The sequence below is a fragment of the Vombatus ursinus genome, unplaced genomic scaffold (genome assembly GCF_900497805.2).
Source record: "Vombatus ursinus unplaced genomic scaffold, bare-nosed wombat genome assembly UNPS02014847.1, whole genome shotgun sequence".
Classification (NCBI taxonomy): domain Eukaryota; kingdom Metazoa; phylum Chordata; class Mammalia; order Diprotodontia; family Vombatidae; genus Vombatus; species Vombatus ursinus.
In genome coordinates, this window is record NW_020954625.1 from 5,089,281 (window position 1) to 5,161,369 (window position 72,089).

A 72,089-nucleotide genomic window follows, 5' to 3' on the forward strand; every position below is an offset into this window, starting at 1 on the left:
GTGGCCCCTGTGCTTAGCACATTGTTTGGCAGATAATAAGCAGTTAAAAATTTTTTTATTCCTTCCTTCCTACCCCCTCCTTCTCTCCCTCCTTCTCTTCCATCCTTCTTTCCTTCCTCTCCTCTCTTCCTTCCTTCCCTTCTGTTTTCCTTCCTCTCTTCCTTCTTCCTCTCTCCCTCACTCCCTTCTTTCCTTCCTATATCCCTCACTTCTCCATTCCTTCCTTTTTTCCTTTCCTTCTCACTTCCTCCTTCTTTCTTTTCCTTCCTTCCTCCCATTCTTCCCTCTCCCTTCCTTCCCTTTCTTCCTCCCTCTCTCCCTCCCATCCTTCCTTCCCTCTCTCCCTGTCTTCCTTCTTTCCCTCCTTCCTTCCTTCCCTCATGCATGCAGATTAACCCAGGAGGAAGAGCGAAAAGGCCCAGGTAGAGATGATAAAACTGGAGGCAATTGCCTTACTTCCTACCGATAAAATTGTCTTTCTTACTATCAGTAAAATTTCCTATGAGTATGACCTTGGGCAAGTCTTTTCCCCTCTGTGGGCTCAGTTTCCTCCTTTTTAAAATGAACTTAAAGTTCCCTGCCAGCTTCAAAGCCTTCAGTCCTCTGGTGCACATGTATACTAATAACTCCTTTCCTACTCTGAAAAATCTCTAAAAAGGTACCCTTGAGGAAATTTGAGGATTTAGAGCTGGTAACAACATTAGACACTCTCTAGTCCAGTTCCCCCATTTTACAGGCATTATGTCCAGAGAGAGAAGGTGACAATCTACTCCCCTGTAAGGGAGATCTGGGGTGGTAATAGTGGGTGGGCATTCTCCTCCCAGACTCTCAGACCAAGAGAGGTAGGGTGGTAAAAAGGAACATCTCTCCTCAGCTGAGGCGGGAGCACTGGTTCACTCCTCACACCCAACGGACCGAAATAATGTGTTACCCCTGTAGTCTTCCCCATAGCTGCAGATCTGATCTGTTGCAGTCAGATCCAAGAAACTCACAGCCCCTCGGCAATGAGACCAGATCAATGTGGTTGTTTCTTAAGTATCCTCTGAAATGCCCAGGTCATTTCAAATGTTTTCTTTTTTTTTCTTTTTCTTTCTTTCTTTCTTTCTTTCTTTCTTTCTTTCTTTTTTTTTGAGGCAATTGGGGTTAAGTGACTTGCCCAGGGTCACACAGCTTGTAACTGTCTGAGGCCAGATTTGAACCCAAGTTCTCATGATTCCAGGGCTGGTGCTCTATCCATTGTGTCACCTAGCTGAGTTTGAGATGTCCATGGGCTATCCACTAGTAGTCTTCTGCATAGGAATAATAACCGAACCTTTGGGGGTGGATGAATTCATCAAAGGAGAGTGTCTACAGAGAAGACGACAGACCCCGAGCAGTCATCCACAGTTAAGAAGGAGGAGATGACCCAGGAAAGAAGGCTGAGAAAAAGTGGTCAGATGGGTAGGAGGGGGACCAGGAAGAAGGAATATTGTGGCAACCAAGGGAGGAGAAAGTGTCCTGGAGCAGGAGGGTTTGACAGTATCAAAACCTGAAGCCAGAAGGGAGAGGACAGAGACAAGACCATTGAATTTAGGGGCAAGGAGATCATTGTCTATGACCCAATTTTTGCCTCAAAACATCTCCTCTCCTGCACACTTGCTCAGATTGTGTGATAGAATGTGACAGAATGATCGATTTTAGAGTTGGAAGACACTTGGGAGATTGTCTAAGTCTGAGCCAAACACTTTTTTTTTAAACAGTTAATGAGACTGAAGCCAAGGGAGGTAAAATCATTTGGCCATAATCACAGTTAGTAATTGGCAGAGTTTGGATGTAAAGCCAGATCTTCTGTCTCCAAAATATAACAATAATAATGATGAGGTTGATTGTAATCATATTTATATTTATATAAATGCTTTAAGGTTTACAAAACACTTTACAAACATTATCTCATTTTATTCTCCCTTGAAGGTAGGTGCTATTATTGTCCCCATTTTACAGCTCAGAAAAGCAAGTCAGGCAGAGGTGAAGTGACTTCCCCAGGGTCACACAGCTAGTAAGCACTGAGGCTGGATCTGAACTCGGGTTTTCCTGACGGCAGTCCAGCCCTCGACCACTGTAATACCTCCCTTCCCTTTGAGCAAGATGACATCTCTTAAGGACGTGGAGGAATGGCTGGAAGGAAGGAGAATCCAGAAAGGGGAGGAACTCAACGTTCATTGACATTATCACCAAGAGTGGTCTGGAATCTTGCAGATCTGGTCTCCACTGTAGCTTTGAACTTCTCACCTTCTCCACTATCACTACCAAAGAAAGAAAACACTTTCTAGGGTCCAATTTGTTATCCTGAAAAACCATAAGAAATAGTTCTATAACTTGACCCATTACTGAAGCTCTGAACCCACATTAACTGGATTCAATCATTAGAGTTTCTCCCAGTAATCCATATGGCTCATGTTAGTACACACCCAGGACTTGGGCCTTGGGAACACAAGAATTTGACTTGTCTCTAGCTCTGAAATAGAGCACTCTAGAATAAGAAAATAAAGAACATAGAACAGTTTTTATTAGAATTTGGCATAGAACACAGAAAAGACTCATATCCATACCCCTGGTTGGTCAAGAAAACTTTTCCCTCTGATGGGTCCCATTTCCCCTAAGAGATCTATATAATTATGTTCAGAGAAGAAGGGAAAACTCATGGTTAATAAGAAGTTGACCCCTTTCCCCCAGACCTGCACAGTCCACAAGACTCACAGTAAAAATGAAGAGCATTGTACAGGTTTGCTCCCCTATGCCTTGTTGCCCCACGGTTCCTAAGACCCTCATCTAAACCTTGGGTCCAGCATTCACCATCACTTTGGTATCCTCATCCTTTACCACCCCATCACTCTGCTGTTCCTGCCTGCTGTGCCATGCAGCATCTTATGGGATGCTTAGGGCCAAGATGTGGGAGCTCCATCTTTCCACTGTACATGTTGGCACTGCTGACCTCTGTTTCCTCTTCCTCAGGAAAGTTACGGATCAGCCAGTGAAATGACTGGGGCCAGCATCCTTCTGCTAGTCCCCACATCCCAGCATTTTTGTTCTGGATAGGCCATAGCCCTGCCCGACACACCAAAGGTCCCTTCAGACAACTATGAAGACCTGTTGACTCAGCCACCTGCACAGACAGGCTCCAGCCTTCTCTCCCAGCCAATCAGGGCCACTGAATTCCATCTCCCCTGCCTCAGGAAATGAGCAATGCACTTCCCCCTCCCATTGAATCTTTTTTGGGAGGGGGAAATGTTTAAGCCCTTCCATTCACCTTTCCGCTTCCTGTCATCCCTTCCCTCCCCTCCCTCCATATCCTCCCAGTAGTAACTAGACTCTAGCTATGAAAATAACCTTGAGGCTTGGCCAGGCTTCAAGAAAGCTCTCGAAACACTAGTAAGGTAAAGGCTCAGGTCCCCCTTACAGGCAATTCTCCTTGGGTGCTAATAATTAAATATGGACTTGGAAAAACAAAAGGTAATGTGATAACAATTCTTCCTTTCAACTCCTCTTACTAGGAAAAAATGTTAGATTCGGACCCACATTCTGATCCCAGATGGTTTCCCTTATCTGAGCCTCAGTTTCTCCCTCTGTAAAATGTGAGAATTGGACAAGATGATCTGTGAGAACTTTTCCAAACTCTAAATCACCACCTGCCAGAGTCAGACTTCATCCTGGAAAACATAACCATAAGCAGCTTCAGTCTGGGTTGACAATTTGCTATTGGGTGCAGGGCCAAGGGCATGGTTTCAGAGGCCAGGACCAGGGGCTGAGTGTGGGAGAAACACCCTGAGGGCTTTGGACTTTCAACACGTGGGCAAAGAATGCTCAACTGATGTTGATAAGTATTCCCAGACCCAGGAATGGAGGCTGAACATGGGGAACTGGTTCATGGAAAGAAGGGGTGGGGGAAGGAGTGAGGGGTGTTAAGTGCTGGGGATGTAGGGAGGTATCAGGAATATAGTCCTACCAAAGCCTCAGCTCGCCACCAGCCACTTCTCCTGTCGTTGCATTGTACTTTATGGGGAGAAGGGTGTTCGGGTTCTCAGATTATCCCTTTGTATCCAGGAATATTAGCATCCAGGCCGATGTCACCCCAAACTCATATCAACACCTGGGAGAAGTTACAGACAAGGGGAGTATGTAAGAGGAGGAAATGTTGGGGCAAGAGTGGGGCTCTCCATCTGCACCCAGAATTCCAGCACTTTCGAGCTAGGAGGGACCACAGTGGACACCCTAAAAAAAGATTCGCCATCGTGGTTGCGCAGCCTCTACCGAAGCCCTCCAGTGAGGGAGAAGCCATCACCAGTCAATCGATTAATCAATCAACAAGCATTTATTAGGAGCCTGCTCCACGACAGGCACTGCCCTGGGTCCTCCTGAGCACACTTTTGGTTAGCTCCAATTGTTACTAAAATTCAATTTGCCTTTGCTACCATTGGTCCTGGTTCTGCCTTTTGGGGTCAAAGAGAACAAATCCAAACCTCCTCCACATCAGACTTATGACTCATAATGAGCTTACAGTCCATCAAAACCCCCAAACCTTTTTTTCCAATTAACTGCTGTTTAAGCACGTTTCTCCCATGCTATGGACTTGTGAAGAAGATTTTTTTAACCCAAGGTTTAGACTTTACATTTTTGTCTATTGAGTTTCTTTCATCTAATTAAATTCAGCTCAATGCTGTAGCCCAGTAGTTCTCAAATATTTTGGTCTCAGGACCACTTTATGCCCTTAAAAATTATGGAGGTTCCCCCCAAGAGCTTGTATTTATGTGGGTAATATCTGTAGATATTTACCATATTGGAAATTAAAACATCTTAAAACCTAGACTACATTTTGAGAGTTGTTACTGCTGCCTAGAAGTATTTTTTGAGATCTCACCTTGGTCATCTAATATATTTTCCAGCCATTCAATCACATCTGACTCTTTGTGACCCCTTGGATCATATCATGCCAATGCTGTCCATGGAGTTTTCTTGGCAAAGATACTGGAGTGGTTTGCCATTTCCTTCTCCAGTGGATTAAGGCAAACAGAGGTTAAGTGAGTTGCCCAGGGTCACATAGCTAGTATGTGTGTGAGATTTGAGCTCAGGTCTTCCTGACTCCAGGTCTGGCACTCTAACCATTGACCACCAGCTATCTGTAGTATGTTAGCTGTCTCTTATTCATCAACATATTCTCACTATCTTCAATTTTCACGGCTGGGCTGAGGGCAACCACTCCTCTTGTCCTACCATAGATAGGAGGTTACAGGATTTTTAAGTCAGCAAGGAGCTCCCTACCTCTTGCAGAAGACTGTAACTGAGGATCACCAAGGGGAAATGACTTGCCCAAGGTCTTATTGCCTGTCAATAGCAAAGCCAGGATTGGAAATCAGATCTTCTGGGTGGGATCCAGGGCTCAATCTTATGTCTCTGTTTCCTGAACTCCCAGAACAGAATTCTGAGAGACACAGGAAGTCTCATGTAGGACAATAGGAGAAAGATCTGTGAGAGGTAAAATCAAGAATCATAGAATTATAAAATCCCAGAGTATGAAGGGAGAATTTGGAATCTGAGGGCATAGGTTCAAATCTCGGCTGCCACCTGCTACCTTCTGGGGACTTTGAGGAAGCCACTTAACTCCAAGTCTCCATTTCCTCCTTTGTAAAGTGAGGGGGATTGGACTAAAGGACCCTAAGGTCAGCTGTAAAGTGATAGTGTTATGGGAGGCAACAGAGTTGGACTGGGTGGGGGAAGGGGGCCAGAGAGCCTGGATTTTGACACTGGCTCCCCAATTCTATCTGTGTGACTGTGTGAGCCGAAACCTCTCTGGTCCTGGGCTTCTTGGACTCAGGGACTTCTGAGGTCCCTCCCAGTTCTAGATCTTCACTCCCACAACTAACAGTCATCCGTTGAGTCCTTCGTTTTACAAATGAGGAAGCTGATGTCCTGAGAAGAGAGAGCTTCCTTACTCCAGCTCTTGGAAGGAGTCACCAGCAGAGACCCACATCTGATCTCAGATGTAGCCCTTTGTACCACATATGCTTATCATTCATGAGTTCAGGTGCCCGGGGCTACACCCTGAGAAGAAAAAACCAGGGGGTTTGAGAGGAAGATATGGAATTGGGGAGAGGGAGAGATCTCTCCAACCGATGCTCAAGCCTGCACGCCCATCTCCCCCAAAGCAGGTCAGGCCAGGAAATGCATCAACTCTCCCACCAGCCAAGCCTGATGAGTATTCCACACCAGACTGGTGTGACAAGTGATCCAGTTAGCCCCTCCCTCAGGCTGCCTGCTGACGAGAGAGGAAGGGGTTTTAATCTCTGAAACAGTCAAGGTGGGGAAGGGAAGGAGGAGGAAAGTCATCTGGAATCTGTTTTAGGAGCTGGGTCAGAGCCCAAATACACCTCCACGCACAGAGGAGCAAGGCCGGGCTCTTGGCTCCCTCATCCAAGGCCAGAGCCAGGAAGAAGGAAATAGCGTGAGAGAACACAGCCCAGACCTTGTGTGTTCCATGTGTCCAAACCATGCAGGTTGCTGTCCTTTGTTCGGCAAGCCGGCTGCCGTTGCTGCCTGGTGGGGATGACTTCTGGAAGCCCCCTAGACTGGAACAGGCCACCGCCTCCCCAGCTGTGAGGTGGGAGCTTCTGTCCTTGGATCTGGTCCCACCCCCTTATCTCCAGGACTGTGGGGTGACAGGCTTCCCCTCCTTTCCCCATCCATCCACCCAGGCCCAACTCCACTTCTAGCTGCCTCCTCCACAGAATGACCTGCCAGCCCCTGAGGGTCCCAGGCAGCTCCTTTTCCCTGCTTCTCCAACATGCCGAGCATCTATCTGCACCATGCCAAGACATCCTCAGTTACTTCAAGCAGCTCGGTCCATAATTCAGTCAGGCATCCAGATGTTGGGCCTACGCAAGGCCAATGGTTTTGATTAACTAACTTGACTCAATTTTTGTTTGTTTGGGTTTTTTCCCCCCTGACCTTTCTTAGATTTTGGACTTCCATTGAATTTTAGATGGGTTTTGCTGAACTTTCATCTAAACTGATCACATTTTTATGGTCTTATGATTTATAGTTTAGGGTCCAACCCCCATTATTTTACAGAAGAGGAAATTGAGCCCCAGAGAGGGGAAATATTTGTCCAAGGTCAGTCACATGGGTCAAAGGATAATAACCTTAGAGCCTCAAGTCTAATCATCTGGAGCCTTTTAAGCTAGGGCTCTTTATTCCAAAATCTAATCTTCAATGGCCATTTGGAGCCCAGATAAGGATGGGGGAGGTTGCTCATGAGCTGCACACTCCATGAGTCAGCAGTCTGCTGTGGAAGCCACAAAAGCTCACTTGACCTGGGGCTATGGAGGCTCATAGCTTTTATATCTCCTTGTAGAAGGCTCTCATGGAACACCATCTGGAGAACTGCGTCTGATTCTGGGTGCCTCAGTTTAAGGACATTGCTAAGCTATGGAGTGTCCAAAGGAGGGCATCCAAGATGTTGGAAATCCTTCAGTCCATAATGGAGGAACTGAAGAACCTGGGCATTCTTCAGCTGGAGAAGAGATGTTGGGGAGCCAAGTCTGCAGGTGTTGGAAGGACTTTCCTGTGAAGCAGGGTCAGACCTGCTCTGTATGGCATCAGGGCAGAACCAGAAAGAGTAGATGAAGTTGTAAAGAGGTCAGTTTAGCCTCAGTTTGAAGGGAAACTTCCTAATAACTAGGTCTGTCCAAGGTAGAATGAATTGCCTCAGAAAGTAGTGGATTCCCCCTCTTTAGAGGTCTTTAACCAGGGCTAGACAGCTACTTGCTGAGTATATTTTTATTGGAAATTCCTTTCATGTATTGGTTGACCTCCAGGTCCCTTCTAACATTCAGACTCTGGGAGGGCTCGGATTGGAGCAATGAGAATATTCCAAAGGGAATTGAGGAAGTAATGGGGGGAGGGAGCAGAGGGGGAGGAAAAAGAGTGGGGAGGAAGCAGATGGGGGATTGCATCTAAGCCTCAACAGACCCTTTCCCTGCTAAATCTTCCATTCCACTCCTGGGGAGGGAATAAATAGCTCAGTACTCCCCCTTGCCAAGGTGTTTGTTGGTCCTTAGCCCTGGAAATCTCTTACTTAGATGCTACCACTAGACCAATGATATCCAGGGATTAAAGATGGGGCCCCAGGAAACTGTCACACAGTTATATGAATCTTTCCATATATTTTAATGGGCAGCTAGGTGATGCAGTGGATAAAATGGAGACCTGGAGTCAAGAAGACTTGAGTTCAAATCCAGCCCTAGACTCTTACTAGCTGTATGATCCTGGGCAAGTAACTTAATTCTGTTTTCCTCAGTTTCCTCATCCGTAAGAGGAGCTGGAGAAGGAAATGGCAAACCACCCCAGTGTCTGCCAAAAAAACCTAAACGGGGTCACAAAGAGGCAGACATGACTGAAAACAGCTAAACAATATGTATTAATATGTATGATTCCAAGGAATCACAGGATTATAGCATCATAAGACCATTGGATCCAGAGCTAAAAGAGACCTCAGAAGCTATGTACTCCAACTCCCTCACTTTGTAGATGAGGAAACTGAGGCCCAAGGAGGATAAGGGACTTGGCCAAGGCTATACAAATAGTATCAGAGGTGGAATTTGAGCCTGGGTCCTTTAGCTTCAGATCCGGTCCCTAACATAGTACTAGCACATTTGTTGGTCAGTCATTTCAGTCATGTCTGACTCTTCCTGATCCCATTTGAGGTTTTCTTGGCAAAGATACTGGACTGGTTTGCCATTTCCTTCTCCAGCTCATTTTACAGATCAGGAAACTGAGGCAAACAGGTTAAATGACTTACTCACAGTCACACAGCTAGTAAGAGTCTGAGGCCAGATTTGAGGTCGGGTTTTTCTGCTTCCAGGCCCAGTGCTCTATTCACTTTGCCACCTAGCTGCCCTAGGCTAACCACAGCAGGTGCTTAACAAATGTTTGTTGGTTGATTTCCACTGTACCACGTTACTTGTTTTCAGATTTTAGACTGGCCGACATCAAACAATAGCATTCTTCCTTTGTCTAGTCTTGATGGCCATATGGGAAATGTTAGGTTATCTACCATGCCATATAAGAGAAAGAGCACACTGGACATGGATCAATCAATCAGTCAATGTGTAAGTGCTCATTATGTTCTTGGCCAAGACTTGAATAGAAAAGAACAGTTCCTGCCCTCAAGGAGCTTACATTCTAATACAGCAAGGAGCCCTGGGGGTCAAATTCCGCCCCTACCACTTATAAATATCATGACCTTTGACACCTCACTTCCTCCCATCTCCTTTCCCTGTTCTAAAAAACGGTTGGATTAGGTGCTTTCTTAAGGTAACTTTTAGCCCCAACGCTTCATATTTTCATTTCTAAGGCCCTTCTTGCTCAATCCTACGGTTCTAAATCTTAACGTTATTGGCCTCGAACCTAGTAAGGGAAGGATCTCTGCTGAAGATAAGCTTGGTACCTTCTTTCGGCAAACTCCCCCCAACTCTAATCCAGTCCTTCCACTAAAGCCAGGACAATGAGTTCTCTTCCTTTCCGAGGAGGGGAAAGAGAAGGTGAGAAGTGAGAAGAGGTTAGAAAAAGGGGTCCTTCGTAACACTCCGTGACTCGTCGGAGATAGCATCTTTGGCCAGCCTCCCTTCTCCGTGTACTCTCTGCTCAGTCTCGCCCGTGTCTGGGTCCCTTGAGCCAATAACCGAGGCAGCCCTTGTCAATGACGGATTGTGAAACCTGCGTGGTGCAACTCATGGCCCCGTAAAGCGGCTTTATTATCAGAGAGCAGATTCTTGGCAGCACCTCCAATGTGGACCTTTTTGTGTCTAATTGCTCGGCACTTGATGTGAACATCCTCCCACATTACGTTTCACATAATAAATATATGGGAAAATCTCTCTTTTTCCATCGGCCCCTGCCCAGAAAGAAACAGATTTTGGAGTTGGGTTGTTTCGCAAGCAATAAAGGAGTAAACGTTTTAGATGCCACGACACTTTATAACTCGGACTTTATTAGCCCCTGTGGCTCCGGACCGGAGAGATTTACTGGGTTTTGATTTTCCTGTGAGTTGTGTCCTCTTTGGAAGAAGGAAAAGAAGAGACTGTTGGCTTAGCGCTGGGTTACTCGTTGGAGATCGGAGAGGAAGCACACAGCTGTGTTCAACCGGCATGACAATAACTTTCTCAGCTGCTCCAGTATGAAAGGCAATGAGGACAGCTGGACAGGCTTGCCGAGAGTTGGAAAATCTTCGCGATGGGAGGAATCTGGAAGAGACTGAAGTCCAGTTCATACCTGAGTCCATGCTGTAACGAACAAGAGAACTGCATTGAGAGTCGGAGGGACTGGGTCGGAGTCTGACAATCTAGCCCAGTGACCTTCTCGATTTCTTTGTTTCTAAGTGAGCAGCTTGAAACTGGTTGTTTCCGAGGTCCTAAAAATTGTTTTAAGGTGCTAACATGCTACCTCCAGGTAGTGGTCTTTCAGCTTCCATTTAACCTCCTCCAGTAACGGGAATTTCTCTATATTTTATGTTTGTAAAATACTTTACAAATATTATCTGACTTGATCCTCACGACAACCCTGGGAGATAGGTGCTATTATTCTCCCCACTTTACAGATGAGGAAACTGAGGTGGAGACAAGTAAAGTGATTTTCTCAAGGTCACACGTGTAGTTAAAGGCAGAATTTGAATCCACATCTGAATCTATCATTTTTTCCCACCCCTATATAACAGCCCATCCTTCAGATGGGTCCTAGATAAATCAACTCTGAAGTCCCTCACCAGCTCTAGATTCGGAGTCCTATAATTCTCTGAAACACTTGCAAGCTCTCATGTCTTCTCCAGTTCTTCCACAAGATCCTCCTTTGGCATGAGGCCCTCCACCATGCTGATTGCCCTCCTCTGTCAGCCCTCTAGCTTGTCAATATCCTTCCTAAAACATGAAATCCAGACTTGAACACAGAACTCTAGATGTGGTCTGCCCAGGGCCAAGAAGAGTGGAACAATCACCTCCGTTGTTCCAGAAATACAAGTGAGTCTTGGGAGCAGTAGCCAGAAATGGGTACTAGAATTTGCAGCTGAAAAGAATCTCAGAGATTGTTGAATCTAACCTCATTTCATGGAAGAGGAATCTGAAGCCAAGAAAAGGTAAGTAACTGGCAGAGCTAAGGTCTAAGACCAGATCCTCTGGGGTGCTTTTATGCTCCATCACCCTAGGGTGTCCCACATCCATCTCCCACTGTCTGGTGGCTTGAGATAGATCTGAGGGCCTGTGAACAACAACTCTGAAGCTGTAGCCTGGCGGGCAGAAGCAACTCTAAAGATAAGGATCAGAGAGCCTCCTTGACCCCATGATAGCCGAGGGAGCTCTATCAAGAGACAACGTCAGCAGAGGAAACTGTGTACCAAGTTGGGTCTATTAAAACATTTACAGCCTGCTTTGCCACTGCACCCCAAGGACCATGGGATCTTCCCATTTGGCCTCAAAGCCAAAGCCTCTGATATGGATTGTCTCCCGCATTAGAGGTTAAGAGGTGAGTGAGACTGTCTCTGATTTTCCACTTGTATTTGCTTTGTACCTAGTAAGTGCTTAATAAAGGCATTTTCATTCAATGCTACTTCCCCCTGCCCTGATCTGCATCTTCACGGGAGCCCCCTCTCAGAAACGAAGTCCCCTTCATCCTCATCACCAGTGACTTACTCTTGCCTCTAAGATCAAATACAAACTCTTCAGTTGGGCATTTGAAGCCTTTCTAGGCTTGTATTTTACTCTTCTTTAGATGCTCGACTTTCCAGCCAAAGTGGCCTGTCCCCTCCCTGCTGCTCCTTGCAGATGCCATCTCCCACCCCTGGGCTTTTGCCCAGATTGTCCTGTGTGTCTCCCCTCCTCACCGCTGCTGTCTAGGATTCCTCGACTCCTAGGCTACTTCCAGAGGTCCATCCCATTCTACTCCTCCCAGGTACTAGTGCCCTCCCCAAGCCCAGGAAAGTTATTTTTAATTGGATTTGTATATATTGTACTTCCACTTATATGTGTACATGTTTCCCACGATTAGTCTAAGATCCATTAAGGCTGGAATTGTTTTCTTTTTTTGTCTTTTTATCCCCAGAACGTAGTAGCAAGCTTGGCATGTAGTGGGTGCACAAAAAACGTTTGTTGAATTAAGTTGAGTTCAGTTGAACTGAACCAAATTGAATTGAGCTGAGCTAAACTGCCTCCTCTATTGTCTAAGCATTCATTCAGGGTCTGTAGTGTCATCCACCACTTCCTGGTGCTTGGAGCACTGGGAGCTTAGTGGGTTAAGAGGGAGGAAACTGGGGGACAGGGAAATGTCACAAGCAAGGTCTGAGAGGGAGGTCAGGCTGACACAAGTGGTTGAAGCTTCTCCTTGTCAGGGCTGCTTGTTGGGACCACTCACCCACTAGAGACAAATCAACCCTGGCCTCAGAGGAGAAGAGGAGAGGGAGAGGAGAGAGGAGGAGAGGAGAAGGGAAGAGAGGAGAAGGGAAGAGAGGGAAGGAGAAGGGGGGAGAGGAGAGAAAATATTGTCTGGTAAGGGCCATCTGTTCTCCACAGTTTCTCCCTCCCAAAGAATTTTCCTAAACTCCTTCCAGAAATAATAAAAAGCACTGTGGATATAGCATTTTAGGTACATTATCTCATTTGGGCCTCATGACAGTCATTATGTACCGCACATTATTTTACAGATGAGGGAACAGAGAATCAGGAAAGTTAAGTGACTTTCCTATGACAGTACAGCTAATGAGTATCAGGCGTGGTATTTGAACCCCTCCTCCTAACTCCAAGTCTGCTATGCCAAAACCATATACCTAGAACCAGAATCTTCATGGTGGAAGGTGCCTAATGATGGCCAAACAAACCTCTTGAAATTTCTTCAAACTGTTCCCAAGACTGGGCTCCCTATGGAGCTGATTTCCTCCCTGACATTCTCTGCCTTTTCTGGGGAGGAGAAAGCCACAGGGAATATGAAGGATCAGGAAAATATCTATCAATGAACAAGCATTTATTAAGCACCTATCACACCAAGTGTCAGAGAGACAAAGTGGGAAAAAAAAAAGCCCTCCCTGCCCACAGGAAGCTGACTTTCCATGATGCCTTGGGAAGAGCACCAACTTTGGAGTCAGGAAAGCTGGGCTCTAAACTGTGCTCTGTTATTCACTTAGTGCCTCTGGGACCCTGGGCCAGTGTGCCTTTATTAAGAATCTTCTCCACATCAGGCACTGTGACAGGTAGCAGAGACCCAAAGTCAAAAACCAAACAAGGTCCCTGTCCTTAACATTCTACTGGGAAATACAACATGTAAACCAGTCAGTGAATCATAAGGTAATTTGAGGAGACTAAAACCAAGGGACATGAGTCCCTTTCTTTCTCTGGGCTTCAGTTTCTCATCTGTAAGTTTCCTTTCCTAAATTTAGTTCCTGAAATTCTATTAGCCCAAAGCCTGGGGTCTATGTTAATCAGGAGAATCCCCACCCCAGGAGAAAGTAAGCTTCTTGTGGACAGGGGCTGCTTCATGTTTCTCTCTGTATCCTCAGGACAGTACCTGGCACATAGTAGGTGCTTTAAAATGCGCATCAAATTGGACCGAATTGAATTTTGAGAATTCTCAAGGAAGGCAGGACAGCTCCATGGTGGAGATGAAAGCAGTAAGAAGTAAACAGCTGGTGCTCTCATTTTCCATGACAGCTTCCCACATAGAATTCAGGTTTGTTTTTAAGAATTCCATGTTTGACCCTCAGCTGTCTTTTCAAAGCTGTGCACAGAGCTTTGCTCTGCAGGATTCCTCTGTTTACCCTGGAGAGACTATCTTTCCACTTGGGCTGCTTGGGTTTCTCCTAGCAACCATCCCCCCTCCACTCACCAGGACTCCAGACTGGGACAAGGGAAGAATGCAGGTCACATTCCAGTAGGAATGTCATTCTCTTTGGCTTGGTCATAAGTTGACTCTGGCAAACTAGATCTGAGGTCACCATGTGTATGCATGGATGTTTCCCAGACAGGGTAAGAATAACAATTCTTCTCCCAAATGAAACTCCCTCTACACATCTTGAGCTGATGCTAGTCCAGAAACCGGGCTGAAAAAAAGGTGGACCGTTGCCTCAGGCTAGAGCAGAACGTCTGAGGTCCCAGGTGCGGGGCCAGTAGAAGATTGGAGACCCACAACAGACGGCAGGGGACAAGAGAGGGAATGCTGCTCCCATCTCTTTGTTCACTTACTACCTTTCTGAGGTGACTCCAGAGGCAATATGGTGGATGTAAAAGAAAAAGAACTAGACTCATAGTCAAGAAAACCCAAGTTCAAATCTGACCTCAGACACTTACTAACTGTGTGAACCTGGGCAAGTCACAACCTCTCTGAGACTGTTTCCATTTATAAAATGGAAAAAATTATAACATCTACCTCAATGGATTGTTGGGATGACCAAATAAGAGACTGTATGTAATGTGTTTTGCTATTTTTATTTCAAGCCCATAAAATTCAGATGTCTGAGAACATTATAAATGATGATGATGATGATGAAATTAGCTAGTATTTATGTAGTGCTTTATGATTTGCAAAATGCTTCACAAATATTAATTCATTTTATTTTCATAGTAACAATGTGAGGTAGGTGTTAGCATTATCCCCATTTTACAGATGAGGAAACTGAGGCAAGGCAGAAGTTAATGACTTGTCTAGGGTCACACAGCTAGTAAATATCTGAGGTTGGATTTGAACTCAGACCTTCCAGACTAGTAGTCTATTACTTACTATGTCAGGCAGTGGGCTAAAAGCTGGGAAATTCTGATATGTAGAAAAAAACTGAACTTTCACTATCTTCAAGAAGCTTACATACCACATTATTGTCAGTTTAGTAACCCCACTTAAAGAAGAAAATCAAGTTATTCTATTATCACCAATTCTGAGTGAAGCCGTGAATTTATAGGTATTCACTAGCTATCCTTTTACTAATATAATCTAGATTTTTTTTTAGTATTTTGGTAACTGCATTCCAAAATAATTGGTTTCCTTTGTAATTCTCTGTGTTTTATTTTATGCATTCATTTCATGCATTTAAAAACATTCCTCTGAGAAGGGGTCCATGGGCTTCACCAGATAAACAAAGGGGTTTCAGGACACACAAAAAAGTCAAGAATGTCTGTCCTAGAATTTTATCAGGAATTGAAGTAAAGTTCACTGGCCTATAGTTATCTGATTCTCTTCTCCTCCCCCCCCACTTTTTTTTTTTTGAAAATCAGGATATTTAACCTTCTCTGAACTGGTAGACCCTCTCCTTGGCTACAGTCTTTCTAAGATCATTAGTAGTAGCTCAGCCATCCTATCTGCTTGCTCTTTCAGTATTCCAGGACCAGATGGCTTGAGCTCACTCAGGGCAGAGTGATGGTCTCTTACTATTTCCCTGCTCTTTATGTATACCAACTCTGTAATAGGTATTCAGGGTTTTGTTGTGTAATCCACTGATCATGCTCCTTGGCAGAAAGAAAAGAGGCTACCACTGTGCCATCCACTCTAGCATAGTCCAATGCCTTCTTTAAACTTTCTTCATTCTTTTCATAAATGAATGAATAAAATAAGAAATAGAATAAATAACTTCATTCTGTATATTCTGTATATATTCTGTTCATTCTTTTTTTAAATTAATTTTTAGTTTTCAACATTCGCTTTCACAAGTTTTTGAGTTTTAAATTTTCTCCCCTCCCTTCCCTCCTCCTTCCCCAAGACAGCATGCAATCTGATATAGGCTGTACCTATACATTCCTATTAAACATATTTTCACATTAGTCATGTTGTAAAGAAGAATTGTTCATTCTTTCAGTCTTATTTGCACCATGAATTAGTGCTTCTACTAAAGAAAGAATTTGCTGACCAAAGATAAACTTAAGGCCAGCCATGATTTGAATGACCACAAATTTGAAATGAGTATTTATTGTGTGATGTATTTTATAATCCTATACTATATGCCACTTAAAACATATCTAAGCCATCACACTATCTCTAAATACATACCCAAGGCTTATGATAATAACATAGAAGCCATGTTAGGACAGCTAGGGTAGTGCAGTGGATACAGATCTGGGCCTGGAGTTAGGGAGATCTGAGTTCAAATGCAGTCTCAGACACTTAGCTTACTGAGCAAGTCACTTAACCCTGCTTGCCTCAGTTTCCTTATCTGTAAAATGAGCTGGAGAAGTAAATGGCAAACCACTCCAGTATATTTGCCAAGAAGGCCCCAAATGGGGACATGAAGAGTCAGACATGACTGAAATGATTGAACAACAACAAAAACAACAAAAGAAGCAATGTGGACACCAGAATAGTGGAGAAAGAGCTGCACTTAGAATGAGAAATCCTAATGCAAAGAGGCAAATTTGATTTCATGGTTATCACTGAAAGTAGATGGGTTATGCCTTATGATTGGACTATACCTCTATAAGGGCATGTTTTATTTAAAAGAAAAAGGATATCTTAAAAAGAGAATGGAGGCAGAGTAGCATTGTATATTAACAAGATATACTTATACACAGAATAAGAATAAATGAATTTTTTTGAATATACCTTTAAAAAACACCTTTTTTGTTACCCTTAGTTTCCTTCCCAACCAAACTCATTCTGAACATTCTTGAAGGACTCAGCCATGCTCCTTATCCTTCCACCATCATCTACCATTGCTTAAATTTCCCGTACATTTCTTTTTAAACATCTAAGTTGGTTGGTGAGTTCTCTATGCATTCACATCAATATCTCTATATAGTTGCCCCCTCCCTGGGGGTCCTCTCTAGGCTCCCCCAGACTCCACTCACACTTGCAGGATACAGTCCCAAGAAGGCAGCTGAGCCATCTCCTCAGGGTTCTAGAACTAATCTTGAGGGGATGGAGTTCTAGTCCTACAACCCATTAGCCCCTACAATGTGCTCTCCATTATTGATCAACCAGTTCATAGCAATTTGGTTTTACAAAAGGGATTAATGAAAAGTTAATCACAAATTTTTAATTTAATTTTCTTAATTTTTTAAAATTTAAATTTTTTACATTTTAATTTTAAATTAAAAAATTTTAACCTTTTTTTTTTTTGGAGCGAGGCAATTGGGGTTAAGTGATTTGCCCAGGGTCACACAGCTAGTGTCAACTGTCTGGTCTGAGATGGGATTTGAATTCAGGTCCTTCTGACTCCAAGGCCAGTGCTCTATCCACTTTGACACCTAGATGCCCCTAAATTAAAATTTTAAAAATAAATTTTAAAAGTTATTAAATCTTCCAATTAACAAGTATTCACTTTCACTCCCTCTCACCCCCTTCCCAACTGAACAATAATAAAGGAAAAATAAAACCATCACAACAAATATGCACTGTCAAGCAAAATAAATTGCCAAAAATGTATGACACATTTTGCCTTTTAAGTCCATCACCTCACTAGCAGGTACCATGTTTCATCTTAAGCAGCAAGAATAGTTGATATAAAACAATCCCCCCCAACCTATGGGGTACACTCTTCCATTATTCTCATGTGTGGCAAGGCGGTAACTCCCAGCTCTGGCTCTGGAAATCCTTTTCTCCTTTTGTGTAGTTCTCTCCTCAGCTCTAAGGATGGATGGCTTCCAGCATCCATATCCAGTGCTTTTTTTCCATCACTAGGGATCTCAGCCCCTGAAGCTACTACTATCCTCACCTGACTGTCTTTCCACATCTACCTGTAAGCATTTCCACTATTGTTGGTTACTACCACATCAGCAGCCACTGCTACTGCCTCATGTGGACTCTGCTATTGACTTTAGTCCCTGGTGAGATTTTTGATGGGTTCTCAGCATCTCCCAGACTCATCCAGTTTCCTGGGCACTCCTGCCTTGAAAACTCATTCATCTAAGATCAGAAAATAACAGAAAATAACACACACACACACACACACACACACACACACAAAGAGGTGCCACATGCTCACAGACACATAGTGGCTAGGTAGGGAAAGGTAGACAGCTGACTCTACCCCATCTGGCATTTCTAAGAAATCTCCCTTACTCAAATCTGACAAGGAAAAAGAATTGAAAAATTAAGGAACCGAGCCCTTTGTGTGCACATTCAGTTATGGCTCCCCGCTTCTGATTCTTCACTTCTTCCAGTTCTGATGACTAATTGGAAAACTTTTCATCATTACATAGCATCCACCTGAACCATCATGGCTGGAAGCCCTCTCCTCAAGTCACCATGTGTTATTGGATTGGAGGAAGATTGGGAATATCTGGGCTTGCTTCAAGGATTGCCCCACCATTGACCAGGAGCCTGTTACATCTAGATAACTCCTTGTTTTCCTTCCTATCGAAAGTTTCTCTTTGTGCCTTCAGAATGAAATTCTTGAGAGCTTCTCACCCCTCCTGGACTGCCTTGCCCTGTACAATTTTAATCTGTGGAATCTTGCTTTCTTTTTTTCTGTTCTCCCAAAATCTAAGCCATATATCCCACTATGCCCAGATTTCTTCTCCTCCTCATCACAAATTTCCCCTTATTTCTTCTGCCTTTTAAAGGATAAAATTATCATTAAGGCAAGTCAAAAAATTATTAGCTTCACTGCTTCTGGCAGAGAGAGACATCTGGTAGCTATCCAGATATTTGAAGTATCCCGTGATACTATTGTATCATGCCCATATGCCAAGCTTGTGATCAGATCACCAAATTCCTCATCTATATCCTCTTTTTGTCCTGGTGGTCTATAGAATACTCTGATATGACTGTTGCTTCCATTTTTCCCTCCATTGACGTGCACCCAATTAATCTGTATTATGCTTCTTCCTTCTGATCACTGCACATCTGTACATAAATATATCTTCTTAATATACAATGCTACTCTGTTTGCCTCCATCCTCTTTTTAATATATCATTTTTCTTTTAAATAAAACATGCCCTTATAGAGGTATAGTCCAATCATAGGGCATATCCCACCTACTTTCAATGATAGCCATGAAGTCAAATTTGCCTCTTTGCATTAGGATTTCTCATTCTAAGCTCAGCTCTTTCTCCACTATTCTGGTGTCCACATTGCTTCTTTTGTTGTTTTTGTTGTTGTTCAATCATTTCAGTCATGTCTGACTCTTCATGTTCCCATTTGGGGTCTTCTTTGCAAATATACTGGAGTGGTTTGCCATTTACTTCTCCAGCTCATTTTACAGATAAGGAAACTGAGGCAAGCAGGGTTAAGTGACTTGCTCAGTAAGCTAAGTGTCTGAGACTGCATTTGAACTCAGATCTCCCTAACTCCAGGCCCAGATCTGTATCCACTGCACTACCCTAGCTGTCCTAACATGGCTTCTATGTTATTATCATAAGCCTTGGGTGTGGATTTAGAGATAGTGTGATGGCTTAGATATGTTTTAAGTGGCATATAGTATAGGATTATAAAATACATCACACAATAAATACTCATTTCAAATTTGTGGTCATTCAAATCATGGCTGGCCTTAAGTTTATCTTTGGTCAGCAAATTCTTTCTTCAGTAGAAGCACCAATTTATGGTGCAAATAAGACTACAATGTGACTAATGTGAAAATATGTTTAATAGGAATGTATATGTAGAGCCTATAACAGATTGTGAGCCATCTTGGGGAGGAAGGTGGGGAGGGAGGGAGAGAAATATTTAAAACTCAAAAGCTTATGGAAGTGATTGTTGAAAACTAAAAATAAATTAATTTAAAAAAAAAAGAATGAACTGTTCAAAAACTTTCAAGTTATCTAAATATCTCCATTTACTTTCAAACAATTGACAATATAATTAGAAATCTTTTTTTTCCACTGTTCATTAAAATTGGCTCATTAAGGACCTCTCCTAGTCTATATGTCATATCCCAATACCAATTAAGCAAATATTTATTAAATGGTTCTTATTGATCAAGCACCATACTGACGCTAGGAAATATGCAAAGTTTAGATAAGATCAGAACCTTATGGAGCTTACCGTCTTGTAGGGGGAATTGACCCGTACACCAATAAGAATATGAAATAATATATCAGTGCATTTTTTCCCTCCAGACATGCGATTTAATCAATGTGGGGAACTCACAATGTGGAAATTCTTCCCCCTGGTGTATATGTCTATGTATGTGTATATGCCTGTAATTTATATCCTTGGAGCACTGAGAGATGAAGTACCTTACTCATAGTCAGCTAATAATAAGTCCTGTCAGAGATAGGACTTAACCCCAGGTCTTCCTAATGCCAAGGCTGGCCCCCATCTCCAGTGCTACATTGCCTCAACCATGAGGTCTATGATGACTGGGGAGAGCAGAGAGGGTGGATATCAAAAAAAAGAGTTCTAGATGAGGGGGACAGGTGAGCAGAGAGGGGAGATATCAGAAAAGAGTCCTGGATGAGGTGGACAGGTGAGTTTTGTTTTAAAGGATCAGTAGGAATTCAGTAGTCAGAGAACAGATGAAATGGCATTCTAGACTGGAAACAGTGTGAGCAAAAACAAGGAAGGAGAGGGCAGCGGGAATTGGGAGAGGATGCATATTTCACCTATGTGAGACACTGCTGTCAACAGGCGGAGCCTTTTCACAATAAGGACCAGGCACTGGAATGCCCCAATTCTCCCAACAGGGAGTTCTGGGGAAGTGCTGAGCTCTCTGTGGTGCCCAGAGAACTGGTGTCCTATGTTTCTTAACTCTGCCCCTTTCTGTGTGGCAACATTGCTCACCTAGTCAGTGTAGGGGTTAATATAGCTTTATCCAACCAAAAACATAACTTGAGCCCCTACACACTAAGAAAAACTGTCCTCCCTGGTCAACTATATTTCAATAAATACTAATCATTTGAATATGGACAAATGGAGTTAACCACAAGGGAATGGCTTGCTGTAGAACTTTTCTTTCCGCATCATTCAATCAAAAAACATTTATTAAGCACCTACTATATGCCAGGCATTGTACTAAAGGCTAGGAATACAAAAAAAGAAGGAAGCAATCTCTATTCTTTAAATCTCTAGCTTTCATTCTAATACAGAGATAAGTACCTCTGTGTGTCTGTGTGTCTCTCTGTGTAACACATATATGTAAAATTAATATAAAGAGAATAAATACCAATAAATAAATATGAAGGTAGTTAGGGGAAGGGCACTAGCAGTTAGCAGGGGATCAGGAAAGGTTTCAGGCAGAAGGTGATGCTTTAGTTGTATCTTAAAGAAAGAGAGAGATGTGATGGGTGCATGAATGAATGTCATTTATGAAATGCTTTCTATGCATCAAGCAATGTGCTAAGCACTAGAGATACAAATATAAAAAACAGTCAGGAAATGACTTTGAGACCCTTACACCCTAAGAAGGGAGACAATACATATTAGGGAGTTGTAGAAAGGTGGATTGGTCTAGAAAGTCACAAAAATGGCAAGAAGAGTAGAGCTATCCATTGATGGGATCTTGCCAGAGACAATGGTAGTATTGGTTTTATCTCAATTCACAGTGCAAGAGAAAGCAGGGGTAATGGGGAGATGGTAGGTACCTCCTTGTGGCAGGACCAAAAAAATGGGGCAGGGATAAAGATGGTGATTCCTGATCCCAGAGAGTGCAGAGCCAAGCAGCCTAGCTCCTCTCAGGAAGTGAGATGAGGAGGAGAGGGTGTATTTCAAGCATAAGGTACAGCCAGGGCAAAGGCACGGAAATGAGAGACGAATGCCATGTGTGAAGAACAGAGAGAAAGCCAGTTTGGCTGCATCACAGAATGTGAGAGAAGAAATAATGTACAATGAGATTAGAAAGTTAGGCTGAGTCCAGTTTGTAAGAGGTTTTAAAAATTAAACAGAGGAATTTATATTTCATCCTAGAGGCAATAGAAAGCCGCTAGAGTATACTGAGTATAGGGGTGACCTAGTCGGGTCTGCACTTAAGGAAAATCGCTTTGGCAGCTGTGTACAAGATGGACTGGTGTGGGGAGAGACGTGAGTCAAGGGGACCAATAAGGAAGCCACTGCAATAGTCTAGGCAAGGTTATATGGAGCTGAACCAGAGTGATGGATGGACGAGTAGAGAGAAAATGGCAGGTGTGTGAGATGTGAGGGATGTAGAAACAGTGAGACTTGGCAACAGAATAGATATGAGGTGTGAGGGAGAGTGAATAGTTCAACATAATACTGCGGTTCTGACCCTAGGAGATGGTGGTTACCTTTGACAAAAATAGGGATGGAGATGAAAAAATAGGGACAAAAAATGGAGGAAGGATGAGTTTGATGTGAGGGCAATGAGTTAAAGTTTGAATATACTGAAATTGAGCTTTCTTGGGGTCATCTAGTTTGAAATCTCCCATAAGCAGTTGGGGATACAGAAATGCAACCCAGGGGAGAGACTGTGGCTGCATATATAAACCTAAGTCAACTTCATAGGAATGATAATTAAGTGTACGGGAATTGATGAGAAGAGAGAGAGAGGAGAAGAAGAAGAGGAGGAAGAAGAAGAAGAAGAAGAAGAAACATGGAAAGAAAGAAAGAAAGAAAGAAAGAAAAAAAGAAAGAAAGGAAGGAAGGAAGGAAGGAAGAAAGAAAGAAAGAAAGAAAGAAAGAAAGAAAGAAAGAAAGAAAGAAAGAAAGAAAGAAAGAAAGAAAAAGAAAGAAAGAAAGAAAGAAAGAAAGAAAGAAAGAAAGAAAGAGAAAGGAGAGAGAGAATAAAGGAGAGAGAGAGTAGGGGGAAAGAAGATAGAGCCGAGGCAAAGCCTTGGGGAATATTCATAGTTAGGGACCATATTGCAGATGATGATTCAGCAAGAAGGCTGAGAAAGGATAGTCAGCCAGATAGGGGAGAACCAGGAGAGAGTAGTGTCACAAAAACTCAGTCAGTATCCAAGAGGAAAGAACAGTAAACACGGTCAAATGCAGCAGAGAGGTCAAGAAGGATGAGGACTGAGAAAAGAGGATAGGTTGGCAATTTGAGATCAGTGGTAACTAAGTTGAGTGATGATGTCAGAAGCCAGGTTGCAAATGGTTAAGAAGTGGATGAAAGTAGACAAGCTGTAGACAGTTCTTTCTAGGATTTTGTCTGAGAAAGGAAAGAGAGAGATAGAATGATAACTTGAGGATATGTTAGGATTTTTTAAAAAAAAAAGTATGTGGAAGACTTGGGAATGTTTGAAAACAAGAGGAAAGGAACCAAGAGGTAGGGAAAGATTGAAGATTAGAGAGTGGAGGGGGTTTAAGGGGCTATTTGCTGGAGAAGAGCACAGGGGATAGGATCAAGGGCACGTGGAGAAGGGGTCTTGGTGAAGGGAAGAATCACCTCATTGTCAGAGGCCAGGAAAAGAGGTCAGTGGAAAAGGGGGAAAGAAGAGTGATATCAAAAAGTCATGAAATGAAGAAAAGGACACTTACAATAAACGGCTGTAATTTTTTTCATTAAAGGAAGAGGTGAGGTCTTCATTGAGAAAGTGAGGGAGAGGAGGCATAGGAGACTTGAAAATATAAGAGAAGGTTTGGAAAAGCTTTTGAAGCTTTTTGACATAGGGACTCAATTAGAGAAAAATCAAAGGATTACCTTGCTTTAATGAGAGCATAGGTGAAGTTGGATAGCACATATTTATAGTAGACCTAACCAAGAAGGACGTGTGATTTCCTGAAGCCGTGCTCAGCAGCCCATGAACAGGAGGAGAGGAAGCAGATGGTGGGAGAAATCGAGGAATGAAGCTTGACAAGTAATGAATGGGAATAGGACAAGGTGTTAAGGAATTCGAGGGTAGAGATTGGTGTTGAGTAGAAATAGTTAACTTTAGGGTTGAGAATTAGGAAGGGAGGAAAGTGAAGTCAAAGCAAGAAGGTTCTGAGGGGTGGAGAGAAAGGGAGCTTCAATGGAAGCAAAAGATAGGTTTAGAAGAAGAGATTCTAGGGGCAAATGGAATGATAGGGGGCTTTGATTCGATACAGGAATGTCAGAGTTGGTTTTGTTTTGTTTTCATTTGGGAATGTCAGAATTCTGACACCCAGCTGACAGCGGGTAGTGGGCAGGGCTGGAGTTGCCGCTGCTTGCTCCTCATCAAGTTCTTGGAATCGATTAAAAAAAAAATCAGACCTCTATGAGTTTAATGAAGTAGAATACTGTCAGCAGTGGTAAGATTCAGGGTATGACTAGTCTTGGGCGTGGTTAAAGTGGAGTAAGAGAATAGACTTGAGATTTGAGGAGACTGAGGAAAATCGAAGTTGGGTAGTTTGCTGGAGCATCAACAAAGAATCTGAAGTGCCCTAGCATGAAGGCAGCAGTTGGGGAGGAATTGAATGCTGAGCTCCTTGAGAAAGGAAGGAGAATGACTTCAGGGCTATCACAATTTTGATAGTGAGGAAAATGCTGATGTTTGTTGTTATTCATTCATTCGTGTTCAACTCTTCATGACTCCATGGATCATAGCACACCAAGGCTGTCCGAGCTCACGTACCTTGCTTTTCTGACACTATCTATCTGTCTCATCCTCTGTTATTCTCTGGAATTCTGCATCCAACTGACTGTGTCTTTCCCTTTTGCTTTCTTTGTGCCTCAGCTATTTGCAAAGCCTCATCAGACAGCCAGTTTGTTTTCTTGCTCTTCTTTTTCTTTGGGATTTTTTTTGTTGCTGCCTCCTATACAATATTGGGTCCATAGTTCTTCAGGCACTCCATCTACCAGATCTAATCCCTTAAATCTACTCATCACTTCTATTTCATATTCACGAGGGATGTTATTTAGGTCATAGGTATATTGGGTGTCATCTCTAGTATGAGGGCTTGCTCAGCCCTTTTCAGGGCTGCTCATCCACCTTTAGTGTTCATCTGTCATCCAATTCTCGCCTGTGACTCCAAGAAGCTAAAGCATGTTCAGTGGCCACACCCTGGTAAACCTCCTCAGCAGATGGGCTGAACAAGTTGAAAGTAACTCATCAGTGAGTTAAGGAGATGTCTGCCCAACCCAAGCATGTGAAGACTTCCATTGGTGGAATGGGCAGATGAGAATTTGTCCCAATAGCCATGAAGGTGACTGAAGCAGGCACTGTGAGTGCTTAGAGCTTGGTCAGACATCAGAGATGCCAAGGTCATTGACTGCATCCGCCATCACCAGTCATCCTGACTTTTGTCTTGCTACTGGACTTTAATGACTCTGGAAGAAAGAGTGAGGCTGATGACTTTGTACAACTCTGCCTCACTTAAATCCAATTCATACACAAGTCAAGATATCACCTCCTGATATTATTGGTCCTCTTCAAAAATGAGGGACAAACAACAATACAGTCTGATGATTTCCCCACTTCCTTCAATTTCAGTCTGAATTTTGCGATAACAAACTCATGATCTGAGCCACAGGCAGCTTTCAGGTCTTATTTTAACTGATTGTAAAGAGCTTCTCCACCTTTGGCTCCCATCTGCTAAAGGTTAATGTAGTGAACTTCAAAGGAGGAAAGCTGAATAATCCTGGCTAAAAGGAGAGTCTGAGAATGGCTAGGAAAGCAAGAATTACTCCAGTTACCCTCCAGGATCAGTGTATTGGGGAGTGTGAGCAAAGATACAGCCAGCACTGGAGAGGTTAGCCAGAGAAGTGGCATCCTTGTTGGGTGAAGCCAGCTCTCAGGGAGAAGGATGAGAGGAAGAGCTCCAGAATGAAGAGAAGTCTGTCTGGTACGGAAGGGGAATTTCAGAGGGCGCAGTGAAAAGCATAGTCAGGATTGCAGTGAGTGGGGTAGAGTCAAGGAGGATGGGGAATGAGAGAACCAGAGATTAGGGATAGTTTGCTCCTAGGCAGCTCAGATCAAATGCCACCTTCTTCCTATATAAAGCCTTTTTTAATCAGCACATCTGCCAATGCCTCTTCCTCCAAATTCAGGTGATGGGAGTTCACTAGCCATAAGGGTAGAAGTTGGTGGCAGATGAATTGTAATGTGCACAGTCTTCAAAGTGTGTTGGCACTGAATAAGGGCCAAGGGGTAGGGCTTTGGTCACCTCCATCTGTGCCTCCTGTCTAGGTGGCAGTAACCCACCTGGTAAAAGGTAATGAACAGGACTAGTTACCTCCACCGGCTCCTCACCAAGTTCATAGAATCAATAAAAGGAGTAAAATCAAAGCTATATGAAAATAACTAGTTTCTCCCATACCCAGGTCAACCATAGCCAGTCTATAGACACACTCCAAATTCAGGAGTTAAGAAATGACTTCAAGTATCTAGACAGCCTCCTAATGGCTGCTCCCACCAAGAGGAAGCAAGCATTCACAAATGCTGTCCTCTCTTCTGAAACATCAGCTTTCGATGGCTCCCTATTGCCTCTGGAGCCAAATACAAACACCTCTGCTTCACATTTGAAGGCCAGCACACCCTGGACTTATTAACACCTTTCCAGCCTCCTTATACATTGCTCTTTTTTTCACACCTGATGGTCCAGTCACACTAGCCTTATTACTCTCCTTCCCGCACTACGTTTCATTTCCTTTCTCCATGTTCTGCTCCTTAGAATCCAGAGCTTCTTTATTGGCTCTGCTCAGTTGCCTTCTCCTACCTGAACCCCTCCTCATTCCCCCCCCTCCCACCAAGCTACTTGTGCCTCGCTGCCAATTAATTTGTATTGATTTATTTATGTATTTTGTACATCTTGTTTCCCTCAAGTAAGTACTGCTTGCCTCACTGCAGGCTCCTCTGCTCTGACCATCCCTCCAGTCTCTCCAGCCTCCCCCACTCATCTCATGCCCTTGACCCAGCCCAGAGCCATAGCTAGCTCCCCCTCCACTGTTTCATCATGGGAAATTGACCAGAGCAAATTCTCTCCACCCTAATCACCGTCTTGTCTGCCTGAGGTAAACGAAACAGGGATTGCGTTTATTTAAAGCATGCTAGAATTTATGCTGACCTTGGATTCATTTCATTGGCTCCCTTGGAGTTGGACTGGATTAAGGAGTGGCACATCCTTCTCAATGCTCCCCACACCACTCCACTGTCCCTATTAGATGTGGAGGTGCCTTGGACACCCAGGGCCCCTGGGGATTGTTCACACTTCTAAGAAGACTTCCCACCAAAGCCACCTTCTGGAAAGAGCAGACGTATTGGGTTCTGGGAGCCTCCAGCCTTCCCAGGCTTCTGCAGACTCTTGTTAAACTCTAGAATCATAGCTTTCTAGCCAAGAGAGGCAGCTGGGTGAGCCTTTTAAGCGGCTTGCTGGGAACTTAATGGGAACTTAATGGCCGGTACAGCGTTGACATCTCTGAGGGGCTGGGAGCCAAGACATCAAGCATCCCTTTCAGGTGTGAGCTCCTCGATCCCTGCCCAGAGCACGGCCCAAGATCTGCTCTCTGGCACTGGCTGCATCTCTGGAGGGCTCTCCTTCCAACTCCTTCCTCCCTGGCTTACTGTCCCCCTGCTCATTCACACAGCCTTTCCCGCCTGACAATCAGGTTGAGTTTGAACCTCGTCCGTTGCCCTCAGAGCTCTCCTGTTCTCCCCCATCCATCCTATAAAATCCCCCGGCAGATTCTTGCCAGCTGAGTCTTGACCCCGTCCCTTGAACCCTCCATCCCCACCTGCACTGGGGCCCTGGGCTGGCTCTACCAGAGCCCTCGGCCCGCCTCCTAGCCTCACGCTGGCTTGGAAATGTGAGTGATGGTCTGGCATTGGTCCTCCCCCTCTTCTACAGGCAGCCAGTCATTCAATCACCTGACACACACATATTGTAGAGAGTGCTGGATTTGGAGGACCTAGGTTTAAATCAGGGTCTGCCATTGATTTACTGTGTGACCTCGGGCAAATGGGTCCAGCTCTCTGGGCTCCAGCTCCCTCATCTGTACAAGGGGGAAGTAGAACCAGATTTTATCTAAAGTCTTTTTTCAATAGTGAATGTACCATGTATTCTGCTCCGGACTGGGGCAGATGGAAAGACAAATAAGACATAGTCTCTGCCCCCAAGGAGTTTACAATCTAGTGGGGCGGGAAGGGGGAGGGGATTGCTCAGATAGACAAAATACACAGTGTGAAAAGTGCCTAAGTTGGATGATGGCATAAGATCACAGATTTAAGCCTAGAAGGGAGCTCAGAGTTATCAAGTCCAACACCCTCATTTGATGGATAAGGTAAACTGAGGAAGGTTCAGTGACTTGCCCAAGGTCATCCATAAGAATATCCAAACCCCAGTTTTCTGATTTCCAATCTAGCACTCTGTCCACTCCAACACACTGAGAGGGCTGAAGAAATCCTGGAAGGCTTCATAGAGGAGGTGGTAACTGAATTAAGCCTTGAAGAAACGTAGGTACAAGCAGAATTGGCAGGGGCAGAGCAGGCAGTTAGAAAGACTAATAAGGGCACGTAGTCCCGTGGGATTAGAGCCGAGAATAGCATTTCCCAACCCAAACTCTACTGCAGACCAGCTAAGGGTGTATATTTTTTTACCCCAGACTACCTCCCTCTACAACTCCATGGCAGTAGTTCAGAGGGAGGGTGCTCTCTCCAAGGCACAGGAGGGAGCAGAGGTGGACAAAGCAGAACGCAAGAAGAAGGAGTCCAGTTTTTAATTCTGGAGACTTTAAGAATTAAGGATATTTGGAATGTTTGGGGGGGGCAATGCTAGGGATACCAGTGCGTAGGTGTAGCCCATAGTTATGAAGTTAGTGAATCAGTAAAGATGTATTGACTGTTTACCACGCATCAGGCAATTTGGTAGGTCCTGGGGACGCAAAGACAAAAGTGAAACATTGCCGGGCCTCAAGGAGCTTACATTCTAACAGGGGAGGTTAAAAAAAGATATATATACATATGTGTGTGCACATATACATACATATATGTACACATGCATATATTGTGTATGCATAGGCACTGTACATATGTGTGAATTTATCATATATACACAGACTATAGATTCCTATCTGATTAATATTCCTAATGTATTATCTGCTGCTTAAAAGCATTATTTGACTCCCAATTAGTTTAAATTATAATAATAACTAAAATTTATTTAATCTGCCATTGGTCTGGTAGTAATATGAAAAATGGATTGAATGCAAGAGAGGCAGGAGATGAAGAGAAATGTTAGGAAACCATTTCAAGAGGTAACAGGGTACTGAACCGGGGTGGGAGGGGGAGAGTGGGAATGGAGAATTGGAGCCAGATAGAAGACGTATAACGGTGTGCAATTCAGATATATTTATAATCCAGGGATATATTTTGTGGAACAGACTCCAAAGGCTATGTGAAAAGAGGGAAAGACAATCGTGGAGTATGATTTAATCAGGGCAGGCTTCATGAAGGAAGTGAAATTGGATGAGGATGGGTGGGGAAGAAGCACTTGTTAGGTGCCCACCCACTCCCAATGAGCATTGGTGCTGAAGAGCAATTAATCAGAAACCTTGGAAGGAAATCAGTGTCCTTGTCCAAGCATTGATATGTAAGAATAAAGGGGATAACCAATCAAAAGGCTTGACAGGCACTGTGAACCTGAGGTCAGAGACACATCATGAAGGATCGGAGATGACAGGAGGGAGGGGCAACAATACATAGCATCACCAATAGAGGAAAGGGCACGTGATGCATGAGCAACTTGGTCTCGGGCCACATATCTACCTAATTTGGCCTGGGCATTGGCTAACATGATACCGTGCTGGCTACAATATTCCAAGACTTGGACTCAGGGGATTCATTTCACTAGGTCAGTGCTACAGTTAGGATGAGATCCAAGATCTGGACTCAAGAGAAGTTTTTCCTGAAAGACTGTTCCCAGTTCACAAAGTTTTTACTACCAAAGGTCCTCCTTTGTTTTTTTTAAATAAGTTTTTATTGATGTCTTCTGTTTCTTACATCATCATAGTTTTTCCCAATGCCCCTCCCATTCCCCTTCCCAGAGAGCCATCCCATAGAATAAATAATGGGTTTTTTTTTTTGGGAGGAAAAAAGTCAACACAACTGATTAATTCATTGAAAAAGTCTGAAAACCTGGGCAGTGTATAACAGCTGTGGACCTCCCACCTCCATGAAGGGGTGGGTTGGGGGTATCCTCTCATATCTAAAGTCTTACTAGATTTTTATAATTTTGTTATATTTACTTTTGATTTTTTAGTGTGTGGTTGTTCTTTTCATTTACATTGTAGTTACTGTGTATATTGTTTTCCAATTTCTGCCAGACTGCTTTCTAGTCTTCCCAACAGTTTTTTATCAAATAAGAAGGTTTTTCCTAGGTAATTTATGTTTTCCACTTTATCAAACACTGGGTTGCTCAGCTCTATTGTTTACGAATTTCCCTTGTCTAGTCTGTCCCATTGATCTGTCATTCTGTTTTTTTAAACCAATGCCAGATGGCTTCCTACTTTATAATATAGTTTAAAGTCTGAAAGTGCTATTCCCCTTTTTCCCTACTTCTTTCCACTATTTCCCTTGATATTCTAGATCTTTTGCTTTTTTCAAATGAATTTTGTTATTGTTTTATCAACTTCTATAAAATATTCCTTTGTAATTTGATTGGTATAAGATTAAAATGTAAATTCATTTTGGTAGTATTATAATTTCATTATATTGGCACAGTGGCAGAGCCTAGCCATGAACACTCCAGCTATTTAAGTTGGTCTTTATATCTTTTATACAACTCTTTTGTATGCTGTGGTAGGTCAATCCCCAGATATGTTGTGCACTTTGTAATTATTTGGAATGGGATTTTCCTTCTTATTATATATTCTTGTGTTTTGTTTTGTCATTATTTAGACATGACCATGATTTCTTAAGGGTTTATTTTGTAGCCTGCAACTCTGCTAAAGCCATTGTCTCATTCAGTATCTTTTCTGACTCCTGGGATTTTCCAAGTCATTATATCATCAGCAAACAGGGATAGTTTTATCTCCTTTTTACCTATTTTTAGGTTTTAATTTCTTGCTCTTCTTTTATTGCTGTTGCTAGCATTTCCAGAACTGAAAATGGGCACGTTCATCCTGTCTTCACTCCTGTATTTATTGGAAAAGGTTCTAGTATATTCCCATTGCATATAATGCTTATTTTTTTTGTTTTAGAAAGATGCTTTTTATGATATTAAAAAGGCCCCTCTTTGCCTATACCTTGTAGGGTTTTTAGCATAAAAGAGTGTTATACTTTGTTAAAGACTTTTTCTGCAACCATTGAGATGATCATGTAGTTTGTGATATTTTGGTTTTTAATATGATTAATTGTTGATTATTTTCCTAATGTCAAACCATCCTTGCATCTATGGTATAAATTCCATGTGGACATAATGAATGATTTCTTGCATAAATCACTATAACCTGACTATAAGATTTTGTTTAAAAATTTTTAATCAATGTTCATTAATGACATTGGCCCATAGTTTTCTTTTTTTTAAATAAATTTATTTATTTATCTATTTTTAGTTTTCAACATTCACTTCCATAAGATTTTGAGTTCCAAATTCTCTCCCCATCTCTCCCCTCCCCCCACCCCAAGACTGCATATAAATTGACATGGGCTCAACATATACATTCATATTAAACCTATTTTCATATTAGTCATGTTGTAAAGAAGAATTAGAACCAATGGGAGAAACCACAAGAAAGAAACAAAAAAAAGGAGAGAGAGAGAGAGCAAGCAAATAATATGTTTCTATCTTCCATAGTTTTCTTTCTGTGTTTAATCTCTCCCTGGTTTAGGTATTAGTACCATATTTGTTTCATAGAAGGATTCTGATAAGGTGCCTTCTTTCTCTATTTTTGAGAGTAATTTTTAAAAAAAAGAAAAAGAAAATAATTTGTGAAGTGTGGTTACTAACTGTTTTTCAAAAGTTTGGTAGAATTCTCCTATGAATCCATAAGACCCCAGAAGTTTTTTTCTTTGGCAGTTTCTTTACAGCTAGATCTATTTTCCTTTTTAAGATTAAGTTACTTAAGATATTTAACTGGCCTTCTGATAATTTAGTAGTTCATATTTTTGAAGGTATGCTTTTTTTTAGTGTTTCCAGTTGTGTTAGCATATAATTGTGCATAATATGTTCTGATTATTCTTTTTGTTTCTTTTGATTTTGCTGTGATTTTACCTTGCTCATTTGTTATTTTGATTTGATTTTCTGCTTTCTTCTTTTCAATCAGATTGGCTAAGGGTTTATCAATTTCATTGGTCTTCTCAAAGGATGAGTTTTTAGTCTTATTTGTCATTTCTTTGGATTTTTTCTTTCCAATTAAATATTTCTCCTCTAATTTTTAATCTCTCCTCTTCTGTGCTTATTTTAAGTTTATTTGCTAGCTTTTAAATTTTTAAATGCATATTCAGTTTACTAATCCTTTTCCCCCTATTCTGTTAATTTAAGTTTGTAAGGATATAATTTTTCTCCTGAGGACTGCTTTAGCTGCATCCCAGAAATCTTCATAAGTTGTTTCATCATTATCTTTATTTCATACATTTGTTAATTGATTTGTTCTTTGAATCAGTAATTGTTTAGAATTTCATTGTTAAGTCTCCATTTGGAACTATATCTTATCTTTGTGGTTCCTGAACCAATCACTAGTTTTGTTGTATTATGGTCTGTAAAAGACATATTAATTATATCTGAATTTTATATATGTTTGCAATATCTCTATGTCTTAGTACAAGGTCAGTTTTTTTAAAAGTTCTATATGATGCTGAGAAATGTGTATATTCTTCTGCTTTCCCATTTAGTCAATGCCCTAAGTCTTTTATCTCACTTTCTCAATTTGTTCAGTTACATATTTTTCCTTTTGTTTATCTTTCTGTTAGACTTTTCCAAAACTGAGAGAGGGATATTGAAATTTTCTGTCACTTTTGTGTTACTGTCTATGTCTTCTTGTAACTCAGTTAATGGTTTCTTTATGAATTTGGATGCTAAGACACTTGGTGTATATGCTTATTACTGATATTTGCTTGTTGTCTACGGATCCTTTCAGCATATAAGTTTCCTTGTTTATCCATTTTTATTTTTTGAATGTTTGTTTTTCCTTTGTCAAATAGCATGACAAAACAATTCTTTTTTTGTGGATTCACTTGATGCATAGTAAGGGTCCTCCCTCGTTAATACGTTCAGTCCTCACTTACAAGCTTCAAGAATTTGTGATTTTGGAATTCCCTCTACTCATGCAGATTGGGACTTCTCTGTAACTTTTAGCATTCCAACCCCAAACTTGTTTGATCACAGCACCACTAGCAATAAAAAATGTTTGAGCATGCACCCCAATGTGTGTAAATTTACTTATTTATAAAGTATATTCGTGTACTACTATACAAATGATTATATACAAACTATGAAACCAAGGAAATTGGAACCCAGACAGGTACTTGCCCATAGCCACATAGCTAGTAAACAACAAAGCTAGAATATAAACATCTCCTGACCCAATATTTCCTTGTTTCTTGATTTCTGTCTTTGATTGCTTTACTGTCCATAAGGAAGTCAGTCAGAGCCAGCTCTAACCATCAGATGCTAGGTTTGAGATGTTCCCCGGTAGGAGTAAATTCTCTTCTCACTCACAATGTCGCCCTGGTGCTATTACCACTACCAGAGACAAAGGCTAGGTGGCTGAAATGTGGGAGCAGAAAGGCAGGAGCTGCTGCCAGGGTCCCTACAAGAGCACCAACCTCTCTCCATCTCTGAGACTGCCTCTGATAGATGAGAACAAGGAAAGCCCAGGCCTGGGCTGGTGTTTGTTACACTGGCTCTTGGGTTGCAGCTATAGAAGTCAGTGTGTTGACAGTACAGGCTGTCCTCTAGACCTAGAGGCAGCATTATGTGTAGGGAATGTGGTGGTAGATTTGGAATCAGAGGACCTGGGTTCAAATCCTAGGCCTGCCACTTAATCAATCACTCAATCAATAAGCATTTATTAGGTACTTGGGGGCAGCTGGTAGCACAGTGGATAGAGTTCTGGACTTGGATTCAGGAAGACCCGAGTTCAATTCCAGCCTTAGATACTTCCTAGCTGTGTGACTCTCAGTAGGTCACCTAATCTCTGTTTAACTCAATTTCCTCATCTGTAAAATAAGGATAATAATAGTACCTACCTCACAGGGCTGTTGTGAGAATCAAATGAGATAATTATTGTAAAGTGCATGGAACAGAGCCTAGCACATAATAAACGTTATATAAACGTTAACCATCATTGACTATTATTATCACTTACTTGCCAGGCACTGTGCTAAGGCCTAAGGATACAAAGAAACCTTAAAATCCTTTCTATCTTATAGCTTTGAGCAAGCTACTTAATTAACCCGTCTAAGCATCAGTTTCCTCATTTGTGAAATCAGAGAGTTGAAGTTAAATGACTGCTTATCCCCCTTCTAATGCTAAATTTAGGGCCTTCTGAACCTCCAATGAAAGAACAGTGTAGTTCTGGGGAGTGGGATTCAAACCTGTGTCTCCGAATCCAACCCCAACCTTCTATTCACTATATCCTCCATGGGCATTGCTGTTCCAAGTTAATACCCAGATGGCTTTCCCTATGTGTTTTGCTTGTGTTTCCCTGTAGTATATGTCCCGGGGGAAAGTCTGATGTATTAGGTTGTGATGTGATCTGCCTAAGGTCTTAGACATGGAGTACGCCCAAAGGCCGGGTGAGGGTGACTCTGTATTATAAGGCCAGCAACAGCCAAACATCTTCTGGGCCCCTTTTCGCTTTGCTCAAGCAGGTCTACGTTAATGATCATGGGATCCTACAACCTCAGACAGCTCACAAAGGGGTACGGATAGGCCGTAGGCATCTGGAGCAGGGGTTCTCAAAGTCTGGACACATCATGGACACCTTTCTCCAAGCCTCTGATTCCTCATTGTTCCAAAAGAGGCCACTTCCTCCCCTGTCCTCTCCTTCGCTATCCCAAACTCATTTAGATTATAGCTATAAAGTCTTTTGGAGCTAAGTACTCTGTAAATACAAGGTGTTATTATTAGATCCAGAGAAGGAAAACTGGAAGAAGACCACGCTGAGACAGAGCAATGGGCTCAAGGAGTCTGTGCCGGCTCAACCAAACAAGTTTTCTTATAGACCAGATGCCATTAGTCAAAACCAATCCCTCTGCCGCCTCCTCGGAATTATGATCAACTGGAGAGAGAAGGCTGGCCGGCTTTCGAGTTTGCTGAGTGTCTTGCACCATTTGTCAAACACTTGTGGTTGGAGGAAGCCCAGGAGACATTCCTCTGGGTCTTCCCCCCTACCCCAACCCTTGTGAATTAAGAGTTGGGAATTTTCTTGGTTCCAAGTCATTTCTATTTAATTCATGCAAATTTATGCTATAATAACTCACAATTCTGTGGTTCCTTAAGGTTTACAAAGTGCTGTTTTCCCAGCGACCCTGGTTACCACTAGCACAGCACCAACATTACAATCCTAGTTTTACAGATGAGGAAATTGAGGCACTCAGTGACTTGCTTGATCTTACACTAAGTGTCAGAAATGAGATTTGAACCTGTATCTCCTGAATCCAATCCCAACCTTCTATTCACTGAGTACCTCAGCATTGCTGTCCCAGATAAATACTCTATTAGCCAATGCCTTGAAAGCTTTGGATTGTTCTCAGAGATGATATCTAATACCCCCATTAGGGATATTAGAGGTTCAGAGAGATGAGATGGTTTGTGGTTGGCCGCATAACTTGTGAGCTGACAGTGATGGGATTCAAACTCAGATAATCTGACTGCAGATACAAAGACATTTCCACTATAACACAAAGGGGATAAAACGGGGGATGAAAGCAACAGATGTCTGCTCTCATCAACCTTTTTTTTTCCTCATTGAAGGAATCACTCAGTCTACAAACATTTATTAATTGCCTGCCATGTGCCAGGCACTATACCAGGCATTGGGTTTACAAAGACAAAAGTGAAATAGGAAAAGTTACAACCTTGTAAGGCTGCTCAGTCCTTCCTAGCCTTCACTGCCCCCCCACCCCCGCAAGCACCAGAAGGGAGTTCAGTTGTCGTAATCCAAATAAGGGGAACAGGATGCCTTCTCCCCTCTGTTGGAGCCTACCCTGGACTGTTCTGGAAAGAGGACTAATACAGCAACTGAGCCAAACTCCTTAAGCCAGGAGACAAGACACCCCATATGTCCCACACACCGCATGCCCTTGACAGAGGGGGAAAGGCAACCACAGTGCCTTCTGCCCTTTCCTAAGCTTTCCCAAAACTCACCCCTTCATCATAAGCTAAGACTCAAAGATCTCCTCACTACAACCACCAACATCATCCTAGGCATCCCAAGACTGGCCCCAATAATCTATTTTACCACCATACACATAACAATTTGCCCATTTCAAGGCATCTCAATAACCCCTAGCATTGTCATCTATCACTGCGCCCCCTCAGCTAATCCTACAGGAATGGCATTTGTGGGAGACACTTCACTGTTCTATGGAAAGGTGGCAAGTCCAAACTTCCTACCCTCTTGGCCCAGGCTCCTGACCCAAGTCTTAGCCCTGATCAAAAACATACTGATACCAAAATTAATCGGAAACATAAAAGCTAGGGAGTGTGACTGTCTCAGAATTTGTGTGTTCCTACCTGCCTTGTCTTTGTAACATTTGGGACTCTTAAACATGGCCCCTAGGGTGATGGGACAGTGACTCAGAATCACCTTGAGGTCTGGGCTGTATCTGGGTAGCCACTTCATCACAGACTTCCTTTTCTCGGGAAGACCCCATCTCCTACTACAGGGCAGGTCCTAAGTAGACACAGAACACAAGAGACCCAAGAGACCCAGTGATCCTTTCTACCTGGCTGCCTTGCCATGGGCAAGCTTTCCAGGAAAGTGCTCAGAAACACCATTTAAGAGGAAATTTCCCAGGATGCCCACATAGAACAGCTGCTCGCTTTCCCACCTAAGAGGCAGGTAAGTGGGGGGTATGGATTGAGAGTCAGAAAGACCTGAGTTCAAATCCAACCTTACATACTTACTAACTGTGTGATGCTGAGCAAGTCACTCAACCTCTGTTTGCCTCAGTTTCCTCATCTGTAAAATGAGGATAATATAGCACCTTCCTCCCAGAGTCATGGTGAGAATCAAATGAGATAGTACTTACAAAGGACTTTGAAAATGCTAAAGCACCCTCTAAATGCTAGCTATTTTTAGGAGTAAATATTTACCTCACAGCTTTACCTAGTTAAAATATCCAGGACAAGTGGGTGTCCCACCTTCCCTGGTCAAGGCTTGACCATCAGCACCATCCTCCACATCACAAACACATATGCTGGCTACTAATTTGTGTAGTCAGCAACACCACCAGCCACGTGACACTTGAGCTCTCCAATGTGGCTCCAGGAAAATGGGGAAAATCTTAGAACAATTACCATAGCAAAACTACAGCCAGGGCTTTGTCCAAATTGTCATGTCATCCCAGATTCACCCTCCACTGGGCAGGAATAGGGGGAAGGGGCCACCAAGACCAGGCAGAACCAAAATGTGAGATGGCAGATGGCATCAGACAATCCGGGTTATAACCCTAGCTCTATTTACTGCCCGTGGGACCACAGACAAATTGCTGAGCCTCAGTGTCCCATCTTGGAAAATAAAGGATTAGACAGAGGAGATCCCTAAGATCCTCTTTAAGGATCTAAATCTCCATTTGTCAGACAGGACCTTAAAGACCAGAGATGAGGTCCCAGAGCAAGTCAGGGACTTACATTCGCTCCAGGGGCACCATCACACCTAGAGTCTCTAAGGCATTTCAGGGCCAGATGAAAGTGGGCTTTTCTTTCAGAGGCAGCTAGCTCCTTTCAGCCTCCATGATACCCGACTCCACTATCAGAGTCATGGGAGCGTAAGGGAGCAGAGCCAAGCCCTGGGAAGGGAGAGAGAAGAGGGAGTCACTAGTGGTGCCTGTCTCTGCTCCCAACAGCTCTGGGGCGCAGACAACTGGAGACATCAAGCTGGGAGGCAGAGGACGGGCAGAGGCCCTAACCCTGACTCTGAGACAGGGGACAGGAAGGTGATAAAGGCAGATAGTATGACTGGAAGGCAGGGAAGCTGGATGAGGAAGGAGGAGGAGAAGGGGCCCTTAGGTCTGGTCACACATTAAAAATAACTCCTGTCTATTGTTTGTTACAGTGACTGTATTTCTCTCCTGAGAGATTGCCTAAGTAAAGACTTGGCCAGCCAGGAGTCTGCCTGGAAGTTGTAAGGATGCAATTGTTTTTCTGATGAAAATGAAATTTGCCAAAAGAAAATGTTTTTAAGTTAAAAAAAAAATTCCAGCTGAGGCCAGAGGATTGTTTCTTTCTTCGTCTACGTACCCCAGGTGCCTAGCACACAGTAGGTGATTAATAAGTTCTCGTTGATTGATTGTTCCTTGCATGGTCTGTGTTCACCTCATGCCACTCTGGCCCATGATCGGGGTCAGTAAGGAACAGAGGACTAGAGTGGATAAGGGTCAGCAGAGGCCACCTAATGCAGCCCCTTCATTTCATAAAGGATCGGTATGAGGCCCAGAGAGAGGAAGTCACTCCCCACACACAAAGCCAGAGGAGCCCATAGAATCCCAGAGCGAGAGGCCAATCCTGCCATTTTACAAATGGGTAAATCGAGGCCACCTCTGAAATTACTTGCCCAAGGTCACATAGGCTGTACCCCTCAGAAGGGGCTAGACAAGTAATTTCATGACCATCCCACTACTGGGACCTCTTTTCTTCTTCTGTGAAGTGAGAGTGTTGGCTTTGTCGGCCCCTCCTCTCACGAAATCCTTCCGTTATTTCATTTGATCTTCAGAACGTCCTACGGAGAGTAGGTCTTTGGTTTTCGGTTTTTTGTTTTTTTTTTGATTAGGCAATGGGGTTAAGTGATTTGCCCAGGGTCACACAGCTAGTAAGTGTTGTGTGTCTGAGGCTGGATTTGAATTCAGGGCCTCCAGACTCCATGGCCGGTGCTCTATCCACTGCGCCACCTAGCTGCCCCATCGAGGGTAGGTCTTAGTAGTCCCAATTGAGAAATGAGGAAACTGAGGCCTGGAGAGTGAAAATATCCATTTGAAGGAGGTGCAGAGTGAGTTAATAACAATAGCAGTTCTGAAACTAAAATGAAAAAAGAAAGGTGCGCCTACATCCTAAGCACCTCTGGGGCTTCTGCTGACCCGTCCTCTCTGGTTGTCTCCCCCCGGTAGAAGGTGAGCGCCTTGAGACCAATGACTGTCTTGCTCATAGATTTGTATGTCAAGCACTTAGAACAGCACTTGGTGCATAGTAAGCTCACTTGTTCATTCATTCATTCATTCATTCATTCATTCATTCATTCATTCATTCATTCTTTGCTGAATCCCAAGGTCTGCTCTCCCCAAACTGGAACACACAAAGCCACAAGCTGGGCCTGGGACTCTGGGCTGGGGAACAGGACAGAAAAGACCACCCTGGCTGAGATGCAGGGGACTTGCTGTCTAGTGCATCCTCCCCTTACCCACAGCTCGCTACCCCAGACTCCACTTAGTGGAAACAGTCTTCCCTTGGCTGACCCCTCCGGAGCTCACTCCTCCTTCCTCTGCCTGGGTCTCTGTCTGCCTATCTGCTTCCCCAGTTGGCCATCCCGCCTTCTGACAATCTTGGCAGGCTTCCCCCCACCACGGCACCCAGGGGACCACGGCTTAGTGGTCAGAGTGTCAGGTTTACTATACCTAGCTTCCAGGCAACCACAGCTATGTACTCCTGGCTGGAGGGCTATGGCCCCAGCCTTCCTTCTTCCCACCAGACAGATGGAGTTTATTCTTCATGGGGAGATGCCAAAGGTTGAGCTGGGAATTGGGGTCTCTCCAGCCCTTTTTGCCTTGGATCAAACTAGATCCAGGTCTCTGGCTTCAAGGGTCCAGGCTGCTAGGAAATAAAGTGGGAAGGTAGAGACTTCACATGTTGATTGGGTGGTGATCAGGGACAGCGTTTCACCCATGAGATTCAATTCAATTCAATCCAACACTTATTAGGTATCTACTGTGGAATGATCTGCTGGGTCATTGGAATTAGAACAGTAAGGGACTTTCAGAAGCAGACCAACCCCTTCCTCTGTGGTGACAAGGAGAAAGGTAAGCAACACTGACTAACAGAGTATGTCACCTTCCACACCCATAGTCCCCCACCCTTCTACTGGGAGGTCAGAGGTTTATCTCATCATTCATCCTCCAGGATCAAGATCAGTCATTAAAACCAAAAAGAAGGGCAGCTAGGTGGCACAGTAGATAGAGCACTGGCCCTGGAGTCAGGAAGATTTGAGTTCAAATCTGGCCTCAGACCCTTGACACTAGCTGTGTGACCCTGGGCAAGTCACTTAACCCCATTGCCTAGCCCCCAAAAAAAATCAAGTAGAACTTGGCTCTCAGCAGGGTTAGTGGAGCTTTCATTTACTCACTGTGTCTTTTTGTGCCTCTCATTCCCGTCACATCCTTTAACATCTAAAGTAATGAGGCCTCTTCCAAGTAGCTTTCCCCGACCTCAGACCTCACAGAAAACTTTTTTTGGGTCCTTGTCTGATGTAATATTATAGAATGTGATTACCATGGAATTCTGGGTAACTTACTCCTTGAGGATAGGGACTTGACTTGGAACCACAAGACCTGAGTTCAAATCCCGATTATTTGACCATGGACAAATGTCTTCACCTCTTTGTGTCTCATTCCCTGGCATTGTAAAATGGGTAGCAGAATCCTTGCACTTCCTACCTTACAAGGCCATGGAGAGCAGTGCTTTGTAAACCTCAAAGCTCTGTAGAAATGAGAACCATCACCATCCTCACCAGGGAATATCTGCTGCCTAATCACCCGTTTCTGTCTGGTGCCTCTCTTTGGGGGAGGGGCACGGCCGCAGCTCTGAGGTAGGTGAACCTAACTCCCCAGCCTGGGAGCCCGGGGCCTGACCTCCACGGCAGGAAATGGCCTTGGGCCCAGCCCCTCTCCCACGGCACCAGGGAGGCCAGCGCTTCCTGAGCTCTTTGGGATGCCGCAGCTCTCTGCCAGGCATATCATTTTCCCAGCATCTAAGGAGGCTGGGCAGCTGCTTAGGGCTCAACCCTGTCATTCCTGAGCCTGATTGCAGCCCGGTGGGAGTGGCCAATCATCCCCTGCTCCTGAGGCATCTTCTTTCCCATGTTTCCCATCCACATACTCGCATGCCTGTCCGTGGACACACATACATACTCACACACCCCCGATTCTCCATTGGGCCATGACTCACTTTGGGGTGGGGGGGGAGTTGGCAGAGGGAGGCTGGAATCTGAGCCCACAGAGCCCCTGAAGGGAAGGTCTTTTGTTCTCTTTCTAACATTGTGCTCAGAACCTTTGATCAAAAAGACATAATAGGGTCCACTCTCTCTGGCTTGAGAGTCAACATAGTGGATGAGAAATTGGATTTGAAGATATAGGGCCTACGTTCAAAACCCAGCTCAGCTACTTACTGTGGGACCTTGGATGAGGTCCTTCCCCTCTCTGGGCCTCAGGTCCCTCTTCTGTAAAATGAGACAGACCGGCTGACCCCTGGGGTCTTTCCAGCCCTTTGATCCCTTAAGACCTTACTGACAAAGCAACAGAATCCACTTGGCTCTTGCTGATCTTGATAATCTGGAAAGGAGTCAAGTTTTCCCTCCTCAAGCATTTGCCTGTCACCGGTGTCTCAGCATAGCCCGACCTCTGGACATGGCCGCCGTATATATTGTGAGGGGATTTGGGAACGTACCTCTCTAGTCCTCAAATGTCTCACCCTCAAAATTTCCAACATCAGTTATTTGGTTAAAGCACTGTCCACGATGGGGCATCATCTAGTGTCAAAACCCTGTATGTGGAGTCAAGAGAAGCAGGTTGGAATCCAGGCTCCGCTGCTGACCAACAGAAAAATCCCTTCCCCTCTCTGCTTCCTAAGCTGTAAGATAAAGACTGTAAACGAGATGATACCTAAGGCCCTTCTGAGCTCTGAATCCTCTTTTAAAGTGGTGAGGAGGAGGAACTGGCATGAAAGGTCTGTGATTTTTACAGTACAAGGTGGCACTTCCAGTGTGGGACCTACCTCCAGCACAGATCTTTTTTTTTTTTTTTTAAAGGCAATTGGGGTTAAGTGACTTACCCAGAGTCACACAGCTAGTAAGTGTCAAGTGTTTGGTCTGAGGCTGGATTTGAACTCAGGTCCTCCTGACTTCAGGGCCAGTACTCAACCCACTGTACCACCTAGCTGCCCCTCCAGCACAGATCTCAAACCATCTATGACTTAGTAGATAAGGCAAATAGGGTTAAGTGACTTGCACAGATATTAAGTGTCTGAGTTAGGATTTGAACCCTGATCTTATCCAGTCCAAACCTGGCATGCTATTCATTCCATCACATTGCCTCAGAGGGCTAACAATAAGAATTACTTTTTTTTTAACTTTTTTTTTAGACTTAAATCCCAGAGCTTAAATACACAACAAGAAAAGAAAAAGAAACGTTATAAACTTAAATACAAAATAAGAAAAGAAAAAAAAAGCGTGCCATGTGCACAGCAGAATGCAAGAGAGGATTCAAAATATATACGGAATTACTTTAAAATATAGCTAGGCAGCTAAGGGATAGGAAGACCTAAATTCAAATCTGGCCTCAGACACTTCCTAGCTGTGTTGCCTTGGTAGAGTCATTTCATTTCTGTCTGCCTCAGTTTCCTGAATTATAAAATTGTCTCCAATAGCACCTACCTGGAAGGGTAGTTGTGAGGATCAAATGAGATATTTCTAAAGTGTTTAGCACAGTGCCTGGCACACAGTAGGTGCTTAATAAATGTTTGTTCCCTTTCCACCTTAACAGATCCTCCTCCTCCCTTTAAGCTTTCTGGGATGCCCGGGAGGAGAAAGGGCAATGAAGTAAAGAAGTAGTTTCAAAGAGGAGAGAGCTCTCAGTATTCCATTGTGATTTTGTTGCTATGGGGAATTTTTTTAAATTGGGAACTTTTGATAAGTAAACTCCACCTACTATGCGCATTGACACCAGTTCTGAGACCAGAGCTGCCTAGGGCCACATGACAAAGAGGTGAGACCTATGATAACTATGTATATTGTTGACCAATGACCACACAGAGCGGTGTCTTGGCTCCTGAGTGAATTGGATTTGAGTGAGGCAGGGTTGCACAAAGTCATCAGCCTCGCTCTCTCTTCCAGAGTCATGGAGATCCGCTGACAAGACAAAGGTCAGGAAGACTGGAGATGGCCCGGGATGCAGTGGATGACCTTGGTGTCTAATAGAACTTAGATAGGACTCTAAAGTTTTCAAAGCACTTTGTTTACTTATCTCATCCAATCCTCACAACAACCCCAGGAGGCAAGTGCTATTATTATTATCATCCCATTTTACAGCTAAGGAAACTGAGGCAAACAAGTGAAGTGATCTACCCAGGGTCACGTAGCCAGAAAGCAGGGCTGGGATTTGAATCCTGGTCTTTCAGACTCCCTGCCCAGTGCTCTACCTACTGCTCCACCTGGCTGCCGGGTCTGTCTGACTCATAGGTTGGTTTTCTGTCCCCTAAACCACTCCCCTTTTGGACAGCTCTCATGGTTAGGAAGTCTTTTTTAAATCAAGGTGAAATTTGTTTCCATTCATTGTCCTTAGTTCTGTCTTTGAAGGCCAAGCAGAAAAAGACCAACTCCTCTTGTGCATGACAACCTGTCCAGTTTGTGATCATGTCCTGCCCTGAGGCTTCTATTCTCTGGGCTAACAATAGCCATTTCCTTTAGCCTACCCTCATAGGGCTTGGACTGGGGGCCCTTCACCATCAAAGTCTCCTTTGGACCCTCTAACTGCCGATGTCCTTCCTAAAATGGAAAAGTGTGGTCAGGCTGTGTCCTCTTTAGATAAAGAGGCCATAGGAACATCCTGTTTGTATCCCAACTCTTTAGAATAAGGCCAATGAGTCTCCCTTTCGTGATTCCTTTTTTCATTTTTTTTCCTTCCAGGCTTGATCAGAACCTGAAACCTGGCACCAGTGACGTCAAGAATCAACCTTCCTTTGCCCCACACGCTAGCCAGGCTTCCTGTTCCAAGGGAAGATGACAGTGATTCCTTCCACTCCCTTTAGGTATCCATTTTCCCTGCCCATGATGGGAGGAGCAAAATGGTGGGCCTGGAGAGAGAAAAACTTGACGGAGTCACAGGAAGCCCCATCAGCCTTTGGAAATTGGGGGCCCCCCAGCCCCTGGAGGGCAAGGACTAAAACTGGCTCAGAGAGAAGCCAAGAGGCCAAGATGAAAGGCTTTTTCCTGATTTGGAGAAAACCCCACAACTGGTTACCTCATCTCCCAGGGGATTGTGGGGGCTCCACATGTGAGGAAGTTGGGCTGGCTGGCAAGCTGTCTGTGCCAAATCTCCTTGGCCGCTAAAATCATGGGGTTTTGTCCTGTGACCTCATCAACTGATGAAAGGAGGTCTGTCACAACAGCCTCAACAGCCAGTGGCCTGAAGAGTGTAATGGAATGAGGCCTTTGGCTTCAACTCCCAACTCTGATACTTCTAGGTGTGTGACCTTAGGAAGGTCACCTGACCTCTCTGAGCCTCAGTTTCTCCCTCTGTAAATTGAAGCTGAAGACACTGGCACTACCTACTCACCTCTTTCACAGGGCTGTGGTAGGGATGATGCTTTGCAAGCATTTAAGGCAGGCCTGCACAACTTGTGGCCACGAGCCACTTACCTCACACTGAAGGATTTTGGGCGGCCTGCAAAAAACATAGAGGAAAACATCCGCAGGTTGTGCAGGCCTGATTTAAGGGCTCCAGAAATATGAGCTGTAATTATTACTGCCAGCCCAGGGAGGGGAGGCAGTGAGTGAGGCCTCAGAGCCAGCCCCCTCCCCCCATGCACCCCCAAGTGAAAGAACAAAAGGCAGAGGGCTCGGCATAAACAGGGGCCACCGCTGGGTCAGGTGTGTGAGGAGGTGACGTAGGGATCTCTTCCTTCAGCCTCACTCCTCTAAGCCAGCTGTGTAAATGAGCACACTCTGGGGCTCCAGGCATTGAAAGGAATTAGGCCAAACCAGAAAGAAACCACTAGGATGGCTGCAAATGATGTCCCAGTTGCCTCACCATCGGTTGGCATCTGCATGTGCCAGCGGGCCCCAAACTGCCTGGGTCCCTAGTTAGTGTGGGCAGGGCAGGAGGGTTTTGGCCAGACTACTAGGTTTTGAGTTTTTAAAAAAGGTTGTAGAGCAAAGTTTATCCAACTCTCCCATGTTACAGATAGAATAACTGAGACCCCAAGAGTTGAAGTGACTTACCCAAATACACACAGGTCATGAGTGGCAGAGCCTCAATGTAAACCCATATCCTCTGGCTCCAGGTCCAGAATGTTTTCTATTACACTGAGCTCTCCTATGTACTGAGAGCACAGATGTTAACCTTGGATGGACCTTGGAGGCCAGATGGTCGAAACACCTCATTTTTAAAATGAGGAATCTGGGGCATCTAGGTGGCGCGGTGGATAGAGCACCAGCCCTGGAGTCAGGTCTACGTTTTCCATGTAAACGCTATTTACTCTGCAGTCTTAAACAAGTCATTTAATTTTTCTCAGTTTCCTTTTCTGTAAAAAATGAGGGTCGGACCAGACGGCCCCTTCAGCTGTATAACTATGATCCTATGATAGAAGGAAAATCCACCTCAGAATTCCAACTTCAAGGCAGAGTCACTGGATTAAGAGCTTGAAGGGCCCATCATGGTCCTAGACCAGGGGTCAAACTCAGAGAAACTGGGACTCATTAAACCAAATGTAAGGATCCTTGGAGGTCCTATATTGACTTAGGAAACCACATTTTAATGTTTTCTATGTTTCTCTTTTACTTATTTTGTTAAATATTTTCCCATTACATGTTAGTCTGGTTTTGCCACACTGGAGAGCATGGAGGTGTCAAACATTCTGTCCTAGGGCACATGGTCCACAACCCTCGGAGGGCCATGGAATCAGATTAAATTGTAATAAGGAAATACTTACCAAAACAAGTAAAAGTACAGTAAAACTTAGACAATGTTTACGTTTGGTTTTCTAAACCAATTTGCACCAGTAGAGATACTTAGGTAAGATTTAGTGGCCCCTTTTCTATTTGAGTCTGGACCCCCCTCCCCCTCACCGGTCTAAACCAACCTGCTCACTTTGCAGATGAGGAAACTGAGGCCCAAAGATATGAAGCAATTTGGCCAAATTAGTAAATGACAGATCCATAGAGCAGGACGGCCTCACCTCACTCCCAGCCTCAGGAGATAAGCCTGAATGGTCAGATTTGAATTCAGGGCCTGACTCCAAGCCCAGCATACTATCCACTGAGCCATTTAGCTGTTCCTTTAAATTTACAGGACATGGTTTTCCCAGACAGTCTCTTATCTGAGTACTAACCTGGCCCAATCCTGAGATCAAAAGAGATCAGGTGCATTTGGGTGGTATGGCCAAAGACTATGAGCACATAGTAAGTGCTTAATAAATGCTCATTCAGAGGCAGCTAAGTGTTGAAATGGATAAGGTCACTTTAAGTGAGGAAGACCTGAGTTCAAATTTGACTTCAGCCATTTACTAGCTGTGTGAACCTAAGAAAATCACTCAATCTCTCTCTGTCTCAGTTTCTTCATCTGCAAAATGGAGATAATAAATGGCACCTAACACCAAAAGTTGCTATGAGATAACAGGTTAAGTACTTTGCAAACCTCATGGCCCAATTTAAAAGCTAGCTACCATTATCATTATTGAATTGAATGTCACTACTTTCAGTTTGAGCCCAGGGAACAAGATGGCACAGAGGCCGAAGTGTTACTGGAATGTTTGTATTTCTATGTTAATAGTTTTTCAATAAATACCCGTTTGCAAAAGCTAATTGATGTTAATTGGTTAAATGATACTGGTGAGCTAATCACTGAGTGAAATCAATGAATTTGGGAAATACTAACTGTAATTGGCCATTGGTATTGAGGAAGATATATCAGAATGGAGGTTTACACGGATGGCATTAGAGAAGACACCATAAAGCACTGGGTTATGGTGCCCCTAGAACGCCGAGGGGAAAACGTTATTTTTCTATGGGAACTAGTCTTGCCAGTGAGAGTGGGAGTTGGAATAAAGACCCCCAAGAGTATAGAAAGGCCACATCCCAGGCTAGGGGGTTAGTCTGTGCAAAGGCATCTGGTTTGAGATGCAAGGTTGTGGACAAGGAGAAGGAGTCCAGTTTTGCTATAGCACAGAGTGCTCTAAGGGGAGGCTGGGAAGATTGGCTGAAACCAAGGCAGAAGGGCCTTAAATGCCAAACAAGAGGAGGCTGTGTTTTACCAGAGAGGCACTAGGGAGCCATTACAGTTCTCTGAGCAGGGGAGGGGTACGGTCCCATTTGTGCTTTAGGAATATCACTTTGGCTGCTGAGTGGAGAGGGAAGGAGATTTGAGCTGGAGAGACTAGTCCTGATGGAAGGGACTCCACCTACCAATACAGGTTGTCAGCTTTTCTACAGCTTAAACCTTAGAGAGCTGCCCAGAGCACTGGCTGGGTAAGTGACTTGCCCAGGGTCACACAGCCAATGTGTGTCAGAGGTAGGATTTGAACCTAGATCTTCCTAGCTTTGAGGCCAGTAGGCTATAGAAAGCACCTAACAAATGTTTGTTGATTGATTGAGCTTCCTCTCTGTCGTCCCTCATTCTGGATACATAACCAGACCAAGTCCTCTTGCAACACATTTGTGCCCGATGACAGCTTCTACCCCTCTTGTAAACATACATCATTGTTGGTAATATGCTGCAGCCTGCCCACCCCCACCATGCTCTTCTCCACTGTCCTTTGGCTCACCTGTAGTGTTGAGTCTTCTGAGATCACATTGTTCCCTGATTCAAAGCCATATAGCCTCACTAGAAAAATATGTGTTTGAAAGATGGGCTTTTATGTCAGGGAGCAGCTTGGAACCACTTAAGTTCCTAAAAGCAATCCAGCCCACTCTCTTCCTTCCGTTCACATCAATGTCCAGCTCATTATATGTATACTATGCCTATTCAAGATCAACAGACTGAAGGACTAGCTCAATGGACTGCTCATTCAACTTCATATTTTAATATGGACAATACATATTTTTCATCCGCTTGGTTTTTCTTGTGTGGATGGCTAGACCTAGCTTTTTCTAATGCTTACAGATCTCACAAAATTTGTAATGTCCTGGGATTCAATGCATTCAGTTCGACATCTGGGAGAGCTCACCTTCTACGAGTAATTATATTACTTTTTTATGTTTTTTTTAAAATTTGGTAATTTTTTATTTATTTTTTTGTTTTCAACATTTACTTCCACAAGATTTTGAGTTCCAAATTTTCACCCCATCTCACCCCTCCCCCTGCCCCAAGATGGCATGCATTCTAAATACCCTGCCCCCTAGTCTGCCTTCCCTTCTAACTCTCCCGCCCCCTTCTCTTATCCCCTTCCCCTTCAGTTTTCCTGTAGGGCAGGATAGATTTCTGTACCCCATTTCTTGTATTTCGTATTTCCCAGTTGCATGTGAAAACATTTTTTTTAAACATGTGTTTTTAAAACTTTGGGTTCCAAATTTTCTCCCTTCCTCCCTCCCCACCCACCCTCATTGAAAAGGCAAGCAAATCAATATAGGTTATACATGTGCAGTTATGCAAAACACTTCCATAGTAGACAGGCCATGAAAAACTAACTCTATTTCCCTTAATCCTTCCTGCCCCCCCCATTTGTTCTATTCTTTCTTTTGACCCTGTCCCTCCTCAGAAGGATTTGCTTCTGATCACTCCCTTTCCCAAACTGCCCTCCTCTCTATCATTCCCCTACTCTCTTGTCCCCTTCCTCCCCTATTTTCCTGTAGGGTAAGACAGATTCCCACGCCCAATTGAGTGTGTATGTTATTCCCTCCTTAAGTCAAATCCTATGAGAATAAGATTCACTCATTCCCTCTCACCTTCCCCCTTTTCCCCTCCATTGTAAGAGCCTTTTCTTTTCTGTTTTTTTTTATAGGAATAATTTACCCTGTTCTACCTCTCCCTTTCTCCTTCTTCTAGTATATTCCTCTCTCACCCCTTAATTTTATTCTCCAGATATGACCCCTTCATTTTCAACTCACCCTGTGCCCTCTATCTATCTATATCTATATATATGTACATATAATTTTTCCCCTCCAACTACTCTAATACTGACAAAGGTCTCATGAGTTACAAATATCATCTTTCCATGGAGGAATGTAAACAGTTCAACCTTAATAAGTCTCTTATGATTTTCTCTTTCCTGTTTACCTCCTCATGTTCCACTCGAGTCTTGTATTTGAAAATCAAATTTTCTATTCAACTCTAGTCTTTTCATCAAGAATGTTTGAAAGTCCTCTATTTCACTGAATGACCATTTTTTCCCCTGCAGGATCATACTCAGTTTTGCTGGGTAGGTGATTCTTGGTTGTAGTCCTATCTTCTTTGCTCTCCAGAATATTATATTCCATGCCCTGCGGTCCCTTAATGTAGAAGCAGCTAAAACTTGTGTTATCCTGATTGTGTTTCCACAATACTTGAATTGTTTCTTTCTGGCTGCTTGAATATTTTCTTCTTGACCTGGGAACTCTGGAATTTGGTTACAATATTCCTAGGAGTTTTCCTTTGGGGATCTCTTTCAGGAGGAGATCAGTGGATTCTTTCCATTTCTAGTTTGCCCTCTGGTTCTAAAATATCAGGACAGTTTTCCCAGATAATTTCTTGAAAGATCATGTCTAGGCTCTTTTTTTGATCATAGCTTTCAGATAGTCCAATAATTTTTAAATTCTCTCTCCTAGATCTATTTTCCAGGTCAGTTGTTTTTCCAATGAGGTATTTCACATTGTTTTCTAATTTTTCATCCTTTTGGATTTGTTTTACAGTGTCTTGATTTCTCATAAAGTCACTAGCTTCCAATCATTCTATTCTAATTTTTAAGGAAGTATTTTCTTCAGTAATCTTTTGGACTTCCTTTTCCATTTGGCCAATTTTGCTTTTTAGGGCATTCTTCTCCTCATTGGCTTTTTGGACCTCTTTTGCCATTTGGGTTAGGCTATTTTTTAAGGTGTTATTTTCTTCAGTATTTTTTTGGGTCTCCTTTAGCAAGCTGTTGACTTGTTTTTCATGATTTTCTTGCATCACTCTCAGTTTTTCCTCTACTTCTCTTACTTGCTTCTCAAAATCCCTTTTGAGCTCTTCCAAGGCCTGGGACTGATTCATATTTTTCTTGGAGGCTTTGGATGTAGGAACTTTGGCTTTGTTGTCTTCTTCTGGTTGTATGTTTTGATCTTCTTTGTCACCAAAGTAAGATAATATAGTCTGACTCTTTTTGCGCTGCTTACTCATGATCCTGGCCAATTACTTGAGTTTTAAACTCTTTGTTAAGGTAAAAGTCTGCTTCCAACGTGAAGAGTGTACTGTCCCAAGCTTCAGGGGTTTGTACAGCTGTTTTCAGAGGTACTTCTAGGGACCTGTAAATTTTCAGTTCTTCCAAGGTGGTATGATAAGGTGCGAGGTGTTTCCTCTCCACAGCCACAACAAGCTCCACCGCACCAGCATTCCTCCTAGCCCCAGGACTGCCCCTCAGAACTATGACCCAGATCTAAGCACTGGTAAAGCAAGAGATTCCTGCCTCAGCACTGGCAAAGAGATCCTTGTAATCCCCCTCTGTTCAGCCACTCGATCCCCCCCTCAATCTGTGGGCCGGAAGCTCAGGAAACAGTCACTGCCCAGAGGGCATACTCGGGACTTGTGGCTGAGACCTAGCTCCTCTCTCACCACAGTCACAGACTTTTCCCACTGATCTTCCACGTTGTGTTTGGCGTTCCTAGGTTGAGAAGTCTGGAAACCACCACAGCTGTCCATGATTCAGCCCTCTGAGGCCTGCTCCAGGGTCTCTGCAGCCTGCGTGCCCACGCCGCACTGCACTCCTCTCCCAGCTCGGTGTGATATACCTTTCTGATCAACCATCCAGGCTGTCTTTGGCTGGAAACTTGTTTCACTCTATCTTTTTGTGGGTTCTTCTGCTTTAGAATTTGTTTAGAGCCATTTTTTTGGTATTTGGAGGGCTTTGGGAGAGAGCTCAAGACAGTCACTGCTTTCCCTCCGCCATCTTGGCTCCACCCCCCTCCTTCTATTACTTTTGAACTCTACATAGAAAACCCTCTAAGGGTTTTCTGTTGAATAGATTACTCCCCATGCTCTACAAGAAAGGGACCCAAGATCAGACTGATATCAACCACCTGAGACATAATCAGAGGGAGATGAGGACGTTGTAGTGGTCAAATCATTGAATTTTGAGACAGAGAACCTGGATTCAAATTCCACCTCTGCCAGGTCACTTGTGTGACTTTGTCTAAGTCACTTCACCTTCCCAAGCTCCAGTTTCCTCATTGGTATGATGAGCTAGTTGAACACAATGACCTCTAAGGTCTCTCCCAACTCCAAATCTTTGGTCCTAAAGCTTTGAAGGTTCCTTCCAACTGTAAATCTATGTTCCTAAACTGCAATTTGAAACATGGTAGTGCCCAAAGGAAGGAGATAGTTTAGGGAGGAAGGGGCTTTCCTGATCCCACAAAGCACAATGAAATGTCTGTCTGACTCCTCCTTAATTGTACCACTCAAAAGAGGCATAGGACTCATGCTCCCTAGAAATCTCTTTCTGCCACAGCAGTGGCCTAGAGAAAAGAGGCCTAAGGTCAACCTTGCACCAGCCATCTATAAACCATCTGAGAAGCAGTCAGAAGGAAGCTTAACTTTCCTCCTCTATAAAGTAAGGGACTTGAATGAGGTGATTGCCAAGTCCCCTTTCAGCTCTAACTTTTATGATCATAGTGAGGTAGGGGAGGGAGTTGATCAGGTCACTCCTGGCCATGTGATTCTCTGTCCTCAGCATGATTGAAAAAAATGGCAAAAGTCAACAGGGACAATCAGACATAAATGTATTAAATGAAATGCAAATAGATGCCTATGTCTTGTTACTCCATTATGAAATGGAAAGTTTTCCCTGTCAGATTTGGAAGACATCTGGACCAAAGATTGGTCCAGTCCCAGGTGACCTTGAAGAAGAAGTCAGCTGGATGGCTCTGGGAGCCAAAAGGGGTAGGAATCATTTCAAGGAGGGTGAGCCCTGGCAGCTTAATGAAGAGGCAGCCATGGAGAAAAAGCCCAGCTCTTGAGAGCCAGCCCCTCTTTGCCTTTTTCATTGAAGGCCAATTGTCTCTCTGCACTGCCTTCTGCAGCAGCCATGGCACCTTGCAGAAGACCACCTCATTCAGGGAGACATGCCCAGAAGGTAACAGACCTAGATGGTTTAGAGGGTCAGTGCAGGTGGCTCTGTGGAGTGTAACAGAGAGTATTTATACTACACAGAGTATAAGGAAAGAAGAAATCCAACTGTGGAAACATGACAGAATTAATTCCAGAAGTCAGGAGTTGATCTTCAAAGAGAAGTGGACCCAGGGAGCCCAGCTGACTGATATTATTATTATTAGAAGAGAAAAATGGTGGGGCCCTGCAGTACCACAGGTATGTTAACTTTGCCATATGCATTCCCTGCTTATGCACCTTACCATCCAAGCACTTGGAGGGTGTGCCCACTCTTTCCACTGACACTGTGCTTAATTGTGGGAGAGTCTTCCTTTATGGGGGGAATGTGTCATAGCTACCTTTCTTATCATGCCATTTGCTTTGAGCTAATTATGTCTACCGGCTGATTGTTAAAGGTAGGTGCATCAGAGTGGGCTCTTAAGAGATAGCTTTAGGAGTGCAGACGCACAGAGTACTGGAGACAGGTGCCCCCTCGGGACCTAACCTAGAAGTGCAAGTTGAAGGAGTTAGCTTCCTGAGGAAGCACTATATCATGACTTTACTTCTCTCCCTCAGCTTTTGCATGTATACCCTCTCTCTTTCTCTTTTCTCCCAACCCCCACTGTCTCTTCCTCTCTAGAATCCTCCCCTACCACCCACATCTTCAGTGGAACACATGTTGCCATTCTCATAAATACACTGATCCTGGAAGGCCCCCCCCCCCTTGTCTTTGTGATTGATCCATTATGAAGAGGAAAGGAGAAACACAAATCTTTCATTAATTCCCTGCTTTTATTAATTATCAGACTGGCTTTCAACTTGGGTGGGGAAGAGGGCATCCCTTAAAACTGAGGGAGGCTTTTTTATTTTTGAAAACCTACCACATTCTCTCTTCAACAAAATATGAGGCACCTCCTTTAGGGCTTTGGGGGCTGTTGATTGCAGGGGAGAGAAATACATTGGGTAGGGGGAGCCCCAGAGGACAACTTGTAAGTATCAATGGGACACTGAAGGCAACGGATGTCCTGGGAAAGCTTTTCTTCAGGTACTATATCACTTGTCCGAGATCACCATGTTCTTGGGGCTAGAAGAGACTCTAGAGGCTGTTTAGCCCACTCCCCCTACCCCTGTTTTGCAGAGACGGAGACCAAGACCCAGAGAGGAGTCACACAGCTATTTTGTGGCAAAGTCAAGATTCAAACCTAGCTCCCTCAATACCAGACCCACCCTCTTTCCTCTAGCACTGAAGAGCTCACTCTTATTCAGGTTTGGGCTATAGTGGCTGAGGTCCAGACCACCCTCTAGGCAGTTGACAAAGAAGTTTGATTGTATCACTCCCCTCCTCAGTGGCTCACTCCTGACTCGAGGACAAAACAGGAATTCTTCTGCTTTTCAGCTCTTAAAACCCTTCACCACTTGGTCCCAGCCTAGCTTCCCTACCTCATTAGACATGATTTCCTCTCTGTTGGTCACTCTATGATTGGGCCAAACTGGCGTTTTCTCTGTTCTTCACACATGGCATTCCATGACTTCACCTTTGCACTGGGCCATCTCCCTTGCCCATCTCAAATGCACCTCAGAGCATTTCTGTCTTCCTTGAAGCTGCTGCTCAAACAACATGTTCTGTATGAAGCTTTACCTGATCCCCCAACTAGCTCCCTCCCTCCTAAACTACCTTGTATTTATCTGCATTTACTTATAGATAATGTGACTTTCTCATTTGTATGCAATTCCTTGTGAGCGTTTCATTCTTTGTCTCAGAGCTTAGCAGAATGCCTGGCACACAGTAGGTACTTAAATGCTGCTTGTTTGATGGATTGGAAGTTTTGGAGATCTCTTTGGTTTTGAGATTCTTTGATTCTGTAGGAATCAAATTCGATCCCAATCTCCTCCTCTACCTCCCTCATTCTTCCTTTTCCCCAATCCTTTTTCCCTCAATGGATTCAAAACATTAATTCTGAAGGAACCTCACCTCTGGGTAGTTCCTTGGGAAATGTATAGAGGTGGGGGGGGGGGAAAGCATATCACATGTCATCATGGTGTGGTAATAGGAAGCACTTTCTTTGAAATCAGAGGACCAGAATTCAAATCAGAGATCACATCTATAATTCTACGATTTCTGTGCTAAGGCAGGAAGCCAGAATCTAAATCTGCACCATGGCGGGGGAAGTGGGTGAAGAAGGGGGTTGAGAAGAGGGCAATGGGGTATGGGCAGTGCCTGGGATCTCAGCCTATATTTTTATGCTTTGCTGTGACAGACCCTTCAGCCGTGATGATTCTGAACTCGTCCCTCTGTCCATAAAGTAAGGGGAAAAAAGTTACCAAGGGGACATTATGTAAATAAAATGCTTTCCCATCCTTAGTGACCCTGTCTAGGAGCCCCCCAATTGAGGCAGAAGGGCAGTTTCCAGGGCTGACTAGTGTATGGAAGGACCATTTGTGCTGGGAGGAATTTCTGGAAAGAGGAAAGATGAAAGAGGAGGGGGAGTGGGTGAGTGGGGGAGCAGCCCCACAAATCACTTTCAATGAGGTGAGAGTCGCCACGGCAACCTGCCTAGTGCTGGAAAACACCACGGGGCCAAGAGATGCACCATTGCCATGGAAACCTCATCCTAGGAGCCCATAGGGAATTGTTCCTGTTTGCTGTAGCAGCTGAGGTGGTAGGGGGAGGTCCAGGACTTAAGGGTACAACAATGGCTGATATGGCAGGGAGAGAAGAGGAATGGATAGACAAAGAATGGAAGAGGGGGGAAGAAGAGAGAGAAACGAGGAAAGAGAAGGAGGAGGGAGAGAGAGAAAGGTATGGGGAGAAAAAGAGGAAGGTAGAGAGAGGAAAGAGAGAAGAGGAATGAAGAAGAAAGAGTTCTGGAAAGGGGAGAGATTGAAGATTGGAGAAGGGGAAGAGGGAGAAAGGGAGATGTAAAGAGGAAGGAAAGGATAAACGGGAAGAAAGGAAGGTGGAAGGGAAAAGAGAGAGGGAAGCAGAAAGGGAGAGTAAATGGTGGAGAGAGGAGAATATGGAATGAAAAGGGAAAGACAGGAGTCTGGTCTGGAGGTAAAAGCAAAAGGGAATGAAAAAAGAGACGAAGGAGAGGGGAGAGATGAAGGTAGAGAAAGAGGAGGGTAAATGGTAGAGGAAAGAAGGAGAAGACGGAAGGAAAGGGAACAGAGTCTGATGTGGGAGTGAGGGAGAGAGAGAAAGCAAAAAGAGAGAAAGGAATAGGGAGAGATACAGGCAGAGAGAAATGGAGAGGGAGGTGGAGGGAAAGAGTAAGGGAGAGGGAGAAATAAAAAAGGAAAGAGGGAAAGAGTAGTGCAAATCACAGGTGATGGCAGAAGAGAGGAGAGGGGGAGACATGGGAGCAAAGGCTCCCAGAAAAGGAGGGAGATGGGATGGAAGATGCCATGGGGAGAAAGATGGAGGCAAAGGGGTTCTTGGAAATAGAAGGTTCCCATTAGCACGGAAATCCTCAAGCTCTCTGGGTCTTTCCCAGGGCAAAACCAGAATTGCCAAGAATGGAAACACGCTTAGAGATCTCAGCATGAACGGGGTGACCTGAAGAAACCCAGAGCCAGTGGACCAACTGGAGCTGGAGAATCCTAGGCTGGTTCCACGTGTATTATCGATATTGTTTGTGCAATCCATAGTAAATCAGCTGACCCAGGAACTGACTCAGAGGGGGCTCGGACCAGATGGAGCCCAGCTCCCAGGCCCTGAGTGCACCCCCCCCCCAATCCTGAGCCCTAGGAGGGAGGGGGCCCAGCCTCCTGCACTGCCCCTAATGATTCCCAGACCCATCTCCCTCCGCCTGCCTTTGCCTTCGGAGGGCCCAGCTGCTGGGGGCCCAGCACCATCTGCTGGCCAACATTGGAAGCCGAGCAGTCCACGAAGGTCGCTGCTACCGGGGTCCCTCTACAATACCAGGCAGAGGGAGGGGCTGTCTTTGGTAAACTTTTGGCGGTGACCTATTGTTCTGGTCGAAGTCTAATTGTGAAGTGATAGAAATGGTCCTATTTACCAATGTTGCTCGTTCGTTAAACGTTTTCCCCACCTCTGCCTCTTGGCCTCCTTTGTGGCCTTGGAGAAGTCACTTGACCACTTTGGGATTCAATTTCCTCATCCGTAAAATTAGAAGATTAAACTAAATCAAGCAGGCATTTATTAGTCACCTACTGTGTGTCAGACACTGTGCTGAGCCTTGCAAATACAAAACAGTGTCTGTGCTCCGGAAGTAGTTCTATCATTCTAATGTGGAGAAGAGATATACATAAATAGAGATATTTTTTAAATATATAGAAAATGTGTAGAAATCAGATAAAAAGTAATGTTGGCGTGGAAGGCACTAGGTCCCATGGATTCCTAACCTGCTCTTTATGAACTTGTGTTTTAAAATATTTTGATTATTATGTTTTGATATTTCCCTTCTTTTTTCTGATGCCACTACTCTGGTGTAGGTCCTCATCACCTCACGCCTGGACTATTGCAATAGCTGCTGGTGGGTCTGCCTGTTTCATGGCTCTCTCCCCTCTAGTCCATCCTCCATTCAGTCACTAAAGGGATTTTCCTAAAGCACATCTTGGACCATGTCGCCCACCTAGCTCATTAAACTCCATTTGCTTCCTGTTGCCTCCAGAAGCACATATAAAGTACTGTTTGGCATTCAAAGCCTTTCATAACCTGGACCCCTCCTGACTTTCCAGTCTTACACCTTACTCCCCAACATTACTCTTCAATCCAGTGACACCGGCCTCCTGGCTATTCCATGAACAAGATACTCCATCTTTCTGCTCCAGACTTCTTCCCTGACTGTCCTCCATGCCTGGAAAGCTCTCCTTCCTCAACTCTGACTACTGACCACTTACGGCTTCCTTTAAGTCCCAGCTAAAATACCATATTCTTTGGGAAGGCTTTCCCCAATCCCTTCTAATTTCAGTGCCTTCCCTCTTTCAGTTTGTATCTCCTATCTATCCTGTGTATAATTCACCCTGTATATATTTGTTTACATATTGTCTCTCCCATTAGATTGCAAGTTTCTTGAGGGCAGGCACTATTTTTGCCTTTTTGTATCTCCACTGCTTAGCACAGTGCCTGAAACATATTAGGAGCTTAATAAATATTGATTTATTGATTGATCCCATGTGTTTTCTTTTATACATGTAAAACATCATTCTCAGGAGAGATCCACAGGCTTTCCCAAACTGCCAAGGGATCCATGATACCATAAAGTTTAAGAATTCCATCACTAGACACTAAATTGAGGGAAGGAATGAAAGCAGAAAAAGACCTTAAGCATAAGAAAGCACTTGAGCTGAGTTCTTATGGAAAGCAGAGTGTGGGAGACAGAGGTGAAAAGGGAGAACATGTCCAAGGGCCTGAAGCTGCCCAGTGGCTTCCAAGGTCCCCACCAATTCTAATCTTTTGGTCCTACTAATCACCCACTATGTATCTATAAGAGAGAAAACTTGGCAGAAGAGAGAGAGGCAGGCTTTAAAGTCAGGAAAACCTGAGTTCAAGCTCCACCTCTGACCCATCTTGGCCATGTGACCCTGGGTAAATCTTAAGCTCACCGCCTAGAGAATCTCTATAAAAAACCATGGGCTGCAGAACAGTAGCCAAATCTACATTGGTAGGAAGTATTTTTTCACTGAATGTTCCCTAGAACAATCATAGGTCCAGAACAAAACGTTCTTGTATTTCCTGGTCTTTCAATTGGCTTAGGATGAGGTAGGGGTGGGTAGTTACTTTTAGGGGGGGGTATTGTAGTTCAGTGGAGTGGAGTGAGCAGACAGAGCCAGAAGGAGCATGAGAGTAGCCAGGGCTTTTCCCAGATGCTGATTCCTTCCTCCCTACCCATTCCCCCTCCTTCATACTAGTCCCCCAGGGTCTTGAGCTCAATAAGCTCTTCTTTTGGGGTAGTCCTTCCCTCTAGGGCAAATTGACCCCAATGGGCCACCTCCCCTAGGGAACCGTGCCACACAGGACCAGAGGAGCTTTCCTCTTCCCCTAACAAAGTCCTTCTCTGTCACCCCACCATGCTGGGGAGGGGTCCTTGGGCTCTGGAAGAACTGAGCCAGCAGAGTACAAGTTCTGACAGGTCCTACCGAGGCATAAGGGCTTCAGGCACAAGTCCGGTAATGGATTGTGTGTCCTTAGAACTGACAAACTTACAGATTCTCGAAATATTTCATATCTAGCATCATGACTTCAAAGGACTGATAGTGAAAGATACTTCTCAACTCTTGGAAGACAAGTAGGGAAGTATAGGTTCAAGATGAAGTATTCATCTTTCAGATGTGGCAAATGTGTTCATTTCTTTTCCTTAACTGTACTTATTTTTTACAAGGGAGGATTCTATCGGGATGAGGAGAGTCATTGAAAGCGATATTGATAAAGATAGATCCAAACAATTGGAGGAATATTAATTACTCATGGATAGGCTGAGTCAATAAAATAAAAATATCAATTCTACCTAAATTAATCTACTTATTCAGTGTCATACCAAACTACCAAAAATTATTTTATAGAGCTAGAAAAAAATAATAACAAATACATCTTGAAGAACAAAAAGTCAAGAATATCAAAGGAATCAATGAAAAAAAAATGTGAAGGAAGGTGACCTAGTCATACCAGATTTCAAACTGTATTATGAAGTAGTGATCATAAAAACAATCCGGTACTGGCTAAGAAATATATTGGTGGATCAGTGGAATAGATTAGGTACAGAATATACAGTAGCAAATGACCATACTGATCTAGTGTTTGGCAAATCCAAAGATCCAAGATTTTGGCACAAGAACTCAATATCTGGCATAAACTGCTGGGAAAACTAGAAAGCAGTTTGGTGGAAACTAGGTATAGATTAACATCTCACACTGGATACCAAGATAAGGTCAAAATGGGTACATGATTTAAACATACAGGGTAATGTAAACAAATTAGGGGAGAATGGAAAATTTTACCTGTCAAATCTATGGATAAGGGAAGAATTTATGACCAAACAAGAGATAGAGAGAATCACAGGAAGCAAAATGGATAATTTTGATTATATTAGATTGATTATATAAAATTATATTACATTTGCACAAACAAAACCAATGCAGCCAATATTAGAAGGAAAGTAGGAAACTCAAGAAAAAAATTTTACATCAGGTTTCTCTGATAAAGACCTCATTTCTCAAATACATAGAGAAATGAGTCAAATTTATAAAAAAAAAAATGAGTCATTCCCCCAGTTGGTAAATGGTCAAAGAATACAAACAGGTAGTTTTCAAAAGAAAAAATAAAAACTCTTTACAGTCTTATGAAAAATGCTCTAAATCCCTATTGATTAGAGAAATGCAAATTAAAACAACTCTGAGGTACCACCTCACACTTATCAAATTGGCTAACATGACAGAAAAGGAAAACAAGTGTTGGAGGATGTGTGGAAAAATTGGGACACAAATGAACTATTGGTAAAGTTAGTGGAGAACAATTTTGTACTATACCCAAAAGGCTATAAAACTTTGTATACCATTTGACCCAACAATCTTACTACTAGGTGTGTATCCCAAAGAGATCAAAGGAAAAGGAAAAGGACCTATATGTACAGAAATATTTATAGCAGCTCTTTTTGGGGTGGCAAAGAATTGGAAATTTAGGGGCTGCTCATCAATTGGGAAATGGCTAAACAAGTTATGGTATATGATTGTGATGGATTACTATTCTTGTTATAAGAAATGATGAACAGGATGCTTTCAGAGAAACCTGGAAGACTTATATGAATTGATGCAGAATGAAATTAACAGAACCAGGAGAACATTGTACACAATAATAACAATATTGTACGATGACCAACTGTGAATGATTTAGCTATTCTGATCAATACAACGATCCAAGATAATTCTGAAGGACTTATGATGAAAAATGCTATAAACTCCAGAGAGAGAACTGATGAAGTCTAAGTGTAGATTGAAGCTTTATTTTTTTTTTTGACCAGTCAATCGAGGTTAAGTGACTTACCCAGGGTCACACAGTTATTAAGTGTCAAGAGTCTGAGGCTAGATTTGAACTCAGGTCCTCCTGACTCCAAGGCTGGAGCTCTATCCACTGTGCCCCCTAGCTGCCCCTTGAAGCTTTATTTTTCTTGCTTTTTTGCAACATGGTAAATATGGAAATACATTTTGCATGATTTCATATCTACAATTGATATCACATTTCTTGCCTTCTCAATAGGTGAAGGGGAAGCAGGAGGGAAGGAGAGAATTCAGAACTCAAACTTTTTTAAATGAATGTTAAAAATAAATAAATTTACTTTTTAAAAAAGAAACATTGATATATTTTTTAAAGCATATCAATAAAACTTTTTTCATTTTAGAGCATCACTTTAGAGCATCACAAATAGAAAGGACAGAAATCTCACCAGGTTACCTTCAAGGGACTGATTGCTGAGCTCCATCCTTGCCAAGGTTTTATCTGGGGACTTGTAGTCACCTCCCTTATACCCTACCCCCACAATGTTTTCCTCTACCTTATTTCCCCTCTTTCCTGGACTGAGGTCCCCATTATTCCCTTAAGGCAAGAACATCATCTCTAGAAGGTACCTGTTAAAATACTTTTATAACAGGAGAGGGTGGGCTGGGGAACCTGTTCTCTCAGTAACACATTCATAGATATTTGTTTAGATTACCAAGAGCGTAAACTGCTGGAAAGCAGTGAGTAGTTCATATTTCCTTTGTCTCTTCTGTGGAGCCTAGCAACGTGCTAGGCAGCTCCATCACTAACCTTGAAACCTGGGCAATAATATTAAAATATACCTCAACCATAGCCTAATGACACGGTGTACTTACATATTTTTTGTATTTTTTCTGGGTCCCCAAGCTTGGTGCCCCTGAGACGAATTTATTTTTGTCTCCCCTTTGTTATGGCTCTGGTGCTTGGCACATTTAGCACCCACTCAAGCAAAAGACAACAATTTAAGTGCCTACTATGTGCCAGGAACAATGCTAGGTGCTGGGGACACACAAAAACAAGAATAAAACCGTCTCTGCCCTCTGCCCTGCTTATATTCTAACAGAGAAAAAAACATGTACACATGTAAGTCTGTACAAAATAAATACTGATAATTAAATGCAAGGTCATTAATTAGGGAAAGGACTAGTAATAGAGGTGATCAGAAGAGGCACTGTGCAGCAGAAATTGATGCTTGAGTTGCATCTGGAAAGAAGTGAGAGATTCTGTGAGTATTCCAAGCATGGGGGACAGCCAGTATAAACACAGATGGTCTCCAGGCTCTGAGCGCTGCTTCTACTCCTCTCTCCCCAGGGTTTTCTCTAATCTGCTCCCTTACCTCAGGGGGCCCTCCATGCCCTGTAGGGACTTCTGGGGCTAAGGGGAGAAAGGGCATGGGGTTTGCCACATTGGGGCTTTTTCTTTTTCGGTCACATGCTAGGGTAGCCTTCCGTTCATGACTATTGCCACCATCCTTTGCTCATCCTGTTCTCCCATACATAAGAGAGGCTGTGTGATGAAGTCAAGGACCTGGGGTCAAATTGGGGGCATTATCACCTATCACTGACTGACAAGGTCACCTTGTGACTTTGGGCAAAACCTACACCTTTATGAGCCTCAAATTCATCTTTAAAATACCATGAGCACTAACTTCCCTTCCAACTGGGCAAATCCTGTGTTCCTATTTCTATTCTGGAGCCAGAGGGATAATGACCCAGATGAGAGAGTTGGAGGAGAACATCTCTCAGGTCCCTGAGTGAGCTGACAAGCCTCTGAGCTCCCAGTGACTTCCAAAGGCAGGGTCCATGAGTCTATGGTCCAGGATAGTCACTGACCCAGACGTTCCACCAGATGGCGCCATGAGGCAACATTCCCATCTGCATCCAGTCAGAAACCTGAGTGAAATGTGGGTCTGTCTTTCCAGCTCTGCCTGCCATGGGTTGTCCAGAACCATGAATGTCCAGTACTCAGTCACCACACCTCAGAACACCCCACCTTGTGCCCCTGTAGTAAAAATAGGCTGTTAAATCAACAACGGACAAGCATAGTAATGTGGTTCGTGGTGTGTGGTTGTAGCTACATGTGTGATTTGGGGCAGATCCTTTCCCCGGGGCTCATTTCCATACCAATACAGTCTTCTACTTCTAAATTCTATCTTGCTATGAGATTGGAATGCTATGTCCCTCCTTCTTCCAGGCACATGGGCCCAAATTCATATGACAATCACAGACTCTGAGGCCATCTCGTCCAACTCATACCCACACAATAACTCCCTCTACTGATATTCCTGAAAAGACAATTTTGCTTTGCAGAACTTCAGCAAGATGGAGAAAATAAGGCCTCTTCAAAGAGGTACCACAGGCCGCTACACAGACTAGTTTGCTTTTTGGATTGCTCTAAATGAGACTTACTGGAGGAGCTGGCAAACCACTCCAGTATCCTGGCCAAAAAACTCCCAAATGGATCACCAAGAGTCATGCAGAACTGAATAAAGACTGTACAAGAACCAAGAGGCAGCCTTTGAGAAGGTGAGTGGATCAAATCTGGCCTTAGAGTCAAGACGACCTGGCCTCTAGTACCCCTCTGGCTGTAGAACCATAGGCATGACCTTCAGTGCCCTCAACATCCTCTAAAAGTATAAGTTACAAGGAATTACCTGTCAGTGTAGGGAGCCTCTGTAGCAAGAGTTCCCCATATGCAGATGGAGTCATGGGGCCTAACCACTCCCCACCCCAAAAAAATATTTATTGAAAGTTTTTCCTAGCATCAAATTCACTTTACCTCATTGTAACATCTACCTGTTTCTCTTAGTTCTTTCCCTCTAGGACCAACTGAGGCAAGCCCAGCTCTCATATCTCCCTTGGAGTCTTTCCTCCCCAGGATACACATTCTCAACTCCTTCCCCTGATCTCCCCACACAACACTGGCTCACCCTCTTCTGGACCTTCTCCAGCTCATGTACTTGCTAAACTGCAGTGTCTGGAACTCAACACAGTATTCCATGTGTGGTCTGACCAGGGCAGAGATCTACCACATCTCCCCTTCTGGACCTTATGCCTCTCTCAATACAGCTTAAGGTAATGTGAGCTTTTTTCTGCTGCCTGTCACCCTATCATTGGATCATTCTTCCACCCTGGGACAATTCATAGTGCATAGAGTATCAGAGGTGGGAAGGACTTCAGAACAGAGAATGTCTGAAGTGAGAGGAACCTAGAACATAGGTCAAAGCTGGAATGGGCCTTAGAACATAGAAGATCAGAGCTGGAAAGAACCTTAGAACTCATCTGATACATCTTTTCTGATTTTCCAGAGCAAACTGAGGCTCAGGAAGGGGAAGTAAATTCCCCAAAATTCCATAGTAAGTTAATAGGAAATTCAGGACCTGAACCCAGTTCCGAATCCCAGTTTCACACCCCATTGTTTCCCTGAGAGTAACTTTCAGTAAAAGGTAGGAAGGAAGTAGGGCAGGACCTCGAACTGTCTGTGTACGTGTGTCTCTCTGTCTCTCTCTGTCTCTCTCTCTCCTCAAGGCTGCATCTCATGGAAGATTTGGGTTAGACTTCATACTGACCTTTTGGTGCTACTTGAGGAGAAATGAGAAGAAAGAAAAAATGAAAGAGGGAACAAAAGAGAAGGAAGTGAAAGGAAGAAAAAAGAGAGAAAGAGGAGAAGATGAGAGGGGAGGAAAAGGGGTAGAAGCTTCTACTGAAAGAAGATATTGGGGTGGAAGGAAGGGGCAGAAGGAAGAAAACAGAGAGGAATGTTTGGAGATGAGAACGGGAGAAGGAAATGACAGACAGAAAGGAGAAAGGAAAGGAACCTAGAACAAAAAGAGATTGTAGTGGAAGTTCAGGAGTTAAAGAGAGGAACTTTTTGAAAGAAGGTTTCCATTACCAAGGGAATCCTTAACCTCCCGGAAGAGAGACAATGCAGTTCAATGGAGAGAAGGCTGAATTTCTGGAGTTAAGAAGATCTGGATCAAATCCTGCCTCAGACACTTAGTAGCTGAGTGAAAGTGTTATGTCCTTATCTCTGAAATACATCCTCCCCAGTAGAATGTAAAGCCCTTGAGGGCAGGGACTGTCTCCATAGTACTTAGCATTGCACCTGATACATAGTAGGCATTTAGTAAATTCATTCTGATTGATTAACCTTGAGCAAGTCATCTCACATCTCTGAGACTCAGTTTCCTCATCTGTAAAATAGAGATAATAATAGCACCAACCTCCCAGGATTGTTGTGAGCATCGAATGTATTTAAAATACCTTGTCAACTTGAAAGTGCTTCAGAAATGTGAGCTATTTCTATTAAAGTTTGGGAAGAGAATCACCCTGGCCAGGTGCAAAAATGTGATTAGAGTTCCAAGGCTGAACTAGATGAACTGAAGGGGTCTCCCCCTTCAGTTCTCCCCCAGGCAGCCTGCCAAGAGAGAGCAAGGTCAGTGATCCTCCCAACCTTTACCCTTCAGGGTTTGATCATGCTGCAGACTGGATCATGAACATGGAGAGTAGAAGGGACCTCACAAGCAAGTAGTCCCTCATTTTACAGATGAGGAAACTGAGGCACAAAAAAAAGACTGGCCAAAAGTCCCATGGGTAGCATACAACAAGGAGAGCATTTCAGCACCCTGATCCCAAGGCCAATGCTTTTTCCACTCCACCACACGACACCCTTCATTTCCTTTTCGTCATCCTAAAGTCTCTGGAGAAGGGAGGCATCCTTTTTCTCCTCATCACCAAACCAGCAGGTCAAAGATATCCCCCTCCCCCATGAATGCACGCACACACACACATACACACACATACCAATACATACACACACACATACACACATACACACACACCAACACATATACACACACATACACTCACACATATACACACGTGCGCACGCACACACATACGCACACAGTGCATGCACACATACGCTCATACACACACGCATGCACATTCACACAAACACATACACACCCACACATGCACACACATGCATGCACACACATACGCACTCACACATACACAAACACGTGTGTGCACATGCACATGCATACACACGCACACATGCATACATGCACGCGGACACACAGAGACACACGCATATACACACGCACACACATACACACATAGACACACACGCACACACATATACAGACACATACACACACATGCCCACACATATACACACACATGTGCGTGCGCATGCACACACATGTGAGCGCACATCCACACACATACACATGCACACACATATACACACATACACACGCACACACATATACACATGCATGCACGCACACGCAAGCACACACTTGTATGCACACACACAAATATACACTCTCACACACATGCACACATGTACACACACGCATACACACACGCTCGCACACATACACGTTTACACACACATGAACATACATGCACACACTGCACACGTGCACACATATACATACATGAACACACACATGTGCCGGCCGCGCCGTGCACTCTCCTCCTAACAGGAGCAGGCTTCCAGGGTCATACTTACCAGTCTTCAGATCTTACCCGGATAAACATTGAGACGAGCCGATCGGGAGGTGCAAGCACTCGGACTTTATTCGGAGACCATCACAGCAAAACCAAGCAGGAAAGCAAAAGCAAGAGAGAGAGCCCCAGCTCCTACTGCCCCTTATATACTTTACTAACTCCTCCTCCTCAGTCCGCCTTCAGTGATTGGAAATAGGTCCAGATACCGGAAGGAGACTTCTGGGGTTAGCGCTGCACCAAAGGAGAGGACGTGGCAAAGGAAGATTGCTCCCTGCCGTCTAACTCCTACATGGCACAGCCCCCTGCCTCGGGAGCGTAAGCTCTGATTATTTCCTAATATCTTGTCCCTACCCCACTTCACCACGTGGCCTATAGCCAACATAGGACGATCCGTCACACACACATACACACATGCACATACACATGCACACCACACACATACACACATTTTTTAAAATTCAATTTGATTTTATTTTCAGTTCCAAATCCTCTCATTCTCCCTCCCCCACCCATTCAGAAGGCAAAAAAACCCCAAAACTCATTAAAATATGTGTAGCCATGCAAACAAATTTGGGAATTAACCATGTCTAAAACAAAAAGAAAAAAAAAAGAAAGAGGAAAAAATATGTTTCAATTTGCACTCTGAGTCCATCAGCTCTCTATATGGAAGTAGAGAGCATGTTACATTATGTGTCCTTCAGAATTGTGGTTGATCAGATTTACTAAGTCTTTCACAGTTGATCATCTTTACAATATTGCTGTAACTGTACACAGTTACAATACTGTACACATCACCGTCCTGGTTTTGCTTACTTCACTCTGCATCAGTTAACACAGGTCCTCCCAGGTTTTCCTGAAACCATTCTCCTTCATCATTTTCTCATAGTACAATAATATTCCATCACATTCATACCCCTTAACTTGTTTAGCCTGTCCTCAATTGATGGGCGTTTTCCATTTCTTTGCCATCACAAAAAGAGCTGCTAGAAATATTTTTGTAAATATGGGTCCTTTTCCTCTTTCTTTCTTCTTTTTGTGGTATAGACCTACTACTGGTATCACTAGGTCAAAGGTCACAACAAATTTCTGATAAAAATCTGATTTCCTATATATTGTCTATTAATATATACGGATGCAAGTCATTACTCAATGGATAAATGGTCAGAAGATAGGAATAGATAGTTTTCAAAACAAGAAAAATGCAAATGATTAGCAACCATGTGGACAAATGTTCTGAATCACTCATAACAAGAGTAATGAAAATTAACAGGTTTCTGAGGTTCCAGCTCATACCCATGAAATTGGCAAAGAGAACAAAAAAGGAAAGTGGCAATTGTTGGAACAGCTATCAGGTACATGAATTCACTCTTAGTGAAGCTGTGAATTGGTTCGACCACTTAGGAAATTTGGAGCTATACCCCCAAATGACACTGAACTGTACATACCCTTTGGCCCATACATGAACACACACACACACACGCACACACACACACACACACACACGCGCGCGCGCACACACGCACACACACACACACACACGCGCGCGCACACACGCACACACACATACACACACGCGCGCGCGCACATGCACACACACATACACACACGCGCACACACATGCACACACACATACACACACACACGCACACACACACACACACACACGCGCGCGCGCGCACACACGCACACACACACACACACACACGCGCGCACGCGCACACGCACACACGCGCGCACGCGCACACACATGCACACACACATACACACACATGCACACATGCACACACACATGCACACACACGTGCACACACACACACACGCACGCACGCACACACACACACTCCCCTCCCAGGCCCTTGCTCTCTCTCCCTCTCTGTCTCTTGAACCCCACCGCTGCTCTTTTGGTTCCTGGGGGGCCCTGCACAAAGGGAGGGTGAGTGTAGCTCTCCCGGGTTTTGTCCTGCTGATAGATGGGCTCTGGGGCTTCCCTCTACAACCCCTTTCTGCGGGGCCCCACCGGGCACACACTCGCTGAATGGTCTATTAGGGAGGCCCCTTTGTGATGTAATTGGATCTCTCCCCTTGTTAGTCTGCAATGAAAATGTCATCTGGGGGGAGGGGGGAGCAAAAAGGGTGGGGGGGAGGAGGGCAGCCATTCAGCGTGAATGGAATTCAGCCATCTCTTCGGTGAGCTGTGAAGCTATTCAGGCCTCTGCAGTGGGCAGCTGCCGTGGCCACAATGTCCTGTTGGCCCACAGTCCTTGTCGGGGGGCTCCTCTGAGCCAGAGCCCACCTCTGGGGGGCGGCTGGGAGATGGGGTAAATAGGGTCCTAAAATTTCTGATCTTGGGAAAATTGGCCCATTAATCAAAGGGGGTGCCCACTGATTGGGGCCTGCCTGAACAAATTGTGCTATAGGAATGAAATGCAATAATATCGTGTTAGAACCAATGAGACCCAACAAATATGAGGAATTCAGAAAAGCCAAGGAAGAAACTTTGAGAACTGATATAGAATAAAGTAAATAGAACCAGGAGAATAATAAATGCAATGACTACAGTGACTCAAAGGAGGAGAAAACTGTAACATTAGAAATCAGATCAATCAATTGTAATGCCTGACATGTAGTAGTAGTAGTAGTAGTAGTAGTAGTAGTAGTAGTAGTAGTAGTAGTAGTAGTGGTAGTAGTAGTGGTGGTGGTGGTAGTAGTGGTAATAGTACCAGTACTACTAGTAGTAGTAGCAGCAGCAGTAGTAGTAGTAGCAGTAGCAGCAGTAGTAACAGTAGTAGCAGTAGTAGTAACAGTAGCAGCAACAGCAGCAGTAGCAGTTGTGGTGATGGTAGTAGTGGTGGTGGTGGTAAGAGGAAGAATAGCTCTTTAAGATTTACAAAGTATTTTGTATAAGCTCATCTGACCTTGCAACAACCCTGTAAGGTAAGGGCTATTATTGTCCCCATTTTACAGTTGAGGAAAGGGAGGCTAAGAGAGATCAAGCGTCTTGCCCAGGATCATACAGCCAGTTAATATCTGAGGCAGCATTTGAACCCATGCCTTCCTGACTCTAACACTCTCTCCGCTGTGGCATTCAACAAAAGCTTTACAACATTGGATGACCAGTCTTGATTCCCTAGGTCTGCTGATGAATCCAACCTTCCCCCTCCTGACAGAAAAACAGAAAACTACAACCCAGAATGAAACATAAACAAAATGAGCCAAAAAACAAATGGTCTAAGTCCTCGGCCCTCAGGCAGGAACTAGAACTTTTCTTCCCCTTCCAGTGGGAATGAGATCCTCAGGTCTTTGAAGCCTGTGCCATCTTGCCCAGGTAGGCCTTTCTGGGCTTTCTTTGGGGGGACTAGATTCCAGTCCCTGGCCCCAGGTAGCCTTAAGTCAGACTGGTCCCCACTCTGGGTCCATTTTCTCATCTGTAAAATGATAGGGGTGATGAGTTTAGGGTCACTCCCAACTTGAACAGCCTGTTTTCTAACACAGCCCTGCCACTGTGTGATCTGTGAGACTTGCATTCAGGCCCCAGTGGGAGGTTCCATACACTTTCTGTGCTTGTCTTCAGCTCCCCTGTTGCCATAATAGTTCTCTATGATCAGGTTCTTTTTTTATTCGCTCATTCTTCAAGCCTACTTCTTGGCTTTGGATTTATGTTAGTGCTGGGCTCTGCAGTCTTCTGGAGGAGAGGAATGTCTGGTTTGGAATGAGCCGTCCTTCTGCTTTCCTAGCTCTGGGTGGGGCCTGCCATCTTTCTGTGCCCCCAAAGTGGTGTGATGGGGAGCATGGAAGTCTGTTCACTGCTGTCCTGGTCCAAGCTCTCTTAGTTTCTGGTTGGGAATTTGAGCACACTATTGTCTGACTCACTCACTATTGGCCCCCTGGGAAGTTCTGTGGGTTCAGAGGAACAGAATTGCCAGATCCCCTTTGGTCTGAGATGCTGTAGGATCAGAGCCACCCACACAGCTACAGGATGATCCCTAGAACTTGTTTCTTGCTCAGTCACAGTCAGGGCCAAGGTTCATGACCATTCCTCTCCACCCTGGATCTGTGACTCAACACCAGGTGGTGGTCAATACAGCTGCCAGATGGCACCTATTCCCAGGCCCAGTGCTTTCTTAGGGATCTCTTGCTATCTCTTTCTGGAGCCCTGTCTTGGCCTTCAGTCCTTGGGCATTGGGATGCTCCCTGTGGCTGTTGGGGCACTATGACTTCTTGGTTTTCCCAATAAGATTCCAGTCTGGTGCATTCCCTGGATCTTTGGCAAGGAGGTACCAAAGGAGAACTAGTTTCTAATACTTCCACTCACTTGGCCACATTGACCCATATGCTTTCAGTGTGCTGAATGGTGGGGTAAAGCTAAAAAAAAACAGAATAATAGGGATAAACATAAAAGGGCATGGATAGGTCAGTGATCCATATCTTTGGAGGAAGTGTCCACATCCATGAGATCACAGGCATGAAGAATCAATTCCCATGCTTGGTCCAAAAAAAAGCAATTGCAGAAGTATGGAAGTAGGGAGGGAAGGCTAGACCCCAGTCTGTGTCTAAAAGGAGACTTTAGTGCCCTGTGAGGTCAATATGAGCTGACAGTGTCCAGAAAGAGAAGCAATGTTCCCACCGAACTTGGATGGGCTCAGGTCACATGTCAGTCCTGAGCACCCACCACACTCTAGGAAGGACATTCATAAGATGCAGCCCATCTAGAGAAGGGTCACCAGGGTGGTAAGACATCTTGATGTCATGCCATTTGAAGACCAGTTGAAGGAACTGGAGATACCTGGCCTGGAGAAGGGAAGCCTTATGTAGGATAAGAAAGTGGCCCTTAATTATTTGAAAAAAAATTTTCATGAGGAAGAGAGATTAGCCTTGTTCTTCTAAGCTCCAAAAGGCAGATCTAGGAGAAATTAGAAGTTGAAAACAGGGTACGTTCTGCTTAATATCAAGAAGAACTTCCTATAAACTATCCAAAAGGACACCAGGTGGACTTGTAAGGTAATGAATTCCCCATTATTGAAGGTGTTCAAGTAAAGGCTAACTGACAACTTATTGGGGAGGTCATAAAAGGGATTCCTGCTCAGGTCTCAGATTAAATCCTTCTGGAGTCCCTCGGGATTCTATGTGCATGTTGAATTCCAAGTATTTTTTTCTAGGCATCTAGGTGGGGGATAAAGGATGAGATCATTGGACATGGATGGGATAAGGAAGACCCAAGTTCAAATCTCACCTCAGACACTTATGGTGTGACCCTAGAGAAGTCACTTAACTTGCCTCAATTCTTCATCTGTAAAATGAAAATAATAGCACCTACCTCACAGGGTTGTTGTGAGTCTCAAATGAGATAATTTATTTAAAATGCTTGGCAAATATTAAAGCATTATTTTAAAGTAAACTATATGTAATAGAAATGAATAGTTTTATGTATCATCTGCATCTTCTCTTCTACTCTATATTTGGGAATGCTTACTGTATCTGGTTAAGTTTTTAATTAAAATGAAATAAAATTCAAAAACAATGGATCTATGTGTGAGGGTATGAGCATAGCTAAGACTTGGAACAAGGTGAACCTGGCTATTTTGCTGAAGACCCCTTTTTTTTTTTTTTTGGTTAGGCAATGGGGTTAAGTGACTTGCCCAAGGTCACACAGCTAGTGAGTGTTATGTGTCTGAGGCCAGATTTGAACTCAGGTCCTCCTGACTCCATGGCTGGTGCTCTATCCACTGCACCACCTAGTTGCCCCGACAACTATTTTTTAGTCCAACTCTCTCATCTTACAAATAAGAACATGAAGGTCCAGCTGGGTCAAGTGACTTACCCAAGGTCACCAACTATTCCAGGATTTGAACCCAGTTCCTCTGACTCCAAATTCAATGTTGTTGTTTTTTTTTCTTCACTCTATTACACTACCTCCAAACAGAGTCCAAGAAGGACTCCCTATTAACAACAGGGCTGGTATAGTAACCTTTGCACTGAATGTTTCCAAACCTTCTCAAGGAAATCCATTCTCATTTGAGAGGAATCAACTTCCCCACCCTCAGCAAAGAAGTAGAGGACTACTAAGACATTGGGGTATATGTATCAGCAGATAAGTCACTGTATGCACTGTTCTTGCTTAATTCTTTCTCTTTAGCACAATAGAAAGTTTCCTGGAAATGATGTAAAACCCAAAGACATCTTTAAGATGTATTTGAAAAAAGAAAAAAAAAATCTGCCTGAGCATCCACTCTAGAAAAACAAAATGGATGAAGAAAATATTTTCAAGTGCAATAAGTGGTCATCTACAGGAGATGATTTGAGGGGCACTAAGAAACCCCTGTCAAAACAGTAGCTCTTCAGGCAGCTAGGTGGCGCAGTGGATAGAGCTCCGGCCTTGGAGTCAGGAGGACCTGAGTTCA